General features: G+C 43.1%; 1 protein-coding gene across 5 annotated transcripts; it reads right to left on the reverse strand.

Moving 5' to 3' along the window:
- Positions 1-20273: 20273 nt before the first annotated feature.
- LOC105479953 (mitogen-activated protein kinase kinase kinase 8) lies at positions 20274-47189 on the reverse strand. Of its 5 annotated transcripts, none has more exons than XM_011738322.3 (8): positions 46931-47189; positions 41976-42334; positions 33984-34151; positions 31795-32056; positions 30564-30670; positions 23862-24014; positions 22603-22849; positions 20274-21443 (listed from the first exon to the last, which is right to left on the reverse strand). In XM_011738322.3, exons 2-8 carry the CDS (start codon positions 42309-42311, stop codon positions 21313-21315), a joined length of 1404 nt encoding a protein of 467 aa, XP_011736624.1. In that variant the 5' UTR covers positions 42312-42334; positions 46931-47189; the 3' UTR covers positions 20274-21312. The 5 variants fall into 5 exon arrangements, with proteins under 5 accessions (XP_011736624.1, XP_070926386.1, XP_011736623.1 ...); XM_071070285.1 differs by having other exon boundaries at positions 41976-44070; XM_011738321.3 differs by lacking the exon at positions 46931-47189 and adding an exon at positions 46561-46906.
- Between the last annotated feature and the right edge of the window lie 24900 nt (positions 47190-72089).

Here is a 72089-nt window from a genome sequence, read left to right on the forward strand (position 1 = left end):
ACAGATCAAAGAGACAGAAAGTTAACAAGGATAACCAGGAATTGAACTCAGCTCTGCACCAAGCAGACCTAATAGACATCTACAGAATTCTCTGCCCCAAATCAACAGAATATACATTCTTCTCAGCACCACATCACACTTATTCCAAAATTGACCATAAAGTTGGAAGTAAAGCACTCCTCAGCAAATGTAAAAGAACAGAAATTATAACAAACTGTCTCTCAGACCACAGTGCAATCAAACTAGAATTCAGGACTAAGAAACTCAATCAAAACTGCTCAACTACATGGAAACTGAACAACCTGCTCCTGAATGACTACTGGGTACATAACGAAATGAAGGCAGAAATAAAGATGTTCTTTGAAACCAATGAGAACAAAGATACAACATACCAGAATCTCTGGGACACATTTAAAGCAGTGTGTAGAGGGAAATTTATAGCACTAAATGCCCACAAGAGAAAGCAGGAAAGATCTAAAATGGACACCCTAACATCACAATTAAAAGAACTAGAGAAGCAAGAGCAAATACATTCAAAAGCTAGCAGAAGGCAAGAAATAACTAAGATAAGAGCAGAACTGAAGGAGATAGAGACACAAAAAACCCTCCAAAAAATCAATGAATCCAGGAGCTGGTTTTTTGAAAAGATCAACAAAATTGATAGACCGCTAGCAAGACTAATAAAGAAGAAAAGAGAGAAGAATCAAATAGATGCAATAAAAAATGATAAAGGGGATATCACCACTGACCCCACAGAAATACAAACTACCATCAGAGAATACTATAAACACCTCTATGCAAATAAACTAGAAAACCTAGAAGAAATGGATAATTTCCTGGACACTTACACTCTCCCAGGACTAAACCAAGAAGAAGTTGAATCTCTGAATAGACAAATAACAGACTCTGAAATTGAGGCAATAATTAATAGCCTACCAAGCAGAAAAATTCCAGGACCAGACGGATTCACAGCTGAATTCCACCAGAGGTACAAGGAGGAGCTGGTACCATTCCTTCTGAAACTATTCCAAACAGTAGAAAAAGAGGGAATCCTCCCTAACTCATTTTATGAGGCCAACATCATCCTGATACCAAAGCCTGATAGAGATACAACAAAAAAGGAGAATTTTAGACCAATATCCTTGATGAATATTGATGCAAAAATCCTCAATAAAATACTGGCAAACTGAATCCAGCAGCACATCAAAAAGCTTATCCACCATGATCAAGTGGGCTGCATCCCTGGGATGTAAGGCTAGTTCAACATATGCAAATCAATAAACATAATCCAGTGTGTAAACAGAACCAAAGACAAAAACCACATGATTATCTCAATAGATGCAGAAAAGGCCTTCGACAAAATTCAACAGCCCTTCATGCTAAAAATTATCAATAAATTTGGTATTGATGGAATGTATCTCAAAATAATAAGAGCTATTTATGACAAACCCACAGTCAATACCATACTGAATGGGCAAAAACTGGAAGCATTCCCTTTGAAGACTGGCACAAGAGAGGGATGCCCTCTCTCACCACTCCTATTCAACATAGTGCTGGAAGTTCTGGCTAGGGCTATCAGGCAAGAGAAAGAAATAAAGGGTATTCAATTAGGAAAAGAAGAAGTCAAATTCTCCCTGTTTGCAGATGACATGATTGTATATTTAGAAAACCCCATTGTCTCAGCCCCAAATCTCCTGAAGCTGATAAGCAACTTCAGCAAAGTCTCAGGATACAAAATCAATGTGCAAAAATCACAAGCATTCTTATATACCAGTAACAGACAAACAGAGAGCCAAATCATGAATGAACTCCCATTCACAATAGCTTCAAAGAGAATAAAATACCTAGGAATCCAACTTATAAGGGATGTAAAGAACCTCTTCAAGGAGAACTACAAACCACTGCTCAGTGAAATAAAAGAGGACACAAACAAATGGAAGAACATATCATGCTCATGGATAGGAAGAATCAATATTGTGGAAATGGCCATACTGCCCAAGGTAATTTATAGATTCAATGCCATCCCCATTAAGCTACCAATGACTTTCTTCACAGAATTGGAAAAAACTGCTTTAAAGTTCATATGGAACCAAAAAAGAGCCCACATTGCCAAGATAATCCTAAGCCAAAAGAACAAAGCTGGAGGCATCACACTACCTGACTTCAAACTATACTACAAGGCTACAGTAACCAAAATAGGATGGTACTGGTACCAAAATAGAGATATAGACCAATGGAACAGAACACAGCCCTCAGAAATAATACCACACATCTACAGCCATCTGATCTTTGACAAACCTGACAAAAACAAGAAATGGGGAAAGGATTCCCTATTTAATAAATGGTGCTGGGAAAATTGGCTAGCCATAAGTAGAAAAATGAAACTGGATCCTTTCCTTACTCCTTATACAAAAATTAATTCAAGATGGATTAGAGACTTAAATGTTAGACCTAAACCCATAAAAACCCTAGAAGAAAACCTAGGTAATACCATTCAGTACATAGGCATGGGCAAGGACTTCATGTCTAAAACACCAAAAGCAATGGCAACAAAAGCGAAAACTGAAAAATGGATCTAATTAAACTAAAGAGCTTCTGCACAACAAAAGAAACTACCATCAGAGTGAACAGGCAACCTACAGAATGGGAGAAAATTTTTGCAATCTACTCATCTGACAAATGGCTAATATCCAGAACCTATAAAGAACTCAATCGAATTTACAAGAAAAAAACAAACAACCCCATCAAAAAGTGGGCAAAGGATATGAACAGACACTTCTCAAAAGAAGACATTCATACAGCCAACAGACACATGAAAAAATGCTCATCATCACTCGCCATCAGAGAAATGCAAATCAAAACCACAATGAGATACCATCTCATACCAGTTAGAATGGCAATCATTACAAAATCAGGAAACAACAGGTGCTAGAGAGGATGTGGAGAAATAGGAACACTTTTACACGGTTGGTGGGACTGTAAACTAGTTCAAGCATTGTGGAAAACAGTATGGCGATTCCTCAAGGATCTAGAACTAGAAATACCATTTGACCCAGCCATCCCATTACTGGGGATATACCCAAAGGATTATAAGTCATGCTGCTATAAAGACAGATGCACACGTATGTTTCTTGCAGCACTATTCACAATAGCAAAGACTTGGAATCAATCCAAATGTCCATCAGTGACAGACCGGATTAAGAAAATGTGGCACATATACACCATGGAATACTATGCAGTCATAAAAAAGGATGAGTTCGTGTCCTTTGTAGGGACATGGATGCAGCTGGAAACCATCATTCTCAGCAAACTATTGCAAGAACAGAAAACCAAATACCGCATGTTTTCACTCATAGGTGGGAATTGAACAATGAGATCACTTGGACACAGGAAGGGGAACATCACACACCGGGTCCTATTGTGGAGGGGGGAAGGGATAGCATTAGGAGATATACCTAATGTAAATGACAAGTTAATGGGTGCAGCACACCAACATGGCACAAGTATACATATGTAACAAACCTGCACGTTGTGCACAAGTACCCTAGAACTTAAAGTATAAAAAAAAAAAAAAAGAAGAAGTATAGAATGGGCAAGCCCTCCCATACTTTGTTGGGGAGCTAACCGCAAACCAACAGATTCTTAAGGAAAAATATTACTGTGCATTTTCAATTTATGTCTAAAATTCATTAGAATGTCATGTTAAGAATTTACTGTGATCATGATTTATTCAAATCTATTTTTTTTTTTTTGCTGTAGTGTCTAAAGTATGTTAGATCCAAGTTTGTTACCTACTTTTGATCTCTATCAGGAGCTACCAGTCCAGATTAAAGAACTCATGCTGTGAATTGAAAAGGCGAGAGTATTGCCTAAATACAAATAAAGTGCTTATTTCATTCCAAAATAAAAAAATCATATATCTCCTTCTCACAGTTACTCATGCAGTTACCCCTGTAAGAGGCTTCCCAGCACTATTACTTTATAATAAAATGTTCCAGAGTGTCTATATATAAACTGAAGCTCAACTTGTCCATGCAATCTAACTTGTTGCATATGTATTGCAAAGAAAAAAAAACAAAAACAAAAACAAACAAACAAAAGCTGTACATTGGGGGGCAAGACTCCTGGTTGGCACTGGGGTCTTTATCAAAATCTCCCCAGATTAAATGGTCCTAGTTTACTAATGCCAAGTCTGAGGAGAGTCAGGAGGGACAGAAGTACTTTTCTGAAGTAGAGAGCTGTCTTTGACTTGGCAAGCCTCCACAGGGTATAACAAGGCAAACATTAAAAGCAATAATTGGAGGCAAAATTGACTTTGTTATGTTAATAACTAGATGGTTAGCAATAGAACGAGGAAAGAAGAAAGAGTAATAGAATAGATGAAAAGAGTTAAATTTTCCTTAGCTTTAGTTTGGTAGGGTTTTCCCCTGGGACTATGGCCCACGACTCTGGAGGGGGTGGCGCTTTCTTGACTCGGGTGTGATGAGTCCATCCTTTTTTGCTGTATGAACAGCAGTCTTGGGGGTTAGCAACACAAGGTAGGGTCCTTCCCAGGCTGGCTCGAGTTTTTCTTCTTTCCACCCTTTGATGAGAGCATGATCTTCAGGTTGGTGCTGGTTTACCAGAAATTCTAGGGGTGGTACATGTGTTAAAGATTTTTAGTTTTTGAGAGAAAGGAAAGTGGAAGATAAATCAAGTATATAATTTTTAAGAAATTGACCTTTTGTTTTAAATGTGGGGACCTTGGCAGTGGACTTTATAATCCTCAGTGCCATTTTACTGAGAAATTTCCTTAAGCACCTATTTTTATTAGTTTTTAAACCAAAGAAAGCCAAATACCATTTTACATTTAACAATGCTTTTTGTATGATTTTTATAACAGATAAGCTAAATTATACCTTTATATTAGTGTGTTATTAATGTTAAACCTAATTTTAATAAAACCTTGTAGACATATTTATCCAATGTTTAATGTTTGACCATAAGCTAATATTTTATAGACTCTTTTTAACCTTTCATAATTTTTGCTAAAGAGCAGGTTGGTGCTTTAAGAAAAACCTGCTATGCTTTTATTTTAATGTCCAGTTTACAGAAAAGCTGGATGAAACCTCTTTAATTTTAGCCAATGTTTACACACAGAATTTTCTTTCCAATTAACATTTTAAAACTTGATTAAATCTTTAAAACAAAATACACATTTTTAAAACTTTTTAACGTAGGTAAAATTTACATTCTTATGCTTCCTTATAATCCTTTTACTAAAGGTATATTTTACTTTCCTTATACACCTTGTACATAAACTTTTTTATTTAATAGTTTTACATTCGGGAGGCCTAGTTACTTTTATATTATACAACACTTCTTGCATAAATTCTTTTTTATTTTTATAACATTTTTCTCTTTCACGACTTTTGCAGACAATTCTTCGACATGCCTCAACTTTCTGACTTATTACAAATATTTCTTTCTTTAAACAACCAGTTAATTTATTTCAGGACAAGAATTTACCATATAATACTCTTTTTACATAAATTCTGCCCCCCCTTTTCTTCCTTTTTTTTGGTGAAGATGATAACCATTGTTTTCCAAAGCAAACTTCTTTTATGTCTGTAGACTAGACTGTCTAAGGCCACAAGAATAGAAGCTGGTATAATACATGTTACACCATTAACTTTTAGCAAACTTTACTTTTGTTGAAAACCTTGTAAGTTTGGGATTTTAATTATCCTTTGCAATTAATAAGAACTTGTTTTGTCCAAATTAACTTAGAATTGGTATAGACGGCTTTTTTTTTTTTCCTTCAATTACCCGGTAGGAACTATCCATAGTCCTGTCCTCAAGGGAGTTCCTGCTAGGTCTGGTTGGACCTTGGTATGGTAATTAAGATTTAGATCCCCTGTTAGGAAACCTGCTGGGTTAAGGGAATTTTCAGTGGTTAATGTTAAATCATTCTTTTTTGAAAATTTTCAACATAGTTTCTAGTAGGGTGGGCTTATTTGTGCCTGACCCGTGCTTCTTCAAGACAAAACACCACGCTCACACCACACGCAAACCACAAAACAAAGACCGGGTAAAAAGGGCACACACATACTTTTGCAGTTTACACCAAACCAAAATCAAAACCAAAATCAGAGTATCCAGAAATCCAAGCCAGGTCAAAACCAAAACCAAAGTATCAAGCAATCCAAGTCAAGTCAAAAACAAAAACCAAAGCGTCGGTACAGGCCCACCATGGGTGATTAGGCCACACTTCTACTCAAATGGAGTAGGCAAGTTCCCAAGACCAGTCCTGTCAAGCAATTCAAACCAAGTCAAAACCAAAACCAAAACCAAACCAAAGTGCCAATAAAGGCATTCTGTGTGTGATCAGGCCACGCTTCCACTCAAATGGAGTGGGCAAGTTCTCAAGACCAGTCTTACCAAGTTTCAGATGTCCAGACTCCAAGTACCAGTTCCTTCCCGGTGTTCAGCCACTGCATTGATCCTCCATGGGGGCCTGCCACACACTGCTCTGGAGAGGCGACCCACTGGGGCAAATGCCTACCCGGGAGCGCTCTCAGGATCCGTGTCACTCGGGCTGGTCGGAGTCCCCCACAGGAATGTTCCACAGGACATGCTTAAGCCCCCTAAGAGGCTGCCTTGACCATCCACCAGTCACCTCGCTTCCCGGTCAAGGAACCGAGAAATATAGCAGGATGAACCACAGAAAAAATTCCTCAGACACCGAGTTAAAGAAGGAAGGGGTTTATTTGGCTGGGAGCATCACAAGACTCCTGTCTCAGGAGCTGAGCTCCTCGAGTGAGCGATTCCTGCTCCTTTTAAGGGCTCACAACTTCAAGGGGGTGCGCATGAGAGGGTCATGATTGATTGAGCAAGCAGCGGGTGTGTGACTGGGGGTTGCATGCACCAGTAATCAGATCAGAACAGAACAGGACAGGGATTTTTACAATGCTTTTCCATACAATGTCTGGAATCTATAGATAACATAACCGGTTAGGTCAGGGATCGATCTTTAACTACCAGGCCCAGGGCACAGCGCTGGGCTGTCTGCCTGTGGATTTCATTTCTGCCTTTTAGTTTTTACTTCTTCTTTCTTTGGAGGCAGAAATTGGGTATAAGACAATATGAGGGGTGGTCTCCTCCCTTAGCAGAATCTCACTCTGTTGCCCAGGCTGGAATACAACAGCAAAATCTTGGCTCACTGCAACCTCCACCTCCTGGATTCAAGTGATTCACCTGCCTCATCCTCCTGAGTAGCTGGAATTACAGGCATGTGCCACCACACGCAGCTAATTTCTGCATTTTTAGTAGCGATGGGGTTTCACCATATTGGCCAGGCTGTTCTTGAACTTCTGACCTCAAGTGATCCACCCACCTCAGCCTCCCAAAGTGCTTAGATTACAGGCGTAAGCCATGGTGCCCAGCCTATTGTGTTCTTTTCTCTCTTATTGTGAACGGTAGAAAAAGCTCTTCCTTTCTTCCTTCCTTCCTTCCTTCCTTCCTTCCTTCCTTCCTTCCTTCCTTCCTTCCTTCCTTCCTTCCTCCTTCCTTCCTCTCTCTCTCTCTCTTTTTTTCTCTCTCTCTCTTTCTTTCTCTCTCTCTCTTTCTCTCTTTCTTTCTGAGACAGAGTCTTGTTCTTTTGCCCAGGCTGAAGTGCAGTGGCCCCATCTCAGCTCACTGCAACCTCCACCTGCTGGGTTCAAGCAATTCTCCTGCCTCAGCCTCCCAAGCAGCTGGGATTACAAGCACGTGCCACCACACCCAGCTAATTTTTGTATTTTTAATAAAGACAGAGTTCCACCATGTTGGCCAGGCTGGTCTCGAACTCCTGACCTCATGTGATCTGCCCACCTTGGCCCCCCCAAAGTGCTGGAATTACAGGTGTGAGCCACTGTGCTGGCTGAAAAAAGTGTTCTTTATTGTGAGAGACTCATTTTCCCTCTTTACCAGGTTGTTGCTCAAGTCATATACTGCTAATATTGACGCGCACACACGCACAAAAAGAAAACCAGTTATTTTCTTGACTAATTTATCAGTTTTAAACCAACAATTATTAATTAAAATTAGAAAAATACATCTTAAATTTTAAAGATGTTCAGATTTAAAATACTTCATGTATGAAAGTTTGCATTTACCAGACCAAAAAGAAAAATTTACCTCACAGTTTGTTCTTTGTTTCACGGTTTTAAATTTTAAACACAAAAATTCCACACTGAATGACAGAATTGAAGTGACACAAGTTCTGTGTCATCTTTAAAACTACTTGGCTAATCCGTTTCAAACATAGGGATGTGTAAGACCACAGAGGAGTGCAGACACCAACCTCCCTGAGTAAACTTCAACAGTTACATGACATCCAGAACTCACTCTTGAAACTAATACATGTGGCTGAGTTGGGATAACTTTATAACTAGCTTCCCAAATTAGTTACCTTTACCATACAATGTTTATTAATGGGTAAGTGACCAGGCACGGCGGCTCATGCCTGAAACCCAGTGCTATGAGAGGCCGAGGCGGGAGGATTGCTTGAGCCTGGTTCGAGGCTGCAGTGAGCTCTGATTGCATCACTGAACTCTAGCCTAGGTGACAGAGCAAGACACTGTCTCTACTAAATAAATAAATTAATTAAGGATAAGTAACTGAAATGTACTAACTTGAACCTTAAATACATTATTAAAACCCAACAGTGGTGGGGCGTGGAACCTCACCCCTGTAATCCCAGCACTTTGGGAGGCTGAGGTGGGCAGATCACTTGAGGTCAGGAGTTCAAGACCAGCCTGGCCAACATAGTGAAACCCCATATCTACTAAAAATACAAACATTAGCCGGGTGTGGTTGTGAGTGCCTGTAGTCCCAGCTACTCAAGAGGCTGAGACAGGAGAATCGCTTGAACCTGGCAGGCAGAGGTTGCAGTGAGTGAGATGGCGCCACTGCACTCCAGCCTGGGTGACAGAGCAAGACTGTATCTCAAAACATAAATAAATTGATTAAAATAAAATAAAGTTAATTTTTTTGCCTACGCTGATATTTAATTCTGCTTTCATCTCAAAACCTTAATAGCAGTCTTTTTCCTGCCACACCAAAGGGAAATTGACCTGCTTTATTTCCAGGCTCTTCAAAGTACAACCCCACCCACTTACCAGTAATTCTTCTAATTCTTCAACTTCCAGTGGATAGGACAACTCCCCACCCCCTGCCAATGTTCCCTGAACTTGCCTTGCTTGTTCCTGCTCCTGGGCATTTGCTCACCTTTCTTCTCTTGCCTGGGACACTCTTCCCTCGCCCAGCCACCCTACTCACCTTACTCACCCTGCAAACAGCTATGTCAGCTCTCATTTAATTAAAAAAAAAAAAAATGGCAGGAGTGAGAAAGACCTAGACTAAATGCTCCATACGCCCCCTAGATCCACTCTCCTCACCTCCCCACCCAGCTCTGAGCCCCAGGAGGCTGACCTGTAGAAACTACCCCAGTAGTCTGTTACTCTCTGGCTTCTGGTTGGAACTCTTACCCTCAAACTTTGTGAGGATTTTGTTGTTTTATTTCATTTTTTTGAGACAGGGTCTCTCTCTGTTGTCCAGGCTGGAGTGCAGTGGTGTGATCATGGCTCACTGCAGCCTGTACCTCTCAGACTCAAGAGATCCTCCTGCCTCAGCCTCCTGAGTAGCTGGGACCACAGGCACAAGCCACCATGCCCGGCTAATTTTTCATTTTTTTCCAGAGATGGGGTCTCACTCTATTGCCCAGGCTGGTCTTGAACCCCTGGGCTCAAGTGATCCTCCCATTTTGGTCTCCCAGAGTGCAGGGATATCAGGCATGAACCACTGCACCAGCCCTAACTCCTACTTTGTGAGATTGCCCTGGGATTGGTGGTGTCCCTTGAGCAAAGGTCATTGTTCCCTTCAAGGTGGCCTCTTCTACATGAATGTCCTGATTCCAGTAATTATACTCTTCCCTAAATCCCTCCAGCCTGGACTTGGTAAAAGCTCTGCTACTACCAGCCCAGAGCTATCAAATTATCCCTCATGCTTCCCTTAGACTGCTATCTCTAGAAAGAGTGCCTTTATGAATAGATTTTTCTAACATTACCTTAATTTGAATGTCTTATCTCTTTTCTTTTGGAACTCTGTATCAGATACAGTTTACACACCTCCTCAGGTTCCCCTGGTCCCAGCTGTCTCCCGTGCCCTTGGTTGCTCTCTCATGGAGACCCCCACCACCAGCCATCACTCCTCTCAGTGCCACATCATCCGCTGGACTGACAGCCCCCAAGCCTCCACCCGGGGGATGCCCAGCTCCAACACAGCCCCCATTGCTCCCACTCTGATGGGAGTTGCAGCAGCTCTGATGCCCAGGCATGACCAGACCTAGAAGGCTCTAGTCTTTTCTTTCACTGATGGATTTGGAGGAAGTGCTGATGTGTAGCGTGTGGAAACTGGCTTTCCCAGCAGCTGCGCGAAAGTGTCTGGAGACACAATCCAGAAAGACGGGAGAGTGAACACTCATGGGAGAACCCTGACCAGTGGGAGACAGGAGAGAGGAGAGAGAGAGAAAATAGATTCCTCTCCCTTTTCCCCTTCAATGGGCTGTACTGGGACACTGTGTTCTCTATGGCTTCTGTGAAGACAACCCGTGTGACTAAGCAACTAGCTGTGTGTTTTCCTGAAGCCATGACCAGTTCTGGAACGTGGCTCCTTTTATTTGCTTCCCCTCCCCTTCTGAGGCGATTCCCTCTTCCCACTTCCCACTTCCCTCTTTCCTTACTCTCACTAACCTGGAATTGGGCCTCCCATGACATGTTAGCAGTTCATTAAGCTTTGTCTGATGCTCACTTTTCTAGGAAGCCTGGTCCAAGAAAGACTCTTAACTAGCAAAAAATAAATAAATGAATAACAATTAATTAATTTAATTTAATTAAAGAAGCTTGAGGCCAGCCATAGTGGCTCACACCTGTAATCCCAACACCTTGGGAAACTGAGGCAGGACAATCACTTGGGCCCAGGAGTTCAAGACCGGCCTGGGCAACATCGCAAGACCCCATCTTTACCATTTTTTTTAAACTAGCAAGTTGTGGTGGTGCACATCTGTAGTCCTAGTTACTTGAGAGACTGAGGTGGGAGGATCCCTTGATTACAGGAGATCGAGGCAGCAGTGAGCCATTATTATGCTACTGCACTCCAGCCTGGACAATGGAGAGAGACCTTGTCTCAGAAAAATAAATAAATAAAAATTTTTTTAAAAGGAGTTTGAGCCAGGCACAGTGGCAGATGCCTGTAATCCTAGCACTTTGGGAGGCTGAGGTTGGTGGATCACCTGAGGTCGGGAGTTCGAGACCAGCCTGGCCAACATGATGAAACCCCATCTCTACTAAAAATACAGGCATGGTGGCACGTGCCTGTAATCCCAGCTACTTGATAGGTTGAGGCAGGAGAATCACTTGAACCTAGGAGGCAGAGGTTGCAGTGAGCCAAGATTAGCCATTGCACTCCAGCCTAGGCAAAAGTAGCAAAACTCCGTATCAAAAAAAAAAAAAAAAAAGGAGTTTCCCTGAGGCCGGGCATGGTGGCTCACGCCTGTAATCCCAGTACTTTGAAAGGCTGAGGTTGGTGGATCACTAGGTCAGGAGTTCAAGACCAGCCTGACCAACATGGTGAAACCCTGTCTCCACTGAAAATACAAAAATTAGCTGCACGTGGTGGCAGGCACCTGTAATCCCAGCTATTCAGGTGACTGAGGCGGGAGAATCGCTTTAACCTGGGAGGCCGAGGTCGTGCCATTGCACTCCAGCCTGTGTGACAGAGTGAGACTCCACCTCAAAAAAAAAGAAGAGTTTGAGTGCCATAGAGTTAGTTCACTGTATCTACCCATAACCACATCCCATAATTCTCTCTTTTTTTTTTTTTTTTTTTTTTTTTTTTGATGCAAGGTCTCGCTCTGTCGCCCAGGCTGGAGTGCAATGGCACGATCTCGGCTCACTGAAGCCTCTGCCTCCCAGGTTCAAGCGATTCTCCTGCCTCAGCCTCCTGAGTAGAGATTACAGGCACGTGCCACCACACACAGCTAATTCTTGTATTTTTAGTAGAGACAGGGTTTCACCGTATTGGTCAGGCTGGTCTCAAACTCCTGACCTAAAGTGATCCACCTATCTTGGCCTCCCAAAGTGCTGGGATTACAGGCGTGAGCCACCACGTCTGGCTGCATCCCACAATTCTTGAGCCCATTGCAGGTATGGCAACATTCTGTGTCATTGTTCACCTTAATGAGCGGCTCGTGACTTTATTTTCTTGCACCAAATCTCATTGATTCCTCTCCTTTAGTATCACCTTGATTTTGCATTCATGGTAGAGTCTCTTCTTTATTTTATTTTATTTTAATTTTTTTATATTTATTTGTTTATTTTTTGAGAAGAAGTCTCACTCTGTTGCCCAGGCTGGAGTGCAGTGGTGCAGTATTGGCTCACTGCAACCTTTGCCTCCCAGGTTCAAGCGATTCTTCTGCCTCAGCCTACAGGTGCATGCTACCACACCCAGCTAATTTTTGCATTTTTAGTAGAGATGAGGCTTCACCATATTGGCCAGGCTGGTCTCGAACTCCTAGCCTCATTATTAGCCTGCCTTGGCCTCCCAAACTGCTGGGATTACAGGTGTGAGCCACCGTGCCCAGCTGATCCTGTCTTTACAAAACAATTAGCAGTTAACTGAGTATGGTTGTGCGTGCTGGTAGTCCCAGCTACTCAGGAAGCTGAGGCAGGAGGATCACTTGAGCCCAGGAGTTTGAGGCTGCAGTGAGCCGTGATTGCAACACTGCACTCCAACCTGTGGAACAGAGTGAGACCCTGTCTCAAAAAATAGATTGGGCCAGGCGTGGTGGCTCGCACCTGTAATTCCAGCACTTTGGGAGGCCGAGGCGGGTGGATTACTTGAGGTCAGGAGTTCGAGACCAACCTGGCCAACACAGTGAAACCTCGTCTCTACCAAAATTACAAAAATTAACTGGGCATGATGGTGCATGCCTGTAATCCCAGCTACTTGGGAGGGTGAGGTAGGAGAATTGGTTGAATACAGGAGGCAGAGGTTGCCGTGAGCCGAGATCTTGCCACTGCACCCCAGCCTGGGTGACAGAGTGGTACTCTGTCTCAAAGAAAAAAGAAAAAACGATTAATTAATTAATTCATCTAATTGAATTACATACTTCCTCGTAATTTTTGGGAAATAGTCTGTCAAAAAAACAGATGGGCTGGATGAGGTGGCTCATACCTGTAATCCCAGCACTTTGGAAGGCTGAGGCAGGTGGATCATGAAGTCGGGAGTTCAAGATCAGCCTGGCCGATACAGTGAAACCTTGTCTCTACTAAAAAATACAAAATTAGCTAGGCGAGGTGGCATGCGCCTGTAATCCCAGCTACTTGGGAGGCTGAGGCAGGAGAATCACTTAACCTGGGAGGCAGAGGTTGCAGTGAGCCGAGATCGCGCCATTGCACTCCAGCCAGGGCAAAAAGAGTGAAACTCCATCTCAAAAAACAAAATAAAACAAACAAGAATGTAGAGAGCTATGTATAAAGTATGCTACCATGTGCACCTTTGTTGTTGCTTATAAAGAAGAGTATTATATAATCATTATATCATCACATATGTTTGTGTATGCATAGACTATCTTTGCTAGAAGCAATTGCTTCTGGAGAACAGAATTGGGGAATGTAGAATGTAGGGAAGTGTATAGAGGAAGAGCGACAAGCTGAAGAGGCAAATGAGGAAGGCACAAGCCAAATCTTTCTGTTCCCTCTTGCTTGCTGGCCAGACCAAAAAAGGACCTTTCAGTTTCAGTGAGAAAATCTGAATTAATTCCTTTGTTCTTTCTCTTTCTTCCCTAAGTAACTTAATTAAGATAGAAACAATTGGTGCTTTCTTGCTCGCTGGTCCTGGCAAGGGCTCACAAATTAGTCCACACAGGGAAACTGTGAGAGATTCTGGGAGCCTCCTAGGCTTGGAATCAGCTCCTAGCCCTCTGTCTTTTTGGGAGCGAAACTTGAGCAAGATGCAAATTTCCAATCAGAAGAGAGATATAGGTAGCAAGAGATGAGTTGTGTGTATATGCGAGGTTGACACCATTTCCTTTTCCCACAAGCCCAGACATTGACAGAAGACTGTCTTAGTGCCAGCTGTTGTCATCCTATAGCCTCTCTCTATTATCTTTTTTGTGTGTGACAGGGTCTTGCTGTGTTGCCCAGGCTGGAGTGCGGTGGCATGAGCATGTCTCACTGCAGCCTTGAACTTCTGTGCTGAAAACTCCTGCCTCGGCCTCCCAAGTAGCTTGGACTACAGGCGCATGCCACCATGCCTGGCTAATTTTTTATTTCATTTTTTGTAGAGACAGGGTCTCTTTCTGCTGCCCAGTCTGGTCTTGAACTCTTTGCTTCAAGCGATCCTCCTGCCTGAGCCTACCAAAGTGCTGGGGTTATAGGCACGAGCCACCATTCTCAGCCCTCTTTCCATTAGTATCAGTCCCGTGGGCTTACTGTCACTGGTGCATTTGCAAAAAGCAAGAATGAACCAAAAGTTAACTCCACTACAAGCTCCAAGCCTTCCTTCAGTAGTGCCTATTACCTCTCTTTTTGTTGAAAATATTCTTCTTCCTTCTCATCTCTCTTGATGCCTTGGAAGAAAGTTAATTAGACTGAAAAGAGTCAAGTCTATTCAGATTTATAAACGGACCAGTATGAAGATATGCTCCAATAAAATGCTGTCTGAAATTCTACATACATATGGGAAAGATAAAGTGGAATTTCATTAAGCTTCATAGGAGAACATTTAGCATTAATGAATTAAAACAATAATAATGCCAATATTTGTAGGGAAATTCCATATATCCTCTAATCTTTATTTTTTATTTTATTTTATTTTTTTTTTTGAGACGGAGTCTCGCTCTGTAGCCCAGGCTGGAGTGCAGTGGCCGGATCTCAGCTCACTGCAAGCTCCGCCTCCCGGGTTCACGCCATTCTCCTGCCTCAGCCTCCCGAGTAGCTGGGACTACAGGCGCCTGCCACCTCGCCCGGCTAGTTTTTTGTATTTCTTAGTAGAGACGGGGTTTCACCGTGTTAGCCAGGATGGTCTCGATCTCCTGACCTCGTGATCCGCCCGTCTCGGCCTCCCAAAGTGCTGGGATTACAGGTTTGAGCCACCGCGCCCGGCCTCTAATCTTTAATGTTATTCATGTAATGATACAATTGCTAGGCCAACTCAGGGTACCTTGGTGTAGAGCCATAATGAGAGACCGCTATGCTCTTAGCTGATTGTGCATTGATTTGTATTTCCAGTTGACCTCCTTGTACAGTCACCAGGATGAACAAGATGTTGTTCAATCAGCGATTATGCTCCAGGCAGCCAAACAGCCAGTTATTATCACCTTTGGTTCTGTAATATGTGGTGAAGTAGATATCTCGAAATTGGTTAAGTGCTCAGAATTTATCCCAACCCTGAAAATAAACACAGCGCATGCTTATGTGTGCTGGCTCTGAGTGGTCATCTCTCACTGTGATTCTGAAGTGTGACAAAACAGATTTCCCACATTGAGGTTAAACATAGGCAATGTGGGAAGAAATCTGTACTCCAAGTTCCAGTGTTGAAAATGCAGCTGTTGCTCCCAGAGCTGAGGACCATTGCCCAACAGAACAGAGACATGATTCTCCCTCCCGTCCACACTTGTATCTGCACACCCTGCCTAGAGAGAGCTGAGCACAAATCCGGATGAGGGTGTTTCACAGATGAGTACAAAAATGCTTGATGATAAGATCTTATACCTAGAAAACCCTAAAGGAAAAAAAAATCCTACATTTGATAAATGAATTCAGGAAAGTTTCAGGATACAAAATAAACATACAAAAATCAATACCATTTCTTTGTATCAGTAACAATCAAACTGAGAACCAAAGTAAGAAAACAATCTCATTTACAATAGCTACTAAAAAAAAAAATACCTAGGCATATATTTAACCAAGGAGGTAAAAGATCTCTGTAAGGAAAACTACAAGACACTCCTGAAAGAAATCAGAGATGACACAAACAAATGAACAAATATTCCATGCTAATGGATTGGAAGAATTAATATTGTTAAAATGATGATTCTGCCCAAAGTGATCTACAATCTACCGATTCAGTGTAATTCAAAACGCCAATGTCATTGTCACAGAATTTTTAAAAACCCCTAATATTCATATGAAACCACCAAATAGCCAAAGCAATCCTAAGGAAAAAGAACAAAGCTGAAGGCATCACATTACTGGACCCTAAATAATATTACAAGGCTGTAGTAAACAAAACAGCATGGTACTGGTATAAAAACAATTGCATAGATTAATGGAACCCAGAATAGAGAACCCAGAAACAAAGCTATACATCTATAGCCAACTGATCTTAGACAAAATCGACAAAAACATTAAAAAAGAAAACATGTAACATATAACAAAAACAAAAATGTGGAGAAATAGGAACACTTTTACACTGTTGGTGGAACTGTACACTAGTTCAACCATTGTGGAAGACAGTGTGGTGATTCCTCAAGGATCTAGAACCAGAAATATCGTTTGATCCAGCCATCCCATTACTGGGTATATACCCAAATGTTTATAAATCATGCTGCTATAAAGACACATGCACACGTATGTTTATTGTGGCACTATTCACAATAGCAAAGACTTGGAACCAACCCAAATGTCCATCAGTGACAGACTGAATTAAGAAAATGTGGCACATATACACCATGGAATACTATGAAGCCATGAAAAGGATGAGTTCATGTCCTTTGCAGGGACATGGATGAAGCTGGAAACCATCATTCTCAGCAAACTATTGCAAGGACAAAAGCCAAACACCACATGTTCTCACTCATAGGTGGGAACTGAACAATGAGAACACTTGGACACAAGTGTAAGTAAGGGGAACATCACACACTGGGGCATGTCGTGGGGTGGGGGGAGGGGGGAGGGATAGCATTAGGAGATATACCTAATGTAAATGACGAGTTAATGGGTGCAGCACACCAACATGGCACATGTATACATATGTACCAAACCTGCACGTTGTGCACATGTACCCTAGAACTTAAAGTATAATAAAAATAACGTGCAGGTTTGTTACATATGTATACCTGTGCCATGTTGGTGTGCTGCACCCATCAACTCGTCAGCACTCATCAACTCGTCATTTACATCAGGTATAACTCCCAATGCAATCCCTCCCCCCTCCCCCCTCCCCGTGATAGGCCCCAGTGTGTGATGTTCCCCTTCCCAAGTCCAAGTGATCTCATTGTTCAGTTCCCACCTATGAGTGAGAACATGCGGTGTTTGGTTTTCTGTTCTTGTGATAGTTTGCTGAGAATGATGGTTTCCAGCTGCATCCATGTCCCTACAAAGGACACAAACTCATCCTTTTTTATGGCTGCATAGTATTCCATGGTGTATATGTGCCACATTTAAGTATAATTAAAAAGAAAAAAAATAAAGTTTCTGAATATATTTTTAAAAAGTATAATAAAAATAAAAAACAACAAAAACAAAAAAAAAGCTTGGTAAATGACTACTTTGCATTTGTCCTCTCTCTGGCCCAAAGCAAACTTTTTTTTTTTTTTTTTGAGACAGAGTTTTGCTCTTGTTGCCTAGGCTTCAGTGACTGCAGCGGCGCAATCTCGTCTTACTGCAACCTCCACCTCCCAGGTTCTAGCGATTCTCATGCCTCAGCCTCCCAAGTAGCTGAGATTACAAGCATGCACCACCATGCCTGGCTAATTTTTTGTATTTTTAGTAGAGACGTGGTTTCACCATGTTGGCCAGACTGGTCTTGAACCCCTGACCTCAGGTGATTCGCCTGCCTTGGCCTCCCAAACTGCTGGGATTACAGGTGTGAGCCACTGCGCCCGGCCCAAAGCAAGCTTTTGAAACCTGATGCTGATTGCCTAAACCATGTTCTTTTAGTCATCATCTTCTTATGCATTGGCGATTCAATGGACATTTAGAAAGCCGGCTCACAGGCAAAAGGTAAAATTTCAAGTAAATACTTGATGAAAAAAGCCTTTTTGGAGGCAGATGGGGATATACATTAAATCAAAGAACCTCCTAACAATTCCAAAATGGAACGTGCTTCCTTTCAGCAGAGAGTGGATAAGTTAGAGGGGCCAGAATCTTCTCTCACTTGTGTCCCCTTCAGGGCCCAGCACAGTTCCTTACCCAGACTTGGTCCTTATGAGACTTCAACTCTCCATTAATAGGCCTGCTCTCCTGCTGGGCACATTCCCTCCTGCGTGCGCATGGGGCATGGCATCAAGCAATCCTTACTCCTAGTCACGTTACAGGCCTATGAAAAATATCCCCCAGGCCCTCCAGAAAACACTGACTTTCATAACTTGCTGTCAATAAAAGACCAAATTGCTTGTGTCTGCCAGACAGGGAGCATGGGTCAGCAAGGAGCCCAGGGGACTGACAGAATCCCTTCCAGGTCCCACCGTGGTGCTCAGTGACATGGCAGTCATCGGTAGAAATTTAGCACCGCGGACACTGGCTGATCCCCAGATGAGAAGCATCTCTCCAAGGCTATGCAAATTCCCATCAGGTCCAGTAAATTCCTGGTACAGTCTCCATCACCTGCTTCTGAATATTTTACAGACCTCAAGGAAAATACAAAGGGGGCGGTGACAATCAGAAGATAAGACACTAGCACTGGTTGTGTGACCTCTAGCAAGCATGTAATCCCAGCACTTTGGGAGGCCAAGGTGGGCAGATCATTTGAGGTCAGGAGTTCCAGACCAGCCTGGCCAACATGGCAAAACCCCATCTCTACTAAAAATACAAAAATTAGTTGGGCATGGTGGTGCATGCCTGTAATCCCAGCTACTGGGATTATGGAGGCTGAAGCAGGAGAATTGCTTGAACCCGGGAGACGGAGGTTGCAGTGAGCCAAGATTGTGCCACTGCACTCTAGCCTGGGCAACAGAGTGAGACTCCATCTCAAAATAAATAAATAAATAAAATAAAATAAAAAGGGGAGGGGTGTGGGATGAAAAACTACATATTGAGTGTAACATACACTACTCAGGTGATGGGTCCATTAAAGTCTTATAATTCACCACTATATAATTCATTCACGTAACCAAAAACCACTTATACTCCAAAAGTCATTGAAATAAAAAGTACATTTAAAAAAATTAGGTACAGGACTATGGAGGCGCCCATGCAAGTAAGGAGCCCTGAGGCTGAAGCTTCATTAGCTTCATGGTCAATCTGCCTCTGCCCTTACCAGAGGGGCAGAAAAGGAAATTGTTTCCTCTGCAGTGTTGATCTCTCACTTACAAGCAGCAACGTATGAGGGAGAACATGTGTATTGGAGTCAGAAAGGCCTGGGTTCAAATACCAGCTGTTTCTTCACTTGCTTTGTGGTCTTGAGGAATGTTACTTACCCTGGCTATGCCTCAATTTCCTTCTCTGAGAAAAAAGAGGTAGCAATGCATATGTCATATGTATTTACATGGATTACAAGGGATGGCATGTTTTACATAACACATGTAAAAGTGTTTAATACTATTAGCTATGTAGATGATAGACTTCCATTCAACAGCTTTCACTAGATTTGATGTATGTGAGTTAAAGCCACCTTCTACAATGGCTAGTTATTAGCTTGCCACATAACAATGGACAAAGAGTATGCAAGCGTGTATTCAAGGATAGTATAAATGTATAAAAATAGGATGCAAAATAGAACCACATAACCCTAAACCAGTGGCTCACAATTATTTTATTTTGCAGGGGGACAAGGCCTCCCTCTGTTATCCAGATTGGAGTGCAGTGGCATGATCTTGGCTCACTGCAACCTTCACCTTCCAGGCTTCAGTGATCCTCCCACCTCAGCCTCCTGAGTAGCTGGGACTACAGGCGTGCACCATCACACCTGGCAAATTTTTGTATTTTTTGTAGACACAGGATTTCACCATGTTGGCCAGGCTGGTCTCGAACTCCTGGGCTCAAGCAGATTTCCCACTTCAACCTTCCAAAGTGTTGGGATTACAGGCACAACCACAGTTACTTTTTCTACCTCAGTGTACCAGGGGGATGCAAATCATTCCAATTGACAATAGCTTCATACAAGAGCAATAGAAAAGGAGTGTGTTAATACAATTTGCAAAGCTCCTGGTATTTTTTGCCTTCTTATGATACACATTTCCTTCCAGTCTATATCTCAACTCCTATAGCCCATCCTCAGTCCCAGTTGAGAATCACAGGCTTCACGACAACTAAGGCAAAATACTGAATTTATTCAGTTGATTTGACCAGTCACATTGGACAAAAGTGTTGGGTTTTATTTGCATAATGTAAAACACACTTTACTTAAGACTACTCACATACTTTACAATGTTACAAATACATATATATACACACATATATGAAAGATTTATGAAGGCATTTGATATAATACATACACAGTATGCTATTTTAATATACAAATGCTTAAAAGAAAATTGAGTCATAAGAATTACAAAAGGAGCATCATCAATAATTTACAAAAGTGTTCATTTTTCTTCTCATTCTCATCCTTTGGGATGTACAAAAATTATGTGGTTTACACAGTTGTATCCACATTCAAAACATCATGTTTTGAATGTCTTAAGCATAGCATGTACAGTACAAAATGTTTCCATAGGAACACAAAAGAAACCGTCACTAGTGGCCTGCTGTCAGATGGCTTCTAATTCATCAGTTAGCCATTTTTAAGACACTAGTCCAGCTTATTGCTATGATATTCAAGTTGTTCTATTCACCTAAATTATAATGAATTCAATGTATACCAGAATTTACCAATAAAGGCTCAAAGAGTTATATAATATACACCAATATACACAAAACAACTATTCTGAGTAAAATGAAGATTCCATAATTAAATAAGAACCAAGAATAGTAATTTTAGGCTACTCTGTTATCCTCGTGATGGGTATTTTTAAAATTTTGAGCAAAGTGCACAGTGAATGGAACAGTCAGCGGACACGATCCTTCTGGGAACTCTCAAATTCCTTCCTTAGAATCACATCACCTGAGAAATGAGAACCTTGAGACCTGGTGCGTTATCAGATAGCTTCACAAGTCAAACACACAGGAGCCACTTGGAGGCACATTCATGGGTCACGGGAGGTCACACTGCTCCTTCAAAACTGGCACCATTCACTGTCCAGGGCCCCTGTGTCAAGGCAGCAGAACCAGCCCCCAAGGAGATCAACGCTATCTTAATTTAGAGCAAACATGACATGTTTTTTGAAGTGGCATGCCAAAACATGCCACTTCAGCCATATTCAAGTGTTGGTGGTCCCCGAACAAGATTGAAGTAGCCAGCCAGAGCGCCGAGGTCTATGTAGAGAGAGCGTTGTCTCTTGAGCATCTCAGATTCCTCAGTGCTTCCTGTGCATGAAGAATCTGAAAAGGAAAACATTAAAAAGTAAGTTACAAGAAAACCTGTCAAATAATACCTGTTCCTTCTGCAGTGAAATAAATCCTTTGGGGCCTAATAAAACAGTGTCTTAAGTGTGAAAGATGGGTCTTGGAACATTATGGATAAGTTCACATAATAGGACATAGAACAAAAAGTTCAAACGGGAGTCAATGGAGACAAGAAATTAGTTAGAAATCCTGGCATATTTTTCCAACAGCCAGATCGTTCTCTTTAAATACACAAAAGTCAGACAAGCAGCAAAGAAATATAAATAAGTGCGCCAGGTTTGACATCTGGGTTTGGACCTAAATGGATTAAGAATGCCACAGATTTTTAATAAAAATGGAAACCCTTGTCTGTGCATATTGAATGTTCCTGGAATGCATACAGACTTTCTTAAGTGGGAAAAATTTACAACTGGCAAGATTTTAAGCCAAGGAAGATGGAAATGCAAGTTGACTTCAAACTCAGTATTTTATCTGTGCAGGGCAGTGCCATGATGTTCCCCCACCAAGGACTGGGGTGGCTTAATATAAGTGAGTTAGGCTGGGCACGGTGGCTCACACCTGTAATCCCAGCTCTTTGGGAGGCAGGTGGATTGCCTGAGGTCAGGAGTTAAGAGACTAGCCTGGCCAACATGGTAAAACCCTGTCTCCACTAAAAATACAAAAATTAGCCAGACATGGTGGTGGGCACGTGCAATCCCAGCTACTCAGGAGGCTGAGGCATGAGAATCACTTGAACCCAGGAGGCAGAGGTTGCAGTGACCCAAGATCATGCCACTGCACTCCAGTCTGGGCAACTAAGCAAGACTCCATCTCAAACAACAACAACAAAAAAAAGGTGAGTTAAGACAAACGTTGCAAAAAAGCAAGTTGTAGAAAAGCAAGTCAGAAGCATTTTCCAGTGACTGTGCTACCTACACTTGCACTGAAAATCTATTATAATTTGGTGCTAAATTAGCCAATTTAAAAAAAAAAAAAACCTGCTTCTGTTAATCTTGCTGAAATTTCTCAAGCAAGGTATGGTACTCAAGAAGTTATTTCCCTTTTTTCCAAGTGCTTTCATGAACTACATTAGAGGCTGGATGTGGACAGAAACAGAAGGGAAGCAAGGGTACGGCACACAGCAGGGTGTCCTTACCAGCAATGTTCTCAGGAAGTTCCAGCTCCTTCCTACTCAGCAGCCTCTTGCGCTCAAAGAGGGCAGAGTCCAGACTCTGACAGCGTGGCTGATCCTCTCTGGGCGGGTTCAGGGCCTCATGTTTTAGTAGGTCTGCGGCTCTTGGGCGGTGATTGGGGTTTCTCGCCAGCGCAGCTTCTATCAGCTCTCTCATCCCTGGACTGCAGTCATCTGCAATGTCTTCTAGTGGAGGCGCTTGCTTGTGGATCTATGAACAAACCAGCTCTCTTAGCATCAAAGGTATGGAGATACACCCTCAACAGCAAACGCACGGTAGTAACAGGACCTAGAAAGTAATCCGTTTCCCACCACATGCCCTGCAACAAATGCAGTTCGTGCCCTTAAGCAAGCAAGCTTCCCTTTAATTTATTTTTTCTTTTCCCTTTGACACAGGGTCTCTGCTCTGTTGTCCAGACTGGAGAGCAGTGGCATGAACACAACTCACTGTAGCCTCCAACTCCTGGGCTCAAGTGATCCTCTCACCTCAGCCTCCCATGCAGCTGGGACCACAGGCCATACACTACCACACCTAGCTATTTTTTTTTTTTTTATTTTTTGTAGAGATGGGGTCTTGCTTTGCTGCCCAGGCTGGTCTTGAACTTCTGGGCTCAAGAGATCCTTTTGCCTTGGCTTTCTAAGGTGCTGAGATTACAGGCGTGAGCCACCGTTTAATTTCTAAAGGATACCAGGTTAAACCCATCTTCTGGTTTAATGTTACAAAAGATAAGTGCTAGGTTTGAATGTCAGTGACAGCTTCAAATCAGTGGCCCAAAAGTCACTATGTAGTAACAGGGAAGTGTCTGCTCCTGAATTTATCAACAGTAAAATGGGAATTGCATGTTCCACTACCAGCCACCCTGGTGTGAACATTAATAATAAAAAATGTTTTAAGTGTTCAAAGAACATATACAACTTCAGTGGCTGATACATTTACGCTACTCTGATGCTAGTAGTATTGCATTATTACACATAAAATGGAATAGCATAATTATGCCCAATGCACATTTTAGTAAGCTCCCAATAAAATAGCTATGTTTTCTTTGCAAGAATGGAGCTTGCTTCTACATGGGAAGAACTTGTAGCTACCTGTCATTTCACCATTCCCTCATTCAGATGGCGGTGGTATAGAAGGCAGAGCAGTCCCTCCCAGCCTGTGGGATGCATAACTCAGCCCCTACCCCGCCCCAGGCCTGGTTGAACCCCACTTACTATGTACTTACTATGTACAGGTAGGAGGGATAGGCTGAGCGAGGGTAGCGCTTCACCCAGGGCGGGGTGCCCGTCTGCATGTGGATGAGCGTGGCTCCCAGGCTGTAGATGTCTGCTTTGGTTGAATGGCCCCTGCAAAGGATGACCTCTGGGCTCATGTAAATCTGAAAAAGAAGTGGCAAACATTCAGCTTCATTCCCCTCCTTTGTGTGGGGTTCCATTTCCCTACTCCAGTTTAGGAAATTGACTCATGCGCCTTAAACTAGGAGAATAATGCAGGCATTCCCCAGGAACCATGCAGCTCTTGCTGGAGGTGTCCCTGCAGTCCGATAAAGAACACCTGGCTGGGCGCAGTGGCTCACACCTGTAATCCCAGCCGAGGTGGGCAGATCAGTTGAGGTCAGGAGTTCAAAGCCAGCCTGGTCTCTACTAAAAATACAAAAATTAGCTGGGCATGGTGGTGGGCACCTGTAATCCCATCTATTTGGGAGGCTGAGGCAAGGAGAATTGCTTGAGCTTGGGAGGTGGAGGCTGCTGTGAGCCAAGATCGCACCACTGCACTCCAGCCTGGGAGACAGAGTGAGACTCCGTCTCAAAACAAAACAAAACAAAACAAAAAAACACCCTTTTCTGGTTGATCTGGCAGCAAAGAGACTAGAACCAGGAATCTATCCGAGACTGCCACTCATCAAAGTTCTGCAGTACACTGATGAGGTGCAGCTAAGTTTTCTACTAACAGCCAATTCCTTTTATATTTAAATGAACTACAAATAGACTTCTTGATCTGTTTGTTGTTACATTGCTAACCCTCTAAATATCTGCAATGATAAAAGGCGATATAAGTCTATAGGGTATTAACACAAATGTCTTGAAAGGGAAAAACTTAAAAAATAAAGTGTAATGTTGTGAAAGTGATTCTAAAGAGTCATTTTTACAAACTATCTGTTATTTTTACCTACCATGTAGCCCAGTGACTAAATATTAAATGCAGCCATATTAACATTGTATAAGTTATTTTTGGTTTCATGAGTCCATGCTGAATAAACGGGGTTGGTTTTATAAATAGTTTCTCTAAGAAGCATTTATTTCTAAACTTAAGAAAGAAACAAAGAGAGGTGGGGCATGGTGGCTCATGTCTATAATCTCAGCACTTTGGGTTTTTTTGTTTATTTTTGGTTTTGTTTGAGACGGGGTCTCCGTCTGTCACCCAGGCTGGAATGCAATGCAATGGCGCGATCTTGGCTCACTGCAACCTCTGCCTCCCGGGTTCAAGCTATTCTCTTGCCTCGGCCTCCCAACTAGCTGGGATTACAAGCGTGTGTCACCATGCCTGGCTAATTTTGTATTTTTAGTAGAGAGGGGGTTTCACCATGTTGGCCAGGCTGATCTCAAACTCCTAACCTCATGATCCACCTGCCTCAGCCTCCCAAAGTGCGGGGATTACAGGCGTGAGCCACCGAATCTCAGCACTTTGGAAGGCCGAGGCAGGAAGATTGCTTGAGCCTAGGAGTTTGAGACCAGTCTGGACAAGATGGAGACCCCCCATCTTTACAAATTAGTTAGTTACCTAATTTAATTAAACATTTTTTAAAAAAGGAATACAGCAAACACTGGTGACCAGTTATTTGTATTCATGGCTGGTGCAGACATATAGTAGTTAATATCCTAATTATCAATATTTCGCTTGAAACAGCTTGTACACTGTCTGCCACGTGAATAAGAGAACGGAGGTCAGTGTTCCCAGAATACATTTCAGGGTAAGTAAGTAGAGAACTAGCTTACAAAAACCGAAGAAACTGCCCAGTCTCCCCACCCTAACCCTGCTCAACTCTTTCCTACAAGCCACTTCCGGGCCAGCTTCCTTTTGCTCTCAGCAAACAGGTCAAACTGAGCTCCTGTTCTCAAGCTTTCCCTGCAGCAAAGCCAAAGGAATTTCCAGAAGGACTTTGCTACTAAATAGATCACAAAGTTAAAAAATTAATGCACAACATTGTACCTATAGTCAACAATAGTGTATTGTATACTTAAAAATTTGTTGAGAGGGTAGAGTTCATGCTAAGTGTTATTAACACAATCAAATAAAAAAAGAAAAGGAAATGCAATGGGTATTATTAACTGTCCATAGAGGATGCCTACCTTCTCTCCTGTACCCCCTCCTCCCCGCCAATACAGCAAGGATTGGGCCGAGTGCTCACTGCTGGTGTAGGCAACAGGGGTTGTGCAGAGGTGGCTCTGCAGGTTCTACGTGACTGCACGCCTAGGCAGCCTGGGGAGATGGAGCATCTGTAAGCCTGGTGGCCTGGGTGCTGCCCCTCAGGCAGAAACCCTGGCTCAGGGCTCTTGTTCTTCAAGCTCTACCAACTACCAGATAGATCACGGAGCAGCAGAGCATGATATTCAAGCACTCTGGCTGATTAGAAGGCATGAAACATCCCTGGTGGGGCCAAGACACGGCTCTCTGAGAGTTCTGCACCCTTGGGGCTGGGCACCGGAGCAAGAGAAAACCTTGATGTCAGTGATCGAACCCTTCACCTCTCAATATGTTTATTAGAAAGGGAAAGAGACCGTATGTGTGCGTATATGTGCGTGTGATGATTATATAGTTAACTTACAAAAGTAAAACCTAGCAGACTTAGAAGGACTTTTCAAAAAGGACCAAGTTCTAAAAGTAATTCTGATTTGTTATTCACATTCACAATGTATTCTTTCTCTGTACCATGTAACTCAAAAACAGTTGGTTCTGTACACACCAGATTAACCCTGTATGTGTATTACATGGTTACAGTAGAATGCTCTGAATACCGATGCTTAGAGAGAGAAATCAAACAGGGGTAAGCAGGATTTGCATTTGGGAGCTATACTGCAGAAATCAGAAATTGTCTATGACTGTGCAGTAGCCACATGATCAAATTCTAACATCAGCCAATCTGCACAGTTGACTGACTAGTTTGATCTCCTAGCTCTTTAAGTAGGAAGAGCAAAAGCAAGCTTGTTGAAAGGTTTCATTGGTGACTTCACAACTTTGTTCATTACCAAACTTCAACTCGTGTGTATTAGGCAGATAGTAAATGCAGGCTGATTAGAAGAGGGTTTATATTTATAAACACCGAGGCTCAGTTTTGCACCTCACAAAAAGCAATTTGCATTTGCCAAAAATAACCTGATCCAAATACTACTCAGGAGTAAAATATGTTATTATCTCACATTCATGCATTCTGCTAGGCAGCCCCAGAAAGAACACTTCTTTCTCCAATGTTGCAAAATGTTCGACTTCACCACACTGCCAGGAAGAGAAAAGTATTTTCCATCTTTCATACCATAAATAGTTTGTTTCTTAAACTGGTTCCAGGAAAAAGGGTGGTGGAATATTACATATCTGAACTCCTGACTAACACCAAATATGCTGAAACATTTTCCAAAGAAAACATGTCGTAAGCATTAAGTCTTATGAGATCTCACATTTTGGTAAAGTATTTTTAAGATCTAGGGACTAAGCATTCTTAAAAACAAACAAACAAACAAACTACAGTTTCCCTTCTGAATATTGTTTGGCTCAAACTATCAAGAATCCCTGCTTGAGTATTTTCAATAATAACTTCGGTAATATTTGCAAAAGAAGGATTTCTTCTGTTGCCCCGGAGAGTCTTGGCTTTGAGAGAGTTGAGAAAGCACTTACAGAATCTTGTTTTTTTTTTTTTAGGACAAGGTCTTGTTCTACTGTCCAGGCTATGGGTGCAGTGGCATAAACAGCTCACTGCAGCCTCATCCTGGGCTCAAGCAATCCTCCCACCTCAGTCTCTTGAGTAGCTGGGACTACAGACATGCACCACCGTGCCATTTTTACAAAAGTAAAGTTTTTGTTTGTTTGTTTACTTTTTGTAGTGATGGGGTCTCATAATGTTGCCCAGGCTGGAAGAATCTTGGTTTGAAAGGAAGATAATTTTTCTGTTGCTGCAATCCAGTTCAGTGCAACACGTATACTAGCTAAACTAGACTAAGGGCTGTCATCTGATTGAACACCAAGACTGACCTGGTAACCTTGACATAGAGGTGCAGTCAAAGACCCTCTCTCTATTTCCTATGGGCACTTCCAGCAAAGAGAAGGGCATGGGGCTGAGTGGCTCAGGCAGTGAAGCTTCCCCCAGTAGTGGTGAGGGGCCAAGGAGGCAATTTTACACCCATTTACCTTCCTGCTTGCACCCAACCTTGTGCCCATCACAATCAACTGTGAACTAAACTGTTGTGCTCTTTCTTTTCTCTTTCTTTCTTTTTCTTTCTTTCTCTTTCTTTCTTTTTTCTTTCTCTTTCTTTCCTTTCTTCCCTTCCTTCCTTCCTTCCCTTCCATCATTCCTTCCTTCCTTCCTTTCCTTCCTTCCTTCCTTCCTTTCCTTTCTTTCTTCTCTCCCTTCCTCCCTCCCTCCCTCCCTCCCTCCCTTCCTTCCTTCCTTCCTTCCTTTCCTTCCTTCCTTCCTTCCTTCCCACTCTCTCTCTCTCCCTCCCTCCCTCCTCCATTTTCCTTCCTTTCTTCCTTCTTTTTTTTTTTCAAAAGAGATGAGGTCTCACTATATTGCCTAGGCTGGTCTCGAACCCCTAGGCTCAAGCAAACCACCCCCACCTCCTTGGCCTTTCAAAGGGTTGGGATTACAGGTGTGGGAACACCATGCTCATCCCTAAACAGTTGCTCTTTTAATAATTCAGGTAATTTAAAGTAAGTCCCCCTACCAAAGAGTGAGGATTGCTGGAGTACCACTAAGGCTTGCTCCTCATTGCCTTGTCTCATGCTTCCTTGTTGGTGCCCACAAGAACCTGCCACATAGCAGATGCTCAGCGGACACTTGCTAATTGAATCAACCAGCCAGCATAATGATGTGAATGTTAAATATATTATTTGGAAGCCCTCGAATGAGTTTTTCAGAATCTCATTTAGAGTCAGGAAAGAAAGGCTTTTCTGGGTCGTTTTTTGCTTCACAGATGAGTTAAACATGAGTGCTATTTTACATCTTTAAATAAGATACATTTATGCTCACTACTTGAGGTTTATTATAGGATTCCTAGGCTCAAAGAGAGGCCTTCAAAGTCCTCATAAATATTAATGATCATGATAATTAAGACTGTCATTGAGCCAAAACAAAGTGATATTAGTTATATCAGTAATATATTTTAATAATGTATATAGTAGTATATTTTTTTAAAGTTATGTAGCAGTTAGACTTTAGGGTTAGACTTAGAAAGAACTGGGTTCAAGTCCAGAGTCTGTCACTGAGTGACTCTGGACACTTTATTTTAATCTCTGCAAACTTATTTCCTTTATTGTGAAATGAGAATAACAATAGAATCTGTTTACAATAATAGTATTTACAACAACTGGGTTGTTGTAAGGATTAAATAACATACTGCTTTTTAAGGGCTAAACTTATTATAAAGTTAACTATAATTCTACAATTATTATGAAAGCTGAACTGTGGGCCAGACACGGGGGCTCACACCTATAGTCTCAGCACTTTGGGAGGCGGGAGGATCACTTGAGGCCAACAGTTCAAGACCAGCCTGGCCAACATAGTGAAATCCCCATTTCTACTGAAAAAGCAAAATAAACAAAAAATTAGCTGGATGTGGTGGCACACACCTGTAATCTCAACTGCTCAGGAGGCTAAGAAGCGTGTGAACCCAGGAGGTGGAGATTGCAGTGAGCTGAGATCATGCCACAGAGTAAGACTCTGTCTCAAAACAAAACAAACCAAAACCAAAACCAAAACCACACAACATAAAGCTGAACTGTGGATATGATCTATTTGTGGGGGAGGGGAGGGTTTGAAACAAGGTCTTGTTCTGTCTTCCAGGCTGGAGTGCCCATGGCTCACTGCAGCCTTGAACTCCTAGGCTCAAGCAATCCTCCTACCTCAGCCTCCCAACTAGCTGGGACTACAGGGGTGTACCACCACACTGAACTAATTTTTTTTTTTTTTGAGATGGAGTTTCACTCTTGTTGCCCAGGCTGGAGTGCAATGGCGCGATCTTGGCTCACCTCAACCTCTGCCTCCCGAGTTCAAATGATTCTCCTTCCTCAGCCTCCCGAGTAGCTGGGATTACAGGTGCCCACCACCATGCCCAGCAAATTTTGTAATTTTAGTAGAGATGGGGTTTTGCCATGTTGGTCAGGCTTGTCTCGAACTCCCGACCTCAGGTGATCAGCCCACCTCAGCCTCCCAAAGTGCTGGGATTATAGGTGTGAGCCACCGTGCCCAGCCTGAACGAATTTTTTTTTATAGAGATGGGGTCTTGCTATGATGCCTAAGCTTGTCTCAAAGTCCTGGGCTCAATTAATCCTCCCACCTAAGCCTCCCAAAGCACTGGGATTATAGGCATGAGCCACCACACCGGGCAAATATGATCTATTTTGTCATTACATTGTTTATAAATGTTCTATATATGTTCTATATATAGAAATGTTCTATATATCAACATGTATATTATATTACAAATACTATTATGTATTATAAATAACATAGCAAAAAATAAAATAAAAAATCAAGTGCTAAACTCAGTACTTGACACAGAGCAAGTGCTCATTAAACGTGTTCCAAGGATAATAATGATTTAATGCAATGGATTTCTTTCCCTTCTTTGTCCTTCATTCCCACGATAATTATAGAACAATTTTTCCTTTTTTATTCTTAATAAAATAGTAACCCTTTTCATGTGAATATAATTACCTCTGTTCCCCGGAGGTCCTTAGGAAAATAGACATCTTCGGTCATTTGAACACTTAGGCCAAAATCCACCAAAACAGCTTTTGTGGACATGAAAACAATGTTGCTAGCTAAAATGAGAGGAAATTTTTTAAGATAAAATTTTTTATATATTCATAAGTCAAATGAAAACATTATCTGAAACAATAATGAATCTCAAATCAGAAAAGACTGAAATGCTTCCTCTAGTGAGATGGGTGTATTATATTCAAAAGGGGAGAATGCATCTCAGATTTTAGGTGAAAATCACTTCGGATCCATCAGGAATTCAGCCAATGTGGGTATGAATGATTGTAGCCATTAATAATGGTCCAGAACTTGAGTTTCAAACTCTACGACATAAGCATATTGTTGTCAAGCCACTTTTCTAAAGCAGAAAAGTAAAATACCCATTTTTTTCCCCCAGTAAAAGTTATGCCACTCTAATTTAGTACTGGCTATTAAAGGTTTACCTATTTCCTCATCATATCAGACTCCTAGAAAACAGTTATCAAAGTTGTGTTTAATGGATTATTATTACATTGGTATACAAAATGAAAGAGGTATTTGTTTCTCAAAAATATTTGTCTCTGTGTTTGTATGTTTTTAAGTAAATCGCATTTTTTTTGGTGGGGAGGGGACGGAGTTTTGCTGTTGTCACCCAGGCTGGAGTGCAATGGCGCCATGTCAGCTCACTGCAACCTCCGCCTCCCAGATTCAAATGATTCTCCTGCCTCAGCCTCCCAAGTAGCTGGGATTACCAGCACCCAACACCACGCCCAGTTAATTTTTTTTTTTTTTTTTTTTTGTATTTTTAGTAGAGACAGGGTTTCACCACATTGGCCAGGCTGGTCTCCAGTTTCTGACCTCAGGTGATCCACGTGCCACAGCATCCCAAAGTGCTGAGATTACAGGCATGAGCCATCACGCCCAGCCTAAACTGCAATTTTAAAAGCCTTTTTAACAGAGCAGTACCTAATAGGTATGTAGCTATAACTTTTCAACAACTGTTCAAAGTAATCTTTCTGTATGACTTGGAAAGCTCTAGTAACCCCGCATGATTCTAAGACATGTCTCTGGAGAAGGAAGATGGACGGTGCTCTGAGGGAGCTTTCCATCCTTCATGGAGGGTCTTCAGATTACAGGAAGGAGCTTGTTTGTCTCCTGAATAACTAGTCTCTTTGAGCCAAAAAGGTGTATGTCCAAAGATACTTACGTTTAATATCATGATGGATTACTTTCTTTGAGTGTAGAAAATCAAGTCCCTTGAGAACATGCTTTGTCACCCAAATAATTTCGAATTCTCTCATTGGTCCACAGCTCTCCAGTTTCTCCAGAACAGACCCTCCCTCGCCTGCTTCCATAAAGAGATGGACAGTTTCACCCCACAGGACTGCGCCATACAGCTCTGCGATGTTCTCGTGCCGGAAGCAAGCCTGGATTTCCACATCAGATGGCTTAAATTGATCTACTGGGATCTGGAACACAAAAATACGAGCGAGATTCTAAACAACCCCAAAGTCATCTTAAAAATATATAATATAGGTCAATGCAAAAACCAAAAGGCAAATAAATGTCCTCAAGAATACTCTGCCCTGTGTGAAAACGGACTGCCCAGGTACAATACTGTTTGCCTCAGATCTGCCTTTAACTATGTTAGTCAGCTTTCAGTATAAAATTCAGAACAAGAAAATAAAAAACAAAATAATGAGTTATTATTTTCACTTAGAAGTCAGAAATCCATCCAATGTTTTCAAATTATGAATGAATCAAAAAAGAGATAATTTCCCACCTATTAGACAACAGTATCTTTGGTACCTAGATTTTAGGTTGTATTTTCAATATTTCAGTTTATTGTGAGATAGTATGAAGTGTTTGTTGCCACAGTTCATACTCTATTATAGCAACGTATTTAAAATAAGCACTGAAGCTGGGCACGGTGGCTCATGCCTGTAATCCCAACACTTTGGGAGGCCAATGTGGGTAGATCACTTGAGGCCAGGAGTTCAAGACCAGCCTGGCCAACATGGCGAAACCCCATTTCTACAAAAAATACAAAAATTAGCCAGGCAGGCCGGGCGCGGTGGCTCAAGCCTGTAATCCCAGCACTTTGGGAGGCCGAGACGGGTGGATCACGAGGTCAGGAGATCGAGACCATCCTGGCTAACACGGTGAAACCCCGTCTCTACTAAAAAAATACAAAAAACTAGCCGGGCGAGGTGGCGGGCGCCTGTAGTCCCAGCTACTCGGGAGGCTGAGGCAGGAGAATGGCATAAACCTGGGAGACGGAGCTTGCAGTGAGCTGAGATCCGGCCACTGTACTCCAGCCTGGGTGACAGAGCGAGACTCCGTCTCAAAAAAGGAAAAAAAAAAAAAAAATTAGCCAGGCATTGGTTGTGCACGCCTGTAACCCCAGCTACTCTCTTATTACAATAGGAGAGACCAAGACATAATATTTGGCAATTATTTATTTTATTTTTTGTTAAATCAAAAGTGAGTGTATTTTTTGTTGTACTTTTTGAAAAATTAATTAAAGCAAAACAGACATACAAAAAAGTGTAAAAATGATGAGTCCAACTCAATGAATTATCAACTGAATGTACAAATGTAACCCCCATCTAAATCAAAATGAAAAACCACATCAGGCCAGGTGCGGCAGCTCACGCCTGTAATTCCAGTGCTGTGGGAGACCAAGGCAGGTGGATGGCTTGAGGTCAGGAGTTCGAGACAAGCCTGGCCAATATGGCAAAACCCCATCTCTACTAAAATATGAAAATTAGGTGGGCATGGTGGTGGGTGCCTGTAATCCCAGTTACTTGGGAGGCTGATGCAGGAGAATTGTTTGAACCCAGGAGGTGGAGTTTGTAGTGAGCCAAGACCCTGACACTGCACTCCAGCCTGGACAACAGAGCAAGACTCTGTCTCAAAAAAAAAAAAAAAAAAAAAAAGAAGGGATAGGGTCTTTTCAATCATTGATATATTTAAATTCAGCCTTTTAAATCTGCCTTCCTGAGAAGGCTACCTCCTTCCCAATCTGCCTCTGCGTGGCCCCCTCCGCAGCTGAATGAAAGGAGAATCACATAGAATTGCTTCTACTTCGCAGGATGGCTCTTCTCTACCTCTCTCCAAGAGTGATGATGTTATTTATCCAAATCAGTGCTTTAAAAACCAGCACTTTCCTTGTAATCATCTAGATTAAAATCAACTATGCTCCTAAACAGAGATTTTGGGGCTGAATGGCCCCAAGTAGCCAATGAATTCAGAAAAACAAATGCTTTGAGGCAGTGCACCCTTAGATAAGATCCAATCAAAGGATAAAAATCTTTGGTTAATGCAAATGGACAAACAAACAAAAGCCAGAATGCCAAACACACAGTGTGGGTTATCTAGTTACGTAACACATACCAGTTTACACGCCATTCTTTTCTTCGTCTTTATATCTTGTGCCAAGTATACCTTTCCAAAGGCTCCCCGAGGAATAAAATCAGAACCAATATTTCTGTAAGTCAGCTTCCAAGGGATCAGGAGAACATCAGAGTCTATTTGGTAACGTCCATTTTGAGGAGTGATGACCTACAGCAAAATAAAAATGTGAGAGGGTGAGGACTTCAGTCAAGTTGACTTTTTCTAAGTTTCCATTAGGAAACTGGTTATTTTAGCAGCATTCTGATACACGGTTACGAAATTAATGTCACCGTGCTTAATCCTACCAACTGTACAGACCTATATTTAGAGCTTGAGGAAGTCAGAGAGAGCATGTAACAGACACAGGTGCCTGGTCAGACCTGGTCATATTTCCACCTACTCATGAGTAATTAATTGCCAAATAGAACTTTAAAAATTATTTATCTAAAAAAGCATGACTACGGCAACCAGAAGGTTGAAAATAAAGATTGCGTAAATATAAACCGTGCCTGCAGGTTGACTTGTTTCTATTAAAATGTGCGAACCTGTTAGTCCACATAGCTATTACTCACACATGATGCATACAGAGAAAGAGCATCAAAATTAACTGATGATCATGGAAGATTTTGGAAAACCACAGCGTATGCCAGAGCTATGAGTTGACAATGCTATGTAAATTAAGTGAGGGCTGAATTACTACTCATCTACTTACTCACTTAATATCTATTGCATGCATTGTATCTATTGTGTGCAAAAAAGTTGCTAGGCACTGTGTTTGGCGCTGCAGAGGCAGCCATGAACAAGAGATGGCTGATCCTTGACCTCCCAGGGTTCACAAGCAAGCTGACTCTTAGAAGTTTTGAAACTAGTTGATTCAAACATTGAGAGACAGCTGGGAGCAGTGGATAACGCCTGTAATACTAGCACACTGGGAGGCTGAGGCAGGAGGCTATCTTGAGGCAAGAGCAGCCTAGGCAACATAGCGAGACCTCATTTCTACAGAAAGAAATAAAAACACAATATAAATTTTAAAATAATAAAACAAAAATTAAGAGGTCTACTCTGATAGCAATGTGGGTTCAAAGGCACATGCATTTGTCAAAACTCGTAAAATTGGACATTTAACATCTGTGTATTTGGCTATATATAAAATATATTTCAATTTTTAAAGAGGAAAAAATTAGAAGAGAAAATAATTATAATCAAAATTAAAACAAAATAATATGGTAGTTCATGGGAAATGCGATCTGGAATACCTGTCTGTAACATGTCCAAAGTGTTCTTTCAAGGGATAAATCACCTCAGTACCAGTTTCTCCTCAATGTAATCAGTAATATTACAGCTTCTGATTCGGAATTCAGGAATTATGAAACTTCTTCTTCTTTTTTTTTTTTTTTTTTTTTGAGATGCAGTCTTGCTCTGTTGGCTAGGCTGGAATGCAATGGAATGATCTTGGCTCACTGCAACCTCTGCCTCCCAGGTTCAAGGGATTCTCTCATCTCAGCCTCCTGAGTAGCTGGGATTACAGGTGTGCACCACCATGCTCGGCTAAATTTTGTATTTTTAGTAGAGACGGGGTTTCACCATGTTGGCCAGGCTGGTCTCGAACTCCTGACTTTAAGTGATCCACCTGCCTCGGCCTCCCAAAGTTCTGGGATTACAGGTGTGAGCCATGGCGCCTGGCTCAGGAATTGTGAAACTATTAAAGGACCTTAACTTATTTCAAGTAACAGAAGAAGCTGAACAACTAGGTGTGGTGGCTCATGCCTATAATCCCAGCACTTTGGGAGGCTAAGGTGGGAAGACTGCTTGAGGCCAGGAGTTCAAGACCAGCCTGGGTGACACACTGAGAACCCATTTCTATTTTGTTTAAAATTTAAAAGCAGCAGCAGCAACAGCTGAAGGGAAGGTGACAAATCCCCAAATCTACCACATGGGAAGAGAATGAACTCCTGATTCTTTTAAAAGAATTGTTTTTGTTTAAAATTCAAAAGCAGCAGCAGCAGCAGCTGAAGGGAATGTGACAAATCCCCAAATCTACGACATGGGAAGAGAATGAACTCCTGATTCATCTGCAGATGCGTGGGACTTCTCACTTGGGACAAGGCTACAGAAATAGTTCTAGTAACTGTAAGGGCCATTCAGTCAGCTCCACCACTGCTAAGTTTAGCTACACATCCCACAAACAGATGTGTTCACTATTAGGGAATAAAGCAGAGACTAACTCTAATGCTTAGAAATATGAAGTCATTAAATTTAGAAACTATTTACTGAGCGTTTCTGCTGTGTGAGACCCTGTGCAGGGCCCTAGGGCTAACATGAATAAGTGCAGATGGCGGTCTTGCCTTGTTTGAAAGATGACTTCCTTTCAAGAAGTATGTCGCCTCTGGTTGCTGGAAGCCTCTTTTGCAGCATGCTGAGAACATGATGGATTTAGTCCCTTTTGACATTTAGACACTCAAGAGCACTTGCTGATTTTCCCTTTCTTGTCATTAAATATTTACAGGCCTGATTTCAATGCACCCTCCAGTGAACCATCTCTATGTTTAACTCACTTTCGTGAAAGTTTTATCAACCTAAATTTGTTGTAACCCAATTTGGGTTTTTTTGTTTGTTTTTGTTTTGAGACAGAGTCTCGCCCTGTCACCCAGGCTTGAGTGCAGTGGCTGGAGTGAGTTCTCCTAGGCTGGCCCTGAATTTCTAGTGTAATGTGCAAGTCCTGACCAGTTTGTAGTTCTGCAAATGCCTGGTTCTTCCCCTAGCCCCAGGTCCCCTGTATTTAACTTTCTTTTTTTGTTTTGTTTTGTAACGGAGTTTCGCTCTTGTTGCCCAGGCTGGAGTGCAATGGCATGATCTCAGCTCATCACAACCTCCGCCTCCTGGGTTCAAGTGATGCTCCCGTCTCAGCCTCCCAAGGTGCTGGAATTACAGGCATGTGCCACCACACCCAGCTAATTTTATATTTTTGGTAGAGATGGGGTTTCTCCATGTTGGTCAGGCTGGTCTCGAACCCTGTATTCAAATTTTAGATAGGTGTTTTTCTTCTTTCTAGGGGCCCTTATAATTTTTTTTTTTAAGACATGGTCTTGCTCTGTCACCTAGGCTGGAGTGCAGTGGCCCCATCACAGCTCACTGAAGCTTCAACCTCCCAGGCTCAAGCGATCCTCCCACCTTGGCCTCCCAAGTAGCTGGGACTACAGGTGTGTGCCACCTCACCTGGCTGACTTTTTTATTTTTTGTGGAGATGGGTGTTTCACTATGTTGCCCAGGCTGGTCTCAAACTCTTGGGCTCAAGTGGCCTCAGTCTCCCAAAGTGCTGGGATTACAGGCACAAGCCACCACACCCAGCCCTATCAAACCATCTTAGGGGACGCTATGCTGCTTATCTCTGCCAATTCTTCAACTTATCAAAATCATCTCTAAGGGCAGGCATTATAAGCACACTTTCTATTTCCTCATCCAGATCACCATCATTTATACTAAACAACACCAGGCCAAGAAGCAGCATATTGAGAAAAATTTTTAAGTATTATAGTAAGAATAAATTCCACAAGTGACCTGTGCGATATGCTACTATGAAACAGACATGGTATTGATCTCTAGTCATGCAGGCATATTATCTAGCACAAAGGCCAAGCTAGCTCTGTCCTACTCTGCTGATCACAATGAATGGATCCTCACATTCAAAATATGGCCCCAAGATAGACACCAATACCAGCTTGAGTTCACAGCGTCCTGCCCAGATGATGAGAAAAGTTAACAGTACAATTCATGAGAAGTCATGGACACAGTTGGAAATGCATGTGAAAGAAGAGAGAAGATCTGGGGAACATGCAATCTGAAAAATTTTGGAAGGACTGTCATAAGGAATGGGTGTAACAATTGTATACAACAGCAACTCCCACAAGGCCTTGCGTCCATTTAACACTCACTATGTGTAACTAGGTCATGTGTATTCATTGATTGCTCCAAATATCAACCCTATGGAGTGTCGTGATGTTATCCATTTTATAGATGAGTAAACTGAGGAAAGGACGGGTGAAATGACCATCCCAGGGTCACACAGCTAATCCGTTTCAGAGCTGAACTACATAACACAGGTACTTTAATTCAGGGCCCATCATCTTCAAAACTGCTCATGATATGTACTTTTTTTAATGGCCAACAAGTAGGGCTTGCACTAAATGGTCAGAGATGAATTTTGGTTCTATATAAGGAAGGGAACTTTCTTACAGTCAGGACTGGACAAATAGGAAACTGTGTCCCAGTGTGTAATAAGCTCCTTGTCACAGTAGATTTTCAAGAATAGACCAAAATGTTCTACCAATTATTGGAGATGATGAACAGCGTTATTTGAGTACTAGACGGAGGGCTGGACTCAAGTATCTTAAATGCTTTTTCAACTCTGAGAAGCCATAACTCCATGACTAAGCCCTAAGGAACATCTTCAGCATTTCACACTTATAAAGTTGTAAAAAAGTGAAGGAATGGGGTCCTTCAGTCCCCATAAAACCACCACAAAGTTGAGTGTTTGGAACCCATTTTAGATTATTTGTTCCCAGACCAGGTTATGAATCAGCGTAGATTCTAAATAACATGCAGCACTCTTACCCAAAGCAATTCCCAGGTTAGTCTCCCAAAGCTTCTTCCCCAGGTCTTGCTGGATGTTGGTGGGATCTTTAACAAATATTATTTTTAGTAAAATCACACACACACACAGTCACTGAACATGACTGTGCTTCAGGATACTTTTGTAATTCCTGGTTCTGCACCCTGTCTAAATAACTCTACGGTGTTGTGGTTGTTGGCTGCCTGAACACATCAGGTCTCTATGTCTCTGGGTCTCTGCACATGCTGTTGGAACCCTCTCTACTTCATCCTGCTGACTCCAATTCAACGCTTCAGACCTCGGCTTAGGCATCAATCCTTCTTGGAAGGCTGTGCTGACATTCTCCTTCCTTCTACCACACTCATGGCTATGTAAGGTATCCTGCCTGTGCACTGCCAGAGGAAACAGGGTGCAGGTATGCTGGGAAGCAGCACATTCTACTATAATTGCCTATTTAACTGCATCCTGCATGTACCAGGCAGCAAGCTCCCAGAGGCACAGACTGTTCCATACTATCTCTAGCACCCGACGCACTGTAGATGTCCAAGCTATGTCTAGCAAATGAATAGGTAAATACTTGAATGAAAGTTTCCCCATCCCTATGTAGATACACCATATAGATGGATTTTACCTAGGAACCAATCGTGTAATAGATAATCAGCTGCTATTTTCCTAAAGCTGAGAGTTAGAGAGCAGCAAATGAAGCCCAATGAGTAAAGTTTTGATAGGGTAGTGGGTGGAAGATGATGGGAACAGAAAGATCTTGAACATTGGGTGGTTCCAATGTTCCATGTGAGGATGAAAGGGAGCCGAAAGCAAGCCTTGCCTCCCTCACTACTGTCTTGAAGTGACTATGTTCAGAGATGACAGTCCCAATCCCTAGGCTATCATTTATGAATCATGGAGCTCTGATGGGTTACCTAGCAGGCACAGCAATGTAGTCCATCTTTAATGTGAGTAGCAGGAAAGTCAACTGCAGTCCCCCAGAGCCATCAACCACTGGGTCGATTTGCCTAGTGAGGCCATGTCTACGATCCAGTGGATTTTAAGGTCCTCCTCTTATTCTATTCTGTTTTTCAGTCTTCTTGTTTTATATGTTATATTCTTGATCATTTTTAAAATAAAAATCTTTTTCAAGTTTTTCAAGATCCCTGCCTTTACTTATGTATTTGTTTACTCTTAAAATTTTTCCTGGCCAGGCGCAGTGGCTCACGCCTATAATCCCTGCACTTTGAGAGGCCAAGGCGGGTGGATCACCTCAGGTCAGGAGTTTGAAACCAGCCTGGCCAACATGGTGAAACCCCGTCTCTACTAAAAACACAAAAATTAGCCGGGCGTGGTGGCAGGCGCCGGTAATCCCAGCTACTCAGGAGGCTGAGGCAGAAGAATCACGTGAACTCATGAGGCGGAGGTTGCAGTGAGCCAAGATTGCGCCACTGCACTCCAGCCTGGGTGACAGAGCGAGACTCTGTGTCAAAAAAAAAAAGAATTCTCCTTAATTATGTACTTGTTCATTTAAAGAGTACAGGACCCATGGCAGGTAATGACAACATTTTACTCAAACCCTTTGCTGATACAATTTTACCCTCCTCTTAATGTCTTAGTCTCTCTCCTTTTTAGGATTAACTTTTCTGGCCCCACTCCTAAAAGACTTCAGAAGGCTATTTTTTTGTATTTCTTCTAATTTTCCTGAATTTCTTTCTGTACATTCCCAGATAGGCCAGGGGAATAGGCAAACATACCTAAGTCTTTGCATGTTTACAAGCAAGAATAATTTGGTTTTTTCTGCATATTTTCATTTAAAATACTCATTTTTATAGAAGGAGCAGGATTTAAAAAAATTAATTCCCACTTTAACAAATAAATACATTAAAAATGAGAGAAATACACAAACAATTATATTTCTCGGTATAGACATATATATAACTTTGAACCCGAGTTCTCCAACTATCCTTTAGTTGGGAAAATCAGATATGGCTTCTAGTTCAAATGATTACTTCTCATTTATAAAAGGAAGAAATATTCTGAAGGTAAAGTACTTAGTCGACTATTAAATAGAGCTTGATAGATCCAGACCAAAGCAGTCACACAACAGTGCAAAATATGATCTTGCTCCATGGTGAGCTATGGTTGACTATGACTGGCTTCTGACAAAACAATTCACTACATACCTGACCTAAATTACTGTGTTGTTTCTAATTAAATGAATGTAGTATGCAAAGAAAACCAAAATAATTAAGTACTTTGTCTGGACTCCATACTCACTCAGCACTGACTTTCCCCCTACATTAGCCATTTTGCCATTTAGATACACCAAAAGAAAGGGCGTCACTTTCATCCATAAGCATGTTTTGTAAGTTGCCACCTACTCCTTTGCAAATTATTCTTTTTAAAAATATTAGGTTACCTTTAGCCAGCACCTACGTTCACCTCTGCCATACTAAAAGCCTGACAGAATCCCAGGCACACCTAAACACATCACCTGATCTACTATTAGGGCAACAAAATGTTGCCACAATATTTTGCATGATTTGCATACTTGCGATGATTAAGCAAATATATCATTTGCCATTCATACTTTGCCAATTAAAGAGAGTGAATCTGTGGATAGCTATTTACTGCCTACATACTGCATTTTTGCAGAAATAAATTAATAACATTTCAAGATGTGACAAGAAAAGAACAAATAATTCAACCTTCAAGAAGATTAATTAATGACAAAGTGTTTATTCTCCTCTCAGACAAAGAAGTCTCATTAAGCCTTTCTTTTCTGCATAACTGATGAATAAACTTTTTAGTGAATTGTTAAATTAAAACACATTCTTCTTTGTTGTTGTTGTTGTTGTTGTTGAGACAGAGTCTCACTTAGTCGCCCAGGCTGGAGTGCAGTGGTGCAGTCTCAGCTCACCACAGCCTCCACCTCCCAGGTTCAAGGGATTCTCGTGCCTCAGCCTCTCAGGTACCTGGAATTGCAGGCGCCTGCCACCACACCAGGCTAATTTTGTATTTTTAGTAGAGACGGGGTTTCACCATGTTAGCCAGACGGGTCTCTAACTCCTGACCTCAAGTGATCCACCCACCTCGGCCTCTCAAAGTGCGGGGATTACAGGCGTGAGCCACTGTGCCCAGCCAAAATACATCCTTCTTAATGACCTATTTGTAGAAATACTACTAAAATATGATCAAGAGTCTTTAAATAGAACTTTTAATGAAGACTTTTTTTTTGCATCTTTGACATGGAGGTACTTCTTACTGATGATTACATTTTTTAAAATCATACCTGGCAGCCCATCTAAACCAAATTCAAACACCACTCTGCATTAAATGAAGCTGCAGTAGGAAAGCTGAGCACACAGCACCCAACTGATCGGAAAGAAACATACCATGTTTAATAAAATTCCAGATTCTTGTGGTCGCTGTCCATAAAAATGCTTTGCAGTGTTGGATATATGGTTTGCAAAAGCCAGCAAATCCTCCACGGTTCCATATCTGACTGATGACAACCATGGTACCTCTTGGCCACTAAGCAGCAGAGACTTAGAACGCTCATCGTTTTGATTGCTGTCTTGACACATGGTCATTAGACTGGGTTCATAAACTGCTGGCTCTTCACTTGCATAAAGATTTTCCATAATGTCTATTACATCGGACACATTTAAATGTTTAATTAATAAATCAATCTCTTCTTTATTGTCACTTCCAGTGCTCATGTACTCCATTACTGTTGCGCTTTCCAGAGAGTCTAGGAAAGAAAACACAAATCCTTAGTTTACGATATTTGTATCTGCATTCAAGACCAATGGGAAACTAACATACAAGGATTGGCAACAGGATTTTATATGCCTTTGTTCAGAAAACGAGGGTTTTGTGTCAACTGTGTGTGTGAATTCAAGTTGACAGTGCAGAAAGGGACCTAAGATAACCTTTAGTCCAGCTCACTTTGCAGAGGGGAAACCTGAGACCCAGAGAGCTTACTGTTACTCACGGAGTCAGTGGTATCAGCTACAGCCACTGAAGACAAACTTTCACTACGCATACACACCAATCAAGAGCAGCTCAGGAATCTTTGAAGAACTCAGGCTTCCGGCTCTTTAGGGCTTCCAACTTTACACAACCCAGCTATTCCCCCAAAGTGGCACCCTCCCTGCAAAAATCGCTATGGCTTTTTTATGCCTCCGGTGACTTGAAAGAAAAATAACCTCTTCACGAAATGCAGGAGCTAACTTGGCAAATAAAACTCAGGCCCTGAAAGCCAGAAGCTGGAAAAATGGATTTCAATCTAAACAAATTTGATGGCAATAGGTCAAGTTTCAGGAATGATTCTTATGCAAATGAGTTAAACAGCTAATTGGAAGGGTGACAGGGAACCTTGTTCTCCCAGCGATGAGTATGAGAAAGATGACGATGCATTTAACCTATGATTCAGCTGTCCTCCCTTAGGACCAGAATTCTTTAATAGTGCAAAGCAAACATCTTGAGGGTCCCAGAAGATTAATATCTAGATAAACAGCCCTCTAGAAGCTGTGAATAGTAGAAAGAAGCCAGGAAAGTCAAATATATCATAAGCAAGGCCAAGTGACTATATTAACCAAAATTGCATTTCAGCTCTTATATACAAATCAGCTGCCACACTTGGAGATCTGTAGATGAGAAAAAGAAAGTAAAGCAAGAGTAAAAACTGATGTTGTTACTCAGGATTTTAGAACAACTCTGTTCTGAAGGAGAAAAGACAAAAGCTCTAAGAGATCTAAGAGAATTTCAAGGCACATTGGTCTACTTAAATCATCGTTTGCACTCCCAAAAGCACAGCCTCTTTCTGAAAGGTATTTCAAGTTCTGAAAGGCAGAAGCCTTTAACACACAGGACACTCAGGGCTAAAGCCACGCATCTCTGATCAACCTGGAGCTTCATTTCAAAGCTCCAGGAAATGCTCCACTGCAGAGCCACCTGCATGCATGACCCAGCCATCTGCCTCTCAGTGCATTTCATTTGACAAAAGAACCATGCAATTTAGTGTCATCATTCACTTACTTGATGGTCGTTTTCTGACGTATGAATTGTGTCTGAGGAAAGTGGTCTAGCATCCTGCAATCCAACATTGCTCTGGTCTCAGACTGCTTGGAGTCAAATCACATCACCTCCCCACCACACTCCCATTTACTGCTTGCATGACGTTGAGCAAGTAACTTAACCTCTCTCAACCTCAATTTTCCCCATCTGTAAAATGGAAGTAATAACAGCACCTACCTCATGAAGTGGTCGTGAGGATTAAAAGAGTTCAAGCTCATAAAGTGCTCAGTGCAGTGTCAGGGGCATGGTAAATAAGCTGTGTCATTTTTAGCTGCTTTATATGCATGAGAGAGAAAAGTACTGAGTCAGACTCCTGGCTTTGCAGATACTGCATTAGCTTCCTTTCTTATCTGCAAATGAGATGTGGCTACCTATTCCCCTGGCTTCTTCGCAGTAAGAAGATTGTATCTAAAACAAGACATAAAGAGAGAGAGAAAAAAAGGCAGAAACCCATGAAATGCTTTGATGGCTGTTATCAACACAGTGAAATCTAGAGTGAGGGGGCAGCTTCCCCTCCCGAGATCTTGTACATCTTTGAGGGAGATTGTGATTCAGGTTCTTGGAGTCTACTGAGTTAGGAAAGGAACTTCTTAGATTAATGGAGGAACATTTGACATCGGTTTTACTGAGCCATCTAGTTGCAGTTTCTGCTTGTCGAATTTACTGGAAACACAGAAGTTAAAACAAAAACAGCCTAATTTGGGGCCTCAGGGGTTGAAAGGATCCAAGTCTCCTGGACTTATTTATCAAATGGATGACTTGACAGAAAAAAAAAAGTTCTCAGTACTAACACGACTCAAGAAAGAAAGAGGAAAAATGTCCACACAGTTCAAATTCACTCTGCTGATCCGGGAAGACAAATTTTAGAGGTTTAAAAAAAAAAAAAAAAATTAGTAGTAGTATTCTTTTTATTCTTTTATTTTGTTAATTGGGGGGTTTTCCTGTGAGGACTGGAGATTCTAAAAGACAAATCCTAAAAGAGCGGTAATACAAGGTTTTGGTTTTTAAATCCTGCAGAAAGTCTCAAGCATTTATATGTAAAACCCAAGAGCTTAAACACACACAACCACACCCCTAAACTGTGAGTTGCCTGGAAAGGGGAGAGGGAGGGAAGCAGGACCCGGGAGGTGGAGGAGTGTCTGACACTGAGACTTTTCTCAGTGCCTGCATTAATTCCTTAGCAACACAGGGCCCCTGTCACACAAATCTATGCTCCCCAGAAACCCTGCTGACCAGTTCGCCTGCTAACTGCTCCTGCAAAAAGCCTCAGCACTTTCCAGCCTTAAAGAAGCACACAATAAGCTAATGGTTTCTGAGTTATTCATGATCTGTAGCCACCTAGAAAGTTCAGATTGTGAAGGTATTCTAGTTTGGCAATAAAGACGTTTAGTATAAGATGATTTTTCCCTTGACACAATTTACAATAAAAGTCCTCATAAAATTCCTGCTTCCTAACCAAACAGAAAATTATGCCAGCTTTTGGAATTGGAGAGATGTGCAAATACAGTCAAAACTAGTTACACTGAATTATTTCAGAAATCAGCAATAAAATCACGAGGAAATTCTGTTCCTAAACATTAACATAATACTCTTGGCTGCCTCCACATACATAAACAAAATGTGAGTGTTTCCTGGCAAGTGTGAATGAAAATGGCCAACGTACCAGCATATGCTTCTGCCTCACAAAGAATGACTATTCCTTGTGTTATTTCCCATTTAAAATTATTTTTTTTAGGCCGGGAGCAGTGGCTCATACTGGTAATCTCAGCACTTTGGGAGGCCAAGAAGGGTGGATCACTTGAGGTCAGGAGTTCAAGACCAGCCTGGCCAGCATGGTGAAACCCTGTCTCCACAAAAATTAGCCGGGTATGGCGGCGGGCAATCCCAGCTACTCAGGAGGCTGAGGCAAGAGAATCGCTTGAAGGTGGAGGTGGAGGTTGCAGTGCGCCGAGATCGCGCCATTGCAATCCAGCCTGGGCGACAAGAGTGAAACTCCGTCTCAAAAAAAAAAAAAAAAAAAAAAAAATTGCATATATATATTTATACTAATATAGATAGATAGATAGATAGATAGATAGATAGATAGATAGATAGATATAGATAGATAGATAGATCCTGCCAAAATAGTATATTCTCCCTCAGGGCACATCTCTGATTATGTTTTTGTTCTCAAAAAGCCCCGGAATTATTCGTTTCAGGGGTATAGAAGGAAGGACCGCCACTCTGCTTCAAAACCTCTAGATGCCTCCACGTTCCCATTTTCTTTACACGACAAAGTCCTCATGGGCCATCTGCCAGACGACCTGCACACAAACCTCAATCCTTCGGAGAGAGCTGGGGGCGTCAGCTGGAAGTGGATTACACGTTCCTTGGCACACACGACTCAGGCTACAAGTATGTAAAGCAACTGCAAGAGCCTTTCTGTCCCCGTTTTTATCAAGAGCAGCATTTTATCTTGTCTTCCCCAAAGTGAAATAGACAAGCATCGCAACGTTTCACTCTTAAAGGCAGCGGGGGGCTTCCCCTGTTAACTATGGGGACTATCCCTGGGCGTCCTTCTCCGCCTAGAGCTAGAAAAATTTCAGTCAGTCCTGATCACGCATTATCGCTCGAAAACAACTTCCGTGAAAATAACTTTTTTTTTTCTCCTAGTATTCTTTCTTAGACCAAAAGCCCAGCCTTCGTGTTCTGCTATGACTCCTTTAGTCACGGGATACAGTCCAGGTTACAAACTTGAATTTAGTTCCAGCCATTCACAAGTCTCTGGGCTCCGCCAGCCCACACTCCCACTCCCTTCCTCCTGGTTCTCTAAGTCAAGGGAGCCTAAAAAGCTTGTAAATTATCAAAGCACCCAGCATTTGGGAGGGTCGGGTCCTCCAACCTCCGAGCTGCACTCACCGGGTCTGGGGCAGGGACAGCGCGGCCGTCCAGGCGGTGTCGGCGGCGGGAGGCGCAGTGACAGCGGGTCCCCGCTTCCCCGCGCACTGCCCGGACCAGCACTGCCCGGGCCCTGCGGATCCGGGAAGGAGGAGGAAGGGGGAGGAGTCGCGAGTCTGCACCCCGTGAGACCCTTGCGCAAGGTGCTTTCCAGCTGTGCCTGGTGCAGCCGGCGACCCGCGAGCGCAGCTGTGGGCACGCCCCCACCTCTTCCCACGCCAGAGTTTTCCCCTCTGCTGGGGTCACCCTCCATTTCTGCATGGGAATCCCCGGGGCACCCAGGCGGGACGCGACCCGAAAGACACGCCGGAGACCCCCAACCCTGGGTTACCTGCGGCTTTGGCGCTCCCACGCCGGCCAAGCGCTCCAGCCGCGGACCCCCGAAGGTTCGGTGCGACGCTGGCTGCAGGCCCGTGCGAGCCGGGCACGCCGGGCCACCGGGATCCGGCGGCAGCAGCGGCAGAAACAGGAGCCAGGGCGCCGGACCCCAGAGCGTGGCGCGCAGTCCAGACCCGAGCGGACGAGTGAGCCCCGCGTCGCCCGCACGTCCAGACCGCCGTGCTCTGCCCCTGACTCACGGCGTCTGAGCCGGCCCAGGGGCGGCGCAGCGGACGCCAGCCACCGCCTCCCCGACTTTTCCATTTCCCCTTTCTCTCCGTAAACAGAAAGAGACTGCCTAGCTGCAGGGGAAGCCAGAGCCCCCGCGCTGGGAAATTCCGCGTCCACCCCCCCCTCCTCGCGGTCCCCGCCGCCCCTCGTTTACCCTCTGGGCGCCCAGGCGGAGCTGGAGGCGGGACTAGGGAGGAGCAGAGAGGCACGCCGGGAGGGGCGCAGGACGTGAGCTGCGGCTCGAGTCGAGAGCCTGGGATGTGGACGAGTTTTCCCCCGGGCCTGGTGACCCAAGGCGTCCTGGTGGCGGAGTTGCAAGAGGCAGTTGTGCCCTTTCCCGGTCCCCAGGGAAGGTCGTATATCTTAGTGTACTCGCGCCCTCCGCGTTCTCTGGAGTCCCAGGGTCCGGCGGGAGGGCACGCTCCCAGGGCGCGGGGGGGGCGGTGCGGAGCGGTCACCAGGCCATTTGCCGCGCTCCCCGTGCTCTGGGGTGGGGACAGAGGCGCCTTGTGCCCTCCCCGCCGTGCTGCGGGAGGCTAGGGAAGCTTGGGGCTTCTCGGAACCGCGACTGTGGGTCCGATTACTAGCAGCACGGCCCCGCCTCGCCCAGATTTCGCTTCAAGTTCACACACAAAGAGGGCTATGGCTCACGCACACATTCCAGCTTAGAGATTTCCAAGAGGCTGCCTCAGGGTGGGCCCGAAACCTGGGTGTTGGGCGCTCGGCTGGGGGCCTGTGCACTCCGACAGCAGAACCTGGTTTTCTTCTTTGCAGTCTTTATTAAAATTGGTTATTTTGTAGCACCGCCTCATTAGGAAGAGTACCTGTACTGATCTCCCCCCTCCCGCCCACCCCCTCAGTCCTAGCTGCTTATCTGGGGTTTTCCTTCTTGAGTGGCAAGCGTTTACTCCAGGTGTAACCGGAAGAGAGTTCTAGAGAAAAGCGCCACTCTCCCAAAATCCACTCCGCGGGACATTCCCAATACCCCGCCACCCCCTCCCCCTACATTTCCCACGTATCAAGCATCCACTAGGAGCCAGGCATTCGGCTAGAGCGCGGAGAGCTAGGGACCATGTGAGGAGGACATCCTCTCTCTCTGCCCTACGGCCCAGGAGGTAGGGTGTCCCAGGCACAACTCAGATTCAAACGCGGTCACACTTCAAGTCCATGCCCTTTTCTTCACAGTGCCCAGGTACGTGCTCCTGGTGCAGTTTCTAAATTGCCGTGCGCAGTGGCGCACGCCTGTAATCCCAGCGCTTTGGAGGCCGAAGCGGGAGGATCACTGGAGGTTAGGAGTTGGAGACCACCTGGGCAACATAGCTACCCCGTCTCTACAAAAAATAAAAATAAAACTTGGCCAGACATGGTGGCTCACGCGTGTCATCCCAGCTACTTGCAAGCTGAGGTAGGAGGATCCCTTGAGCCCAGGAGTTCGAGTCTGCTGTGAGCTATGATTGAGCCACAGCACTCCAGCCTGGGCGATAGAGCGAGGCCTTGTCTCAAATTTAAAAAATAAAATAAAACAAAAAATTTTTTTGAGACTGAGTTTCGCTCTTGTTGCCCAGGCTGGGGTACAATGGGGCGATCTCGGCTCACCGCAACCTCCGCCTCCGGGGTTCAAGCGATTCTCCTGCCTCAGCCTCCCGAGTAGCTGGGATTACAGGCATGCGCCACCACACCCGGCTAATTTTGTATTTTTCGTAGAGATGGGTTTCTCCATGTCGGTCAGGCTGGCCTCAAACTCCCGCCCGCCCGCCTCAGCCTCCCAAAGTGCTGAGATTACAGGCGTGAGCCCCCGCGCCTGGCCAAAAATAAAATTTTTTTAAACGATTTGCCTTGGACCTTCTCTAGAGCCCTCCCCATTTCTGCTATGGAAAATGAATTACAATTCCAACCCGAGGATGTACCGAGAGAATTGCCGGAGGAGGTAGGTTAGCTGAGGTGACAAACTAGGGACTTTTTGCAGGACCTTAACTCGCAGACAACAAGCCCAGGTAGCTAATCCAACATCGAGGGCCGATTGACTGGACACTGTCATCCCCGAAGTTATTTTAAATACGAGAGCGATTTAATTTATATTCATTCACCTCATGAAGCAGGGCGTTTGCCATTCCCTCCAAATATCCAGGCAGTCCCTTGCACCTAGAGGAGAACCACTTCCTGAAGCCTCCGCCTTTCTGATCTTGGAGCGAGGGAATTCCACCAACGCGGCAGCATTGACCCGGCAGAAGCAGCCTGGGCCAGGGTTGGGGAGGAGAAGCCCCGCTCGCCTGCGCGCCGGATGGGTGGAATTTGGCATTGGCTCAAGCGGGTTATCCCAGTCTCAGCTGAAGCCGAAGTTATTAGTACACTTTTGGCCTTTTCGCTGGAAACCGGGTTAGCACAGGTTGTTACCTCTGATTGTAACCTGAGAAACTGGGAGACGTCTCTTTCTCTTCTGCGGTGTTTAGACAACAAAGGATGATCTTTACAAGAGTTTTAAAAATAGAACCATGGAACCACTCCCCTCCCCACCCGCCTTGAGTGAGCTCATTAAAACCACACCTAATCTTCTGGGAACGGCCTTATTAGCCTTACTTCCTACATAGAAGTCTCCCAAATAGAGCTGCATTTTAGAGAGCTCGTGAAATGGCTGGTCTAGCAGGGTTCTCTCTTGCTTCTGGCTTAAGCCAGAGTAGGTTTCATCTGTTGGGGTGAATTAGAAGGTTTTACTTGAAAATATTTGTAAAGTTTTTAACAAGGTGGCCAAAAGGGAGAGAACAGCTGAAAAGAAATAAAACGTTTGTGGACTTCTTGTATGTATGTATGTATGTATGTATGTATGTATGTATATGTATTTGAGATAGGTTCTGGATCTGTCACCCTGGCTGGAGTGCAGTGGGGCGATCTCAGCTCACTGCAACCTCCACCTTCCTCCTCAAGTGATCCTCCCACCTCAGCCTCCCAGATAGCTGGAACTACAGGTGCATGCCACCACACCCGGCTAATTTTTGTATTTTGGGTAGGGTTAGAGACGGGGTTTTGCCATGTTGCCCAGGCTGGTCTCAAACTTCTGAGCTAAAGCGATCTGCCCGCCTCAGCCTCCCAAAGTGCTGGGATTACAGGCGTGAGCCACCGTGCCTGGACTCTTTGCATTTTTCTTGGTCTGGCTTTTCGTTTTTTATGCAGGCTTACTAAAACAATCCTGCGCTTTTAGGAGCAAGCTAAGTGAGTTTTAAACCTACCAATGAGAAGTCCCTTGAGCCAGAGTGCACACAACCTTAGGGGGTTATTCTGGAAACGATCCTAAAGCACGTTATGAAACAGCTCTCTAGAAGCTGTTTGAAGCAAGCAAAATGCATTTGCAAATGAAGTTGTAACCGATTGCAGTTTACCTGAAGAGGCTTGCTCCAACTCACAGGTTGGGACATTAATGGATTTGTAATTTGTGGTTTGGAAATCCAAATTATTTTACTCACAGAAACAAAATTATTAACAATGGGTAGGTAACCCTGTTGGCCTGTTAGCCGATGTAACCACAATTGTGCTCTAGACTAATTAATATGATATGGGGCATTGTTTCTCAGTTTTTTATATTAGTAAAATATGGAATTTTGTGAATAAAATAAACTGCAATAAATTGGGAGCATAGCTATAGGTGGCTTCGTGAAAATATGTTGTTTTTTTGTAAAAAAAATAAAATAAAATACAAAGTATTGAAGGAAGATAATTTGAATAAAGCTTTAAATGAGATATTTTTAAAGTTAAGAGGAACTTGAGCCTGATTTCATGATCATAACTTTTTCTTTATGGTTTCATGTTGAAACAGCTATACAAATTAAGATGTTTCAATAACAACTTATTTATACTTTTGATAATAACCATCAGGTGAGAAGCTGTACAGACACATAGCTAATAAATTTACAACCATTATTATTGTCTTAAGTTGTAAACAACTTGAAATTGGATTTTAAAAATCCAGTAACTCTTTTTTTTTTTTTTCATTGATATGTGTAAGTTTCTTATGATAATGTGAGTGGATTTCAGATATAATTGAAGTTTTTCTGGCCAGGCACGGTGGCTCATGCCTATAATCCCAACACTTCGGGAAGCGAGGCAGGTGGGATCACCTGAGGTTGGGAGTTCCAGACCAGCCTGACCTACATGGTGAAACCCCGTCTCTACTAAAAATCCAAAAATTAGCCAGGTGTGGTGGCTCATTCCTGTACTCTCAGCTACTTGGGAGGCTGAGGCAGGAGACTCACTTGAACCTGGGAGGCAGAGGTTGCAGTGAGCTAAAATCACGCCATTGCACTTCAGCCTGGGGGACAAGAGTGAAACTCCATCTCAAAAATAAAAAATAAAAATAATTAAAGTTTTTCTGGTGTTTTTTTTTTTTTCTTTTCTTTCTTTTTTTCTTTCTTTCTTTCTTTTTTTTTTTTCCAGACACAGTCTTACTCTATCGCCCAGGCTGGAGTGCAGTGGCACAATCTCGGCTCACTGCAAGATCCGTCTCCCAGGTTCAAGCAATTCTTCTGCCTCAGCCTCCTGAGGAGCTGAGATTACAGGTACATGTCACCACGCCAGGCTAATTTTTGTATTTTTAGTAGAGATGGGGTTTTGCGTGTTGGCTGGGCTGGTCTCAAACTCCTGACCTTAAGTGATCCACCCACCTCAGCCTCCCAAAGTGCTGAGATTACAGGTGTGAGCCACCACACCCGGCGAATTTTTTCATATTAAGAGTTTCAAGCGGGACATGGTGGCTCCCACCTGTAATCCCAGCACTTTGGGAGGCCAGGGGAGGATTTCTTGAGCCCAGGAGTTCAAGACCAGGTTGGGCAACATGGCAAAATCCTCTCTCTACAAAATAAATAAATAAATAAATTAGCCAGGCACAGTGGCACGCACCTGTAGTCCAAGCCACTCGGGAGGCTGAGGTGAGGCATAAAAATAAATATGCATTCATTCACTGTAAGAAAAGTAACAGGTATTAGCCGGGCATTGTGGCGGGCGCCTGTAGTCCCAGCTACTCGGCAGGAGAATGGAGTGAACCCGGGAGGCAGAGGTTGCGGTGAGTGGAGATTGCACCACTGCACACCAGCCTGGGCGACAGATAGAGACTCTGTCTCGAAAAATAAATAAATAAATAAATAAATAAATAAATAAATAAATAAATAAGAAAAGTAACAGACAAGGAAGGCAAGGGTTAAAAAGAAAAGAACAAGTTTTAAGTTTTTCTCTGCCTAGCAAGCTCACTTCAAGGACAGTTATAAGATAATGCTGTCCAGAAAACCAAGGCCAAGGGAATGGGCTCCAGACGACACCCCCCTCCAGAGCAAGATTGAAGGAAAAAAAAAAAGGAGAAAAAGATAAATTATTTTACTGTTACTCCTTTCCCTGGTTTCTTAAGCATGATTATGTTTTACAAAAGTCTGTATTTAGCCACTTCTTGTTTTTCTTTTGACGCAGCTACAAGGTCACCAGCTATGCAATGCCACAAGTTATGCTAAGTCTACAGTTGTGCTGTAGATTACGTGACCTGTCACTGTATGATTAATTGCTTTTGTTTGGCTTTTGTAAGTTTGCTTATAAAAACCCTGCTCAGTCTTTGTTCAATGCTCAGCTTTTTGGATGTGAATCCACTGAGCCGGTGCGTACCTAAAATAAACAATCCTCCTGTTCTCCATATCGGTCTCTCTGGTCCTCAGTTTCCTGCAACAGAGGAAGGGGGATTGCTTGAGCCCAGGATGTTGAGGCTGCAGTGAGCTATGATCATGTCACTGTGCTGCAGCTTAAGTGACCAAAAAAAAAAAAAAAAAAAAAAGGAGGGGCGGGATTTTCAAATTGACAAAGTAACATGCAGAAAATGCATGCATCCTTAGAGCAGCTAGCTTGGATACCACTGAAAAGGCATATCGGCCCAAAGAATGAAGTATCCAATGGAGGCAGAGATTTAGGGTTGCCTTTTCCACTGTGGGAACCGATAGCTCCACCCCATGCCCCATCCCTGCCACTGACTGCTCCTTGGACTATGGCCATCTGCTCCAATACCTAAAACATAAACTCCTTCCTCTAGCACAGACTGGGCCCTCTGTTCATGACCACGCAGTCATGAGAACCTGTTCAGCCTCACTTAGCATCTTGAGGTGGAGCAGAGCCATCCATCAGACCTGTGGGGACCACAAGGGTGCTTCATTAGATTCTGCTGCCCCCAGCAACCCTCTAAGACAACCCAGGTGAGATTGCAAAGACACCAGGCCCTGGAGCCACAGGCCCACCTGCCTGCCTTAAAGAATAGAGATGAGTATGTATAACGCATTCATGGTACAGCAATGGGCAAGGCTATGCCCTCAGCTCTTACAACCCTCTTCCCTTCCCATCCACCTTAGGACTATGGGGGAGGAATGCAGACAAGGTTGAAAGGGACAGTCTTCTCCATCCTCCTCCTTCCTTTTGCCTTCTCCTCCCCTGTGGGAGCATTTCTGTGCACACCAGCTTTTGCCTTTACTGTGTAAAGTGAAAACAGCAACTGAGCAAGGGAAATGGGGCCCCAGGCAGAGATGAGGTCCTCCCGTGGGGTAAGGGGAGAGAAGTCCCCGGTAACCCTGGGAAGGGAAGGGGAGTTCCTAAAATCACTCAGCTGTGGCTGTTGTTTATCTTGAAAGCTGGGTGTAAACTGGGCCTGTGTATGAACCAAGACCATCTGTTCTCATGTGCAGAAAACTAAAATGTAGGTCTCTCGAAGGGCCTAAAAAGCACTATTCTGTATGCTAAGTGTTAAGAATTGTATTACTTAGTGTTGTGGCTTCCCCAAATTTGAGGTTCTTGAGCGGCACTTTAAAAACGGAAACTATTGGTCTGTGCTCCTCTGTTCCGCCTCCCAAATGGAAACTCCTTGTGCAGCGTTTCTTGGTCATGGCCTTCCGAAATGACCACAAGGCATAGGACTGCTGGCACCCAGGAACTGTGCAAGGTTCTGTCCTCATGCACATGCAGTAGCTTTCACTTGCCACCCTTTTTTTTTTTTTTTTTTTTTTTTTTTTGAGAGAGAGTCTTGCTCCGTCATCCAGGCTGGAGTGCAGTGGTGTGATCTCAGCTCACTGCAACCTCTGCCCCACAAGGTTCAAGCCATTCTCCTGCCTCAGCCTCCCGATTACCTGAGATTACAGGCATGTGCCACCACACCTGGCTAATTTTTTGTATTTTTAGTAGAGATGGGGTTTCACCATGTTGGCCAGGTTGGTCTCGAACTCCTGTCCTCAAGTGATCCACCTGCCTCGGCCTCCCAAAGTGCTGGGATTACAGGCATGAGCCACAGCACCCTGCCTCACTTGCTAAACTTTTAAAGGGGGAGAAAGACTCAGCAATCATGCTCCCTCCAACTCCGTGTCTCTCTAAACTGCCTAGGGCTAAATGCTAAAGTGTAGCCCCAGTTGAGTTGGTGGAGATTTCCCATATGCCGTCTTAAGTGCCTCCTCTCACTCCTTTACATATTAACCTCACAGTCCTCTCTCCCCCCCAGTACAATGCAGGGCCTGAAAATACTGCACAGCGAAGGCTCTGCCTGTGATGGGAGGGAACTGCTGTCAACATATTGTTTGGGCAGGGGGAGGAACTAGTTAAAAAAATATATGTACAATCTGATCCCCATCCTGTACATGCAAGTGTAAATGCATAAACAAAGAAAAAAAGGGCTGGGCATGGTGGCTCACCCTGTAATCCCACAGTTTGAGAGGCTGAGCTGGGAAAATCACCTGAGCCCAGGAGACCAGCCTGGGCAGCATAGTACTACAAGCAATTGCCAACAAATTCAATTTCTTTAGTGTGGGGGAGGGGATATTGCTTGCCTTTCTTAATTAAATCTGTGGATTAAAGCCCATCAGAACTTTTTTCCTTTTTAAAACAATATTTTAAATAGTTATTTATTTTTTTTAAAGACAGGGGTCTCACTGTATTGGCTAGACTGGTCTGGAACTCCCAGCCTCTTTTTTTAGAGACCCCATCTCTAAAAAAAAGATTTTTTTTTTTTAATTAGCCCATGTGGTGGGGGTCCCTGTAGTCCCATATAATCAAGAGGTTGAGGTGAGAGGATCGATTGAGCCCAGGAGGTCAAGACTGCAGCAAGCTGTGATCAGGCCACTGTACTCCAGCTTGGGTGACAGAGCAGGACCCTATCTTAAAAAACAAACAAACAAACAAATAAACAAAAAACATGCGTGACCAGGTGCAGTGGCTCATGCCTTCATGCCTGTAATCCCAGCACTTTGGGAGACTAAGGCGGGCAGATCACTTGAGGTCAGGAGTTCAAGACCAGCCTGACCAACACGGTGAAAACCTGTCTCTACTAAAAATATAAAAATTAGCTTGGTGTGGGGGCGCATGCCTGTAATCCCAGCTGCTTGGGAGGCTGAGGCAGGAGAGTTGCTTGAACCTGGGAGGCAGAGGTTGTAGTGAGCCAAGATTATACCACTGCACTCCGGTCTGGGTGACAGAATTTTTTTTTTGACACATCTCAAAAAAAAAAAAAAAATGAATGAAAGAGAACTAGAATATTATACTCTTCAAAAATAATTTGTCTTTTTGAAATGGTGTTTTTCCCATGCAACGGTTTGGGAAGTGGATTTAAAAGGATGTGGCATTCTTATCTTCATGTGAGACTTTGTTTTAAGCTGAGTTAAACACATTTTGTTCCTTGGCTTTTCCTTTCTTAGTCCCTTTTTGTGCTGCTATAACAAAATACCTGAGACTAGGTAATTTATAATGAGGAGAATATATAAAGAACAGTTCTAGAGGCAGGGAAGTACAAGATCAGGGCACTGGTAGGTGGGGCATATTTGGTTGTCTGGTGAGGGCTGCTCTCCCCTTCCATGATGGTGCCTTGTTGCATGATGGAATGTCAAAGGACAATGGAGCCACTGCTCCCTGAAGCCTCTTTTATAAGGGCTTTAATCCCATTCCCAAAGAAAGAGCCCTCTTGGCTTAATCACCTCTTAAAGATGCCACCTCTTAATCCTGTTGTCAGAAGCTTTTGAACCAGAGCCATCCATCTTGAATACAGCTGGGTAAAATAATGCTGAGACCTACTGGGCTGCATTCACAGGTTAGGCATTCTAAGTTCCAGGATGAGATAGGAGGTCGGCACAAGATATGGGTCACAAAGACCTTGCTGATAAAATAGGTTGCAATAAAGAAGCCGGCCAAAATCCAGCAAAACCAAGATGGTGACAAAAGTGACCTCTAGTCATCCTCACCGCTTATTATATGCAAATTACAATGCATTCACATGTTAAGAGACCCTCCCACGAGCACCGTGACAGTTTACAGATGCCATGGCAATGGCAGGAAGTTACCCTATATGGTCTAAAAGGCAGAGGAACCCTCAGTTATGGAATTGCCCACCCCTTTCCCCGAAAACTCATGAATAATCCACCCTTTGTTACCATATAATCAAGAAATAACTATAAGTATCCTTAGTAGAGCCCCTGCCCTGCCTATGGAATAGCCATTCTTTATTCCTTTACTTTTTTTTTTTTTTTTTTTGAGACAGAGTCTCATCCTCCAGGCTGAGGTTCAGTGACACGATCTCGATTCACTGCAACCTCTGCCTCCCAGGTTCAAGCGATTCTCCTGCTTCAGCCTCCAGAGTAACTGGGATTACAGGCGTGCATCATCATGCCAAGCTAATTTTTGTATTTTTAGTAGAGACAGGTTTCACCTTGTTGGCCAGGCTGGTCTTGAACTCCTGACCTCAGGTGATCCGTCCACCTCGGCCTCCCAAAGTGCTGGGATTACAGACGTGAACCACCGCGACTGCCCCTTTTCTTAATAAACTTGCTTTCGCTATACTCTATGAACTTGCCCCAAACTCATTCTTACATGAGATCCAAGAACCCTCTTTTGGGGTCTGGACTGGGACCTCTTTCCAGCAACACTATCACATTGGCAACACCTGAATCTTGGAGGGGACATATCCAAGCCATAGCAGTTATGCTGCAGTACTAAAAGCAATTGCTAACAAATTCAATTTCTTTAGTGTGGGCAGGGGAGATTGCTTGCCTTTGTTAATTAAATCTATGGATTAATGCCCATCAGAACTTTTTTCCTTTTTAAAACAATATTTTAAATATTTATTTATTTTTTTAAAGACAGGGGTCTCACTATATTGGCTAGGCTGGTCTGGAACTCCCAGCCTCTGGCAGTCCTCCTGCTTGGCCTCCCAAAATACTGAGATTTCAGGCATGAGCCACCCCGCACCCAGCCCAGAAGGATTTTTTCCTTAATACTTAGATGCTTTGATTGATCAATTTCATAATAATGAAGCATCATCATACACTCTGACGGTGTTAGAAATGCTATTAAGTCCGGACATGGTGGCTCATGTCTGTAATCCCAGCACTTTGGGAGGCCGAGGTGAGCGGATCCCCTGAGGTCAAGAGTTTGAGGCCAGCCTGGCTAACATGGTGAAACCCCGTCTCTACTAAAAATACGAAAGTTAGCCGTGTGTGGTGGCGGGCGCCTGTAATCCCAGCTACTCAGGAGGCGGAGGCAAGAGAATAGCTTGAACCCAGAAGGCAGAGGTTATAGTGAACCGAGATTGCATCATTGCACTTCAGCCTGGTCAACAAGAGCGAGACTCCATCTAAAAAATAAATAAATAAATAAAATTTTTTGGAAAAACATTAATAGCAGCTGCATTTTGAGCATGTACTATGTTCCCGGGACTCTGCTAAGCCCTGTAAATGGATTATCTCCTTTGACTGTCACGACAGTCCTGAGGTGGGTCCTATTCTCTCCACTTACCCGTAGGATTTACGTGAGTTTAAATAGGTTAAGTGTCCAGGGAAACCCGATTCTAATCCATGTCTGACTGACTCTGAACTCAAATAAACAACTTCCTGCATCTACAGGCAGGGGCTCTGCCTCCTGCAGCAAAGGCAACTCTGTATGCAGCTGGTGTTTGTTGCTGCCCATTGGAGGATAACAGGGTTGCCATGCACCGGTTGTGAAATGCCTCAGCCTGCTCTCCCAGCCCAGCTTCTTTTCCTACGCAGGCTGCAGGCTGAAGACGTCAATGAATTTCAGGCAGTTTGCAGATCTAATGTTTTCATCTTTGATCTCTAACTCAGGGAAGGGGCTGTCAAGGAATTTCAGCTATTTCCTGGGACTAAGGATGTGAGGGAGGGCTGAGCTCAGGACACCTTCGAAATAGAACACTAGTTTTGCTTACCCTTAAAGTAGTCCTGCCTTAATTTCTCCAGGTTTGCAGGAACACAGAGACATGCTGCCTCCTCTCACCCAGAGATGCTGAGGAAGTTCTGGATGGGACACTAGGAGGTGGGAGGAGGTATTGCTGGGGCTTCAGGCCTGTTTCTACAGTATTCCCAAGAATGCTTGAGGGAGACGGAGGCATCTCCCCATTTGCCCAGCCAGCTCTAGCACAAATCCCAGTCTTCAGGCCAACACTTTCCCTACAACAATGGTTCCCTGCCCAGAGACTCCTAAAGGCAGTGGCCTGCTGCAATCCCTTGTTAAGGCCTTAACCAAAGCCAGCATTAAACTTTTCAGGGATCTGTGAGAACGAGTTGTTAAACATAGCCATTATCAAAAATGAAATTCCTGGCTGGGTGCACTTTGGGAGGCCAAGGCGGGTGGATCACTTGAGCTCAGGAGTTTGAGACCAGCCTGGGCAACATGGTGAAAGCCCATCTTTAGAAAAAATACAAAAATTAGCCAGGCGTGGTGGTTCATGCCTGTGGTCCCAGCTACTTGGAAGGCTAAGGTAAAAGGATCGCTTAAGCCCAGGAGGCAGAGGTTGCAGTAAGCTGAGATCGCACCACTGCACTCCAGCATGGGCAACATAGTAAGAACCCGTCTCAAAAATAAATAAAATAAAATTTAAAAATTCCAAGAAAGTAAAGTATATATTAAAGACAAAGATAATAAATACAAAAACTCACCACTTCTGATAACTGTGATACATTTGTCCCTTCTTGAGGCTCTCCGGGTTACTTAGGTCTATCATATCTGTGTGGTGGAAACACTGCATAATGATGTACCTCTCTTTCCAACATTACATTCTGTGGCCTCACATTGGTAACTTGAAATACGTCGTGGTGGGAGAATTTACATCACAGAGACCAGCAGATACTACACATCAGGGCAGGGCTTTCAGAAAGCTGATTCTTAAATATTTACTAGCACACCACTGCCAATGGGCAGAGTTTGTATTTTCTGGTACTTCTGACCTACTTTAGGTTTTCTAATATTTATTTATTTATTTAAGACAAGGCCCCACTCTGTCACCCAGACTGGAGTGCAGTGGTGATCACAGCTCACTGCAGCCTCAAACTCCTGGGCTTAAGCAATCCACCGCCTTCAACCTCCCGAACAGCTAGGACTACTGGCATGTACCACCATGCCCCGCTAATGTTTGTTTTTTTTTTTTTTTTTTTTTACAGTTGTTTTTTTAGAGAAGAGGATCTCACTCCATTGCCCAGTCTTGTCTCAAATTCCTGGCCTCAAGTGATCCTCCTGTCTCCCAAAATGTGGCTTTTTTTTTTAGACAGAAGAAAAGGCGTGATCTCGGCTCACAGCAACCTCCGCCTTCTGGGTTCAAGCAATTCTCCTGCCTCAGCCTCCCAAGTAGCTGGAATTACAGGAGCCCGCCACCACATCCAGCTAATGTTTGTTTATTTATTTATTTATTTTATTTTATTTTATTTTATTTTTTGAGACAGAGTCTTGCTCTGTCACCCAGGCTGGAGTGTAGTGGCACAATCTGGGCTCACTGCAACCTCTGCCTCCTGGGTTCAAGCAATTCTCCTGCCTCAGCATCCCAAGTAGCTGGGATTACAGGCTCCCGCTGCCATGCCCGGCTAATTTTTGTATTTTTTTTTTCTAGTAGAGATGGGGTTTCACCATGTTGGCCAGGCTGATCTCGAACTCCTGACCTCGTGATCCACCCACCTCGGCCTCACAAAGTGCTGGGATTACAGGCATGAGCCACCTCGCCTGGTTAATTTTTGTATTTTCAGTAGGGACGGAGTTTCACCATGTTGGCCAGGCTGGTCTCCTATTCCTGACCTCAGGTGATCCACCCGCCTTGTCCTCCAGAAGTGCTGGGATTACAGGCGTGAGCCACCGTGCCCAGCCGCCTAGCCCTTTTCTAATATATAATACCACATCTGTCTATCTTACTTCTATCTGAGTAGCAAAATCACAGGCAATAAATGGTGACTGTGGCCTCAATTCGTTAGTCGAGGCGTTACTGTAGCTCCATCCTTATTCCAACAACATAATCAAGAGAAGAGGAGATTATCTGTCACCTGTCCTGAGGGGCAGGCTGTCGCCTTATGATAGCCCTTCATGGGCATGGCCAGCCTGTCACGGGGGGCAGTGAAGGGGACACATTCACTCAGAATCTTAACTCCATGCTGATGATGGCTTGGTTTTAGGATCAGTGATTCCCATTTGCCTCATAAGTATCACCTAGGAAATTCTCATTCAGTAGGGTAGGCTTAGGCCCCTCAAATCTGAACTTCAGAAAGCAAGAGGGGAATGTTCCTGGGAAATACTCACCAAGTGAAAAGAACACTTTTTAAATTCAAATCTCTGCTTCCCCATTTTCTGTCCATGTGACCTTAGGCAAGTCACTTAAACTCGGAGAGCTTTGGTTTCTTTATTATATAACAGAAAAAAGAAAAGTTATCTCGTTTTCATTTTACTTTTCATAATATCAAAACCTCTTAACCTACAGCTCTGACCATAGGAGAAAAGTGAAATCGTGTATTGCATGTATTTATACTGTACTAAAATGCTTTTGAAAAGCATACTTATTTACTCAGTTAATATCCCTGATGCAGTGACCCTGAAAGTTGCTGTTACAAGGCTTGTTTTGTATTTGAGGAATCTGAAATTTGGAGATTAGTAACTTGTCCAAGATCACTCAGATAATACACATGGCCAAAATTCTAACTCAAATATATTGCCTTCAAAATTATATAGCCATTGGATTATTATATTCTTGGACTTAGCAGGTGCTGAGTCACCCACTCATTCAAGAGACACTTACGCATATCAGTGGACTCCAGGGATTGCTATAGGTACTGGAGATACAGCCCACATTACTCATGGGCTGCTGTCACCCATGAAGCCACTGGCCAGCCCTCCTCACTTCTGCATGCAGCCCTGAGTTGACACCAGGTTGCCTCCCACATCCTTGTTTGCTTGAAACCCACCACCATAAGTGGTTCTAGCTGAGTAAACTGCTGCCCAGTCGGATCCCCCAGTTTTATCCGTCAGATCCAAGATTCACAGAGCAAAGGCTGGGTGCAGAGACCTCCTGGCAGAAGGAGGTACTGGAATATTGACATGTATCTTCTCTGCTCTAGTTAGTTACATTTGAGGAAACTTCAGATGCTCCCCATCCTGATGCACAGATTAGAGCTCTAACTGCTCTCAGAAGAACAGCAAATTAGAGAGCGTACCAAGAGTTTATACTTTTTAAAAGCTTAAATCTGATTTCAAAACAATTCCTGTTTACTAAAGACTTGCTAGAAAATAGGGATAATGAAATTTACCCACCAATCCCGACACTCAGATCAACGATAATTGCCGTCAACATTTTAGTGAACATAGTTCTGATTTTGTAAAGCACAGATATTAAGATTTTATAACGTTTATCTCTGGTATCTGCTTCTAAAATCAGCTTTGCAAGTGAGAAGAAAAGAATAACCACTACATCATTTAAAAGAGAATTCTGCTACTTCATCCGTTCATTCAACAAATACTTGAGTGTGTAGCATATGCCAGCCACAGTTACAGGTGCTGGGGAGCAGCAGTGCACAAAACTCGATGGCCTTTGTGGAGTCTAGAGTTTAGTCAGGGAGAGAAAGAGAGAGACACTGGACAAATAAATAAACACACATAAGTGCACAATTTATGACACGTTTCAAGAAGGAAATGAACAAAGTGAAGGAAGTGAACGGGATGGGGAGACATACTTTTGGACTAGAACTTACTTAGGTCAGGGAGAATATTTCTGAGACTGTGACACTCACATAAACATAATGCTCTAGATTATAGCAACCTGGTATAAGTCAAAAGTCACTGTGGGTGAATAAACATTTGTCACTTAAGTCCATGTTTCAATTTTCTTATTAATTGATATGGATAGATCTTGCCACTGCATTTCAGCCTGGGCAACAGAGCAAGACTTGGTCTCAAGAAAAAAGGAAAAGAAAAGAATATTGTAAAGAAATGTTGCTTTACATAGTCCCCATAAATACGCCATAATCAAATATAATCAATTACACAGTATTTGAACCTGTTTTAGTCCCTGGTGGAAAGTCTGAGGTAAAAGAAAAGAACATGAGCTTTAGTGTTATATAACATCCAGATGCCAATTTTTTTCTTTTTTGGCCTGATACTAGCTGTTGATTTAGAAAAGCTATTTAATCCCTTTGAGCTTTACTTTCCTTGATTATGGGAAAAAAAATAAAAGGCATAAATAGAGTGAAAAAAATTAACCTCCTTGATGCTGGAGAAATAGAGTAGCGCTGGGTGGTGGTTGGATTTTTCTTTCAACTCAATAGGGCTCTGTTAGTAGCAGAAACCCCACATGGAGGTTTCTCCAGTTCCTGGAGAAACCTGGGTAACCGACTCAGCAGGTTGAAGCCTTATCACTGTGGTTTTTCTTTTTAAGATATGGAAACTTCTGGTTTCCTTTTGTGCCTCTTTTATTTCACTTACTTTATTGGATCACAAGCTATGTGGTAGTGGTTTCACTTTTACCATGTGAACTGGATTATCCCACTGCAAATCTCCCTTGAGTTCTTGGAAAAATATCTAGCATTGATAAGAAACAGGAAAATTTTAAGAAAATACCCAACTAAGGAACTATTGAATGTTTGACAGAGTTTGTAGAGACTTTAGGGAGATCTTAACAGGTTCTTTTTTTTTTGTTTTGAGACAGGGTCTCCCTCTGTCACCGAGGCTGGAGTGTAGTGGCATGACCTCGGGTCACTGCAACCTCTGGCTCCAGGGTTCAAGCGATTCTCCCACCTCAGCCTCCTGAGTAGCTGGAATTACCGGTGTGTGCACCACAGCCTGGCTAATTCTTGTATTTTTAGTAGAGACAGGGTTTCACCATATTGGTCAGGCTGATCTCAAACTCCCTACCTCAGGTGATCTGCCAGCCTTGGTCTCCCAAAGTGCTGGGATTACAGGTGTGAGTCACCTCCCTGGGCAACAGTTTCTTTCCTTCTTTCTTCCTTCCTTTCCTTTCCTTTTTCTTTTTCTTTTTTTTTTTTTTTTTTTTTTGAGATGGAGTTTAGCTCTGTCCCCCAGGCTGGAGTGCAGTGACGTGATCTCAGCTCACTGCAACCTGCACCTCCTGGGTTCAAGCAATTCTCCTGCTTCAGGCTCCCGAGTGGCTGGGATTACAGGCACCCGCCACCACGCCCCACTATTTTTTTTTTTTTTTAGTAGAGATGGGGTTTCACCACGTTGAACAGGTTGGTCTTGGACTCCTGACCTCTAGTGATCTGCCTGCCTCGGCCTCCCAAAGTGCTGGGATTACAGGTGTGAGCCACTGTGCTGCCCTGCTAACAGTTTCTTTAGAAAGGTCAGTTTAAAGGCCTGTTTTTGTGTCTCAGGGAATTACACGGAGTGTTTGTTTTTTAATACACTGGGACAAAGAAGAGCAAGCCTAGTATTGAATGTCCTGAGCCTTATAGCTATGCAGCTGCCCAGGCGGGCTTTTCTTTTCCTAACCCAGCTGGATTGCCATAGACCAAGGAGAAGTCTCTTGACCCAGGAAGAAAACATGGGTTCTATCCCCAGGAGTGGAGTCAGAGTATTTCCCAGATGCTGGTCCCCATCCAACTAGAGGCCGTTTCCTCTGCCTTGCAACCACTGGCAGGTACAGGCACTTCTGCCCACAAGACAATCTGGCAGCAGTAACACTTCCTAAGGGAGCCAGGGACAGACGGCTCTGACATGGTACAACAGCCTGCAGAGGAAAGAAACATGGGACAGCAATCTGTCTCCTCTATTGTCTCTTCCAATGACACTTTCTTTCTTCCTTTCTTATTTTGAAGAAAAGAAGACATGAGTTAGTATCAAATGTGGCAGGAATTGTGGGCCAGGCGCGGTGGCTCACTCCTGTAGTCCCAGCACTTTGAGAGGCCAAGAGGGGAGGATTGCTTGAGCCCAGGAGTTCAAGACCAGCCTAGGCAACATAGGGAGACGCTGTATCTACAAAAATAAATAAATAAATAAATAAAATTAGCTGGGCACGGTGGCGCCCACCTGTAGTGCCAACTACTCTGGAGGCTGAGATGAGGGGATCGCTTAAGCCTGGGAGTTCCAGACTGCCCTGCACTCCAGCCTGGGCAACAGAGCCAGACCCCGTCTCAAAAAAACAAAACAAAATAAAACAAAAAAACAAAGAATAGAAATGAGTAATGCTGTACTTGTACAGGTGACTGTGCATCTGAACTCATGGAATTATTGCGGTCTAAGTTCATAGAACTCATTATTAAAGAGGGGATCACAGTTGAAAATCACATGTAAGTAAATTAACAAAACTCTCTGTAATCTAAGTCAAAAATTAATATGAAGCAAACATGAAAAAAAAACATTTGCTTGGTCTGCATGGAGAAAAGTGCTTAACTCTAGCAATAACTGGATTTGATGAGATGTTTTTCATGTGGTAAAACACAGGGCTATGTGTTGTGGCTCATACTTGTAATTTTAGCACGTTGGGAGGCTGAGGCAGAAGGGTCCCTTGAGCCCAGGAGTTTGAGACCAGCCTGGGCAACATAGGTAGACCTTGTCTCTATAAAAATAAAATAATACATGAAATAAAATGAAAAAAGAAAACCACATCCTTATCAGAAAATTAAATACAAAGAGTGGGCGTGGTGGATCATGCCTATAATCCTAGCACTTTGGGAAGCTAAGACTGGAAGATCTCTTGAGCTCTAGAGTTTGATACCAGCCTGGGAAACACGGAGACAATCTGTCTCTACATAAACTACAAAAATTAGCCAGGCATGGAGGCTCGCTACTTGGGAGGCTGACAGGGGAGGATCCCTTGAACCCAGGAGTTCAAAGCTGTAGTGAGCTGTGTTCACCACCGCACTCCAGCCTGGGTGACAGAGTGAAACTCTGTTTCAAAAACAGAAAGAAAAGTAAATTAAAAAGTAAATCTAGAAGTCCATGAATTGTGGGCACACATGTAGTGATGGTCTTCAGTAATGGTTCTCATGCTTTAGCTAAAACCATTTATAAATGCTAAACATTGTTTAAAAAAAAAAAATACAGATTCCTGAATCTCACTTCTAGATATTCTGATGAAGTAATTTTAAGGGTGCAGCCCAGAAATCTATATTTTAGTAAGCTCACTGAATACTTCTGACTCACGAGTCAGTTCCCTGGACCAACTTTAGAAACTATAGTCTCCCAAAAACAGAAAGAAAACTTATTTGGGGCCGGGCGCGGTGGCTCAAGCCTGTAATCCCAGCACTTTGGGAGGCCGAGACTGGCGGATCACGAGGTCAGGAGATCGAGACCGTCCTGGCTAATATGGTGAAACCCCGTCTCTACTAAAAATACAAAAAAAAAAACTAGCCGGGCGAGGTGGTGGGCGCCTGTAGTCCCAGCTACTCGGGAGGCTGAGGCAGGAGAATGGCGTAAACCCGGGAGGCGGAGCTTGCAGTGAGCTGAGATCCGGCCACTGCACTCCAGCCTGGGCGACAAAGCGAGACTCCGTCTCAAAAAAAAAAAAGAAAACTTATTTGGGAACATACGAAGCCAAACTGCAAGAACATTAGTGTCAGATTCCAAAATCCAATGTTCCCACTTTAAAACATTTGCCCGTGGGCACTGGTACATGACTTTCAGTCTCACCGATCCTTCATCGTCTCCATAGCAACAATGGCTTAGAAAAGGAAATCACAGAGGAAATAAGAAAATTGTTAATGCTACTTCTTTTTTTTTTTTTTTTTTTTTTTTGAGATGGAATCTCACTCTCTTGCCCAAGCTAGAGTGCAGTGGCATGATCTTGGTTCACTGCAACCTCCGCCTCCTGGGTTTAAGTGACCTCGTGCCTCAGACTCCCAAGTAGCTGGGATTACAGGTGCACACCACCATACCCAGCTAATTTGTGTATTTTCAGTAGAGACAGAGTTTTGCCATGTTGGCCAGGCTGGTCTCAAACTCCTGGCCTCAAGTGATCCTCCTGCCTCAGCCTCCCAAAGTGCTGAGATTACAGACAGGTGTGAGCCACCACGCCTGGCCAAAATAATGAAGTGTTTCATAATGACGATGTCTTACACTAGATAAAATATTCTATTAATACCTGTCTCCTAGGGTTTTCTGGATGTTAACTGAGCCAAGATACCTAAAATGCTTAGAATTATAAGTGGCTAATATTAACATTAATCACTTAATAAATGTAATATGTTAGCTGGGCATGATGGCATGTATGTAGTTCCAGCTACTCTGGAGGCTGTGGCAGGAGGATCGCTTGAGTCCAAGAGTCTTAGGCCACAGTGACCTATGATTGTGCTTGTAAACAACCACTGCACTCCAGCCTGGGCATCATAGTAGACCCTGTCTCTAAAATAAATAAATATATATGTGTGTGTGTGTATATATGTATATATACATATATGTGATATATGTGTAAACATAGATCTCATATGTTACATACTATGTAATATGTGTTATATATAACATGCATGGTTACATATATTACACATAATGTTTATATATTGTTACATAAAATATATATCATATGTAACACATATAAATATGATATGACATATATAGCATATAAATATGATATATACATATTATATGTAACACATATAAATAGAGATCTATATTTACACATATATTACATATAAATTACATTACATATAAATGTGTAGTATAATACATACATATAATACATATATAACATAATATAAATTATATGTAACATATGTATAAACAGAGATCTATATTTATAATCTAACAGTAGTCTAATCTGTGGATAGATTACAAATTAACTAGTCCCCTCCTCACATTGAAACTGTAGATTGCTTCTAACTTTCCTACATACACGGCATTAAATATTCTTGTATGTACCTTCATGTGCATCTCTAATTCAGATAGATTTCTAGTAATGGAATTACTAGATCAAAAAATCTGAACAAATTTAAGGGATGGACCTGTAATCATAATGATTAGAAAGTCAGTCAAATCTCTGTTGGAATCACCACTTATTCTATGACCTCGGTCATAGAATTTAATTTTCTCAATTTTCGTATCCATAAAATGGGGATAGTAACAACATTCACAGGCATATTGTGATGTAATTAGACACAACACAATACTGGCACACAGTATGTTCAAAGTGAATGTAAGCTATTTTTATGAGGACATTTGAAAGAGCAGGGCATTGCTTCATCCTAGCATTGGTGAGAAAGCACTGGACTATGGAAACCATCAGTTTTCAACAGTGACTCCATGTGGCCATAATAGAAATAGCAGTGGCAGAAAACGCATGTATTGTCGGAAATGACCAGATTTACCAGTTCTTTCTTCGGTGTTTGTTAACAGGACTGTCCATTTGCATGGCCAAAGCCTGTGCCTGAGATTCTTTTTTTTTTTTTTTTGAGACAGAGTTTCGCTCTTGTTGCCCGGGCTGGAGTGCAATGGCACGATCTCGGCTCGCTGCAATCGCCGCCTTCCAGGTTCAAGCGATTCTCCTGCCTCAGCCTCCTGAGTAGCTGGGATTACAGGCATGCGCCACCACACCTGGCTAATTTTGTATTTTTGGTGGAGACAGGGTTTCTCCATGTTGGTCAGGCTGGTCGCCAACCCCCAACCTCAGGTGATCCGCCCGCCTTGGCCTCCTAAAGTGCTGGAATTACAGGCGTGAACCACCGCGCCAGGCCATGAGATTCTTGAATAATCTGATACAGACAGAGTTCAGGAAAGAGACAATGGGCCCTGCCAATCTGTATATGAGGATCTGAGTGATTGCTTTAAACCTTTTTTTTTTTTTTTTTTTTTTTTTTTTTAAAAGATGGAGTCTCTTTCTGTTGCCCAGGCTGGAGAGTGGTGTGATCTCAGCTCATTACAACCTCTGCCTCCTGTGTTCAAGAGATTCTCCTGCCTCAGCCTCCCAAGCAACTGGGATTACAGGCGTGTGCCACCACACCCGGCTAAGTTCTGTATTTTTAGTAGAGATGGAGTTTCACCATGTTGGCCAGGCTGTTCTTGAACTCCTGACCTCAGGAGATCCACCCGCCTCAGCCTTCCAAAGTGCTGGGATTACAGCGTGAGCACAGTGACCGGCCTATATCTTTTAATATATTGCATATATAATATATTACACATGTGATATATTGTGACACACACACACACACGTGAAGCAGCTTGTATGATTTCTAAGGAAACAACATAAGAACAGTCTATCTCTCTGCATAATATAACCATGAGGAGTCACTTTGGCAATTTTATTTGTATCTTATATTTCCCAGCAAAATCTAAGAGTGAATCTTAGTCAATGGTTGAGATTGGCATGCTGATGTAGTTCATGAGATATAGTTCATGAAAGGGCTCCTGACTTGACCTGCTAGAGAAGTTAGGAGGCCCAGAATTTAGAAATACAACCAGAAGTGATTACATAACAAGCATGTTGAATACATTAAACAACTGGCTTGTCAGATGATGAATACACATTTCACTCATTTTAGTTCAGAAAACATGTCAATCTTAAGCAATTCCATGGTTTCTACAATCCACTCATAAAGATTACATCAAAGAAAATATGATTTTAAAATAAGCTTTTGGCCGGGCATGGTGCCTTCTGCCTGTAATCCCAACACTTTGGGAGGCCGAGGCAGGTGGATCTCTTGAGGTCATGAGTTCCAGACCAGCCTGGCCAACACGGAGAAACCCTGTCTCTACTAAAAATACAAAAATTAGCTAGGCATGGTGGTGCGCACCTGTAGTCCCAGGTATTTGGGAGGCTGAGGGACGAGAATCACTTGAACCCAGGGAGCAGGGGTTGCAGTGAGCCAAGATTGTGCCACTGCACTCCAGCCTGGGCAACGGAGGGTGACATCATCTCAAAAAAAAAAGAAAAAGAAAAGTATATTAAATTTCTTTCCTAATGATAGGTGGTAGGCTTCTAGTAGAGGGAGGACTAGAACCCAGTTCTTCTGATTCCCAGGCCAGTGCCTTTTATACTATGCCCTGAAGATCCCCTGATCTTTACTTAATACTTACAGATTATCCTTTCTCAAGATGCTAGGCTAAGCCACAAGGAACAGAACTATAAAATTTTCTCCTTGGACTTAAGCAATGAATAAATGAATGGAATTAACATAAACATATTTTTTGGCTTCTCTAATATATAAGTAGATCTTTCTGCATGTATTGGTCTAAAGTCAGTGAAAGAGGTTTGTGAGATTTCCTTTTAAGTGTGAACTGAATGGCTGTGTGAAGTCAACTGTTTGGTTACTAAGGGCAATTTATCCATAGGAGTTTCTCCTTATTTAGACAACGTAATGTTCGTGGAAGCTGATCATACAAATTGGATCATCCTTGTTATATCCAACTAACAGTCGAGAAGCAAGGGGTGAAAAAGCACTCAGGGTACCAAACATTGCTCCAAGAATGCAATTCTCTGCAAACCTGGTTGCTGTAACTGCCTGTTTTTCACATTGAAGGGCACCCGGTCTGTGTGCCCGAATTGCAATTTTTGCTTCCCAAATAAGACTTTTTAAATGTAGAAATTCATCTCTATGTTTTATTTGACTCTGACATGTTCGATCATTCACTGAACACTCAGGCATTTGACAAAGGAGATCAAGAAGTCCTGGCTGGGTGCGGTGGCTCATGCCTGTAGTCCCAGCACTGTGGGAGGCCGAGGATAGAGTTTGAGACCAACCTGACCAACATGGTGAAACCCCATCTCTACTAAAAATACAAAAAGTAGCCGGGTGTGGTGGCATGCACCTGTAATCCCAGCTACTTGGGAGGCTGAGGCAGGAGAATTGCTTGAACCCAGGAGGCGGAGGTTGCAGTGAGCCAAGATCGAGCCATTGCACTCCAGCCTGAGTGACAAGAGCAAAAATCCATCTAAAAAAAAAAAGAAAAATAGAAGTCCCCAGCATTAGAGCTGTGCATCTCACATAAGAGCGAAGGAATCTCTGGCAGTCAGGGCTGGGGGAAGGCATGAGAGTGTAGGACTTTCAATTTTACTCAGCCAATTTGAAGAGAAATGTAAAGTAATTTAACTGTATAGTTAAGAAAAGTGTCATTGTTATACTGTAACAAACATAGAAATAATGGAGAAAATGCAAAATTTTCATGATTTTAAAAATAACACAGTTTCCCAGAATTTGCAAGATTGTGATAGTTCATGTGTGTTTCAAAACTGTCATGTAGTTGGGATGACAGGCATCCGCCACCACTCCTGGCTAATTTTTGTATTTTTTGTGGAGAGATGAGGTTTTGCCATGTTGCCCAGCCTGGTCTCAAACTCCTGGACTCAAGCAATTGACATGCTTTGCCTCCCAAAGTGCTGGGATTATAGGCGTGAGCTACCGTACCTGGCCCAATATATTTACTTATTTATGTATTTAGCTTTTATTTTTATTTATTTATTTTGGGGACAGGGCCTCACTCTGTCATCCAGGCTGGAGTGCAGTGGCGCAATCTCAGCTCACTGCAACCTTCGCCTCCAGGGCTCAAGTGATTCTCCTGTCTCAGCCTCCCAAGTAGCTTAGACTACAGGTGTATGCCACCATACCTGTCTAATTTTTGTATTTTCAATAGAGATGGGATTTCAATCATGTTGACCAAGCTGGTCTCAAACTCTTGACCTCAAGTGATCTGCCTGCCTCAGCCTCCGAAAGTGTTGGAATTACAGGCGTGAGCCACTGTACCCGGCCCAATATATTTATGTATTTATTTATTTTTATTTTTGAGGCAGAGTCTTGCTTTGTTGACCAGGCTGTAGTGCAGTGGCACGATCTCAGCTCACTGCAACATTTGTCTTCCGGGTTCAAGTGACCCGCCTCAGACCTTGAGTAGCTAGGATTACAGGCACAAGCCACGATGCCCAGCTAGTTTTAGTATTTTTAGTAGATACAGGGTTTCACTATGTTGGCCAGGCTGGTTTCAAACTCCTGACCTCAAGTGATCCACCCTCCTTCGCCTCCCAAAGTGCTGGGATTCCAGCTGTGAGCCACCGTGTCCAGCCTTATATTTATTTTTAATGGCAAAAATAATATATTGCTACATGCTTGTTTTAAAAATATTTATAATTCAGACTTATATGGAGTAAAAAATTTAAAGTCTTCCCATGCCACAAGTACTCTCTAGACAAGTACATCCCTCCTTAGAATAGGGAAGAGAGTTCTGTAACAGGTCTGTACGAAAGTTTATATAGTGAATCACTTATGTTTCAATTGTTTCCATTCTTCTGCCGTCACAAAAAAAAAAATGCTGCAATGAACATCCTTCTACATATGCCACTGCATGCTTGTGAAAGTCTGTCTATAAGGTGAATTCCTAGAAATGGAAATGTTAGATAAAAGGCATGAATATGTATTTAAAATTTACATGGTTTAGAGGCCGGGTGAGGTGGCTCACATCTGTAATCTCAGCACCTTGGAAGGCCGAGGTGGGAGGATTGCTCGAGCCCAGGAGTTCAAGACCAGCCTGGGCAACACAGGCGAAACCCCATCTTTACCAAAAATGCCAAAATTAGCCGAATATGGTGGCCTGTGCCTGTAGTCCCAGATACTCAGGCAGATGAGGTGGGAGGATCACTTGAGTCTGGGAGGCAGAGGTTGTAGTGAGCCGAGATTGTGCCACTGTACTTCAGCCTGGGG

This window comes from Macaca nemestrina, chromosome 9 (assembly GCF_043159975.1).
Source record: "Macaca nemestrina isolate mMacNem1 chromosome 9, mMacNem.hap1, whole genome shotgun sequence".
Taxonomy (NCBI): domain Eukaryota; kingdom Metazoa; phylum Chordata; class Mammalia; order Primates; family Cercopithecidae; genus Macaca; species Macaca nemestrina.

What these genes read in the sequence shown, in the direction of transcription:
- LOC105479953 (XM_011738321.3), bottom strand. Translation starts at nt 46,852, where the DNA reads ATGGAGGGTGACCCCAGCAGAGGGGAAAACTCTGGCGTGGGAAGAGGT. An exon ending in AAAGAATGGCGTGTAAACTG is followed by an intron (nt 32,057 to 33,983) that starts GTATGTGTTACG and finishes TTTGTGTTCCAG; the next exon opens with ATCCCAGTAGATCAATTTAA. An exon ending in AATCCATCATGATATTAAAC is followed by an intron (nt 30,671 to 31,794) that starts GTAAGTATCTTT and finishes CTCTCATTTTAG; the next exon opens with CTAGCAACATTGTTTTCATG.